General features: G+C 31.7%; 1 protein-coding gene across 3 annotated transcripts; it reads left to right on the forward strand.

The window, feature by feature from the left end:
* Window positions 1-402: 402 nt before the first annotated feature.
* Window positions 403-44,509, forward strand: LOC139500786 (phosphatidylinositol 4,5-bisphosphate 3-kinase catalytic subunit alpha isoform-like). Of its 3 annotated transcripts, none has more exons than XM_071289626.1 (20): window positions 403-532; window positions 21,959-22,340; window positions 22,794-23,006; window positions 23,585-23,835; window positions 24,157-24,274; window positions 25,285-25,403; window positions 26,037-26,216; window positions 26,678-26,813; window positions 27,554-27,693; window positions 28,418-28,527; window positions 28,982-29,228; window positions 30,637-30,740; window positions 31,313-31,472; window positions 33,616-33,731; window positions 36,845-36,966; window positions 39,510-39,588; window positions 40,506-40,673; window positions 41,906-42,023; window positions 42,536-42,687; window positions 43,250-44,509. In XM_071289626.1, exons 2-20 carry the CDS (start codon window positions 21,995-21,997, stop codon window positions 43,512-43,514), a joined length of 3,144 nt encoding a protein of 1,047 aa, XP_071145727.1. In that variant the 5' UTR covers window positions 403-532; window positions 21,959-21,994; the 3' UTR covers window positions 43,515-44,509. The 3 variants fall into 3 exon arrangements, with proteins under 3 accessions (XP_071145727.1, XP_071145728.1, XP_071145729.1); XM_071289627.1 differs by lacking the exon at window positions 403-532 and adding an exon at window positions 7,552-7,761; XM_071289628.1 differs by lacking the exon at window positions 403-532 and adding an exon at window positions 21,283-21,391.
* The last annotated feature ends 27,580 nt before the right edge of the window (window positions 44,510-72,089 follow it).

Raw genomic sequence — 72,089 nt, forward strand, 5'->3', positions numbered from 1 at the left:
TCGGATGTGACTGTATATCTTTTGAATTTTTGTAATGACGGTCCATATTTTTAAATAGTGTTATTTTGAATTTTTAAAAAATCATGGAAGAAAACTCATACTATATTTTTTTCAGCTTTTCGTATGTCCATAATACTTTTCATAATACATATATACGTATTTATGTATTTAAAACGTATTTATTTTCCCTCGAAGATACATTAAGGGAAAAGGATGTACTATACTATTTGAATTATCAATTTGGTATTTAGTTGTATTTGTCTAAAAATATCAATTATTAAAGTAATTAATAAAAATGAAAAAGGTGCAAATATTCAAACCACAAAAATACGTTTAGTGACATTCATATCCCTAATTTAATATTTAGAAATACATTTCAAATTATTTGTAGATAAATATTTACTGCTGAATTATGACCCATAAATGCAGTAAAACAACAACAAGGAGAAGGAGCGAGTCTTACCATAAATAATTCTTACGGGCTACTAAGTTGTTGTCACAGATGAAGTTTTCCAACAGATGGTTCTTCAACGTAAGCTCTTTTAACTTTCAATACAAGTAACAAGTTACCACACATAAACAGTATTGTACTGATTTTAAAATATAGTCATAGACCGTCACCAAGACCTTTTCTTTGCCTATACCTTGTAGATGGCCCTAACAAGACTCAAAGTCCCACGCAAAATTGACCAGCACTATCAGACTGTAGATGTAGACTGAGCACTGTACTTGAGCTGATGTACAAGATTAGATAGCATCTACATGTAGTCCTAATTCTATCAGATGTCATTATTAGATCAAAATAACTAGGAAACTACCATAAGCCCTGTCACTTTCAAGCACTTATAACATCAAATGACTCATACAACATTTATCTTTTCTATTCATATAAATATTACATGTACTGGGACAATTAACCCACTGCAATAATTTGGTTACAGTCTGTCCATATCTATTGGGAACAGCACTCCACTTCTGTTTTCTGTACTCTTATTTGAATACATACATGTACATTTGTAAAAATTATTCATGTTAACATAGTTTAACACACTTTTGAGCTCACCTGGCCCACAGGGCCAAGTGAACTTTTTTTGGCATTTCTCGTCCGTCTTAGTCCATTTACTTTTACAAAAATCTTCTCTGAAACTACTGGGCCAAATTTAACCATACATGTACTGGCTACAATCAATATTAGGCAATACCATGAATAATGTACATCAAAGTAAGATCTACAAAAAGTGACCCTTTTAAGGAGTTATTGCCCTTTATAGTCAATTTTTATTGCTGCATTATTTCATGCGTCACTGATGAGTCTTTTGAAGACGAAACGCACGTCTGGCGTAAATATAAAATTTAATCCTGGTGTCTTAGATGAGTTTATTTGTCAACAAAAATGTTAGGTGACTTTTGTTTGATGATAGAATAAAGTAAAAAGTCAACAGTTATTTACCATCACTTTTGTATATATATATAAAAAAAAATGCCTTACTTCAATTTGTTTTTCTAATGAATATCAAAGGCGTCGCTAGTAACTGGTTGGTCATGTTGGTGGCACTCTGAAAGATCTATAACTATTGTATAATCAAGCATTGATCAAGACTTGCATATGTTTGGGTAATTTTCTGAAATACATTTTGTTGTTTGTAATTTGATAATAACCAAATATTAATTTGAGAAGATTCTATCGATTTCTGAAGGTAATTTTAGATTGCATAAATATTCCTTTACAAAAATAATGAAATATGTTATTTTTTGCCATTTTATTCTGTTCACCCTGCTGAAAACTTTCAAATTTTCTTTATTTCAATGAAATCATCATGGGGACCTTTCATAATTCAAAAATATGCCACGTAATATGACTTTAAAAAAAACTGTTCTAATTGTTCATGTTTTTATCTACATTTTGTACATGTATCAGGCCTTAATATGTACATGTGGCAAACTTATAACAGTTGAATACACAGAAAACGTGCATTTTCAGAAAACTGAATTTTAATGTGTGTATTGTTATGCGTTTACTTTTCTACATTGGTTAGAGGTATAGGGGGAGGGTTGAGATCTCACAAACATGTTTAACCCTGCCGCATTTTTGCGCCTGTCCCAAGTCAGGAGCCTCTGGCCTTTGTTAGTCTTGTATTATTTTAATTTTAGTTTCTTGTGTACAATTTGGAAATTAGTATGGCGTTCATTATCACTGGACTAGTATATATTTGTTTAGGGGCCAGCTGAAGGACGCCTCCGGGTGCGGGAATTTCTCGCTACATTGAAGACCTGTTGGTGACCCTCTGCTGTTGTTTTTTATTTGGTCGGATTGTTGTCTCTTTGACACATTCCCCATTTCCATTCTCAATTTTATGATAATAACTATTCTCAGGATTAAATCAGGATAGATAACAGCATGTAATAGTGAATGTTACTAGATAAATACATTTTCACAAATAATTATCCCCAAATTTAAAAAAAGTGAACTAGAAGGTAACCTTTTTTCTGAAAAGTTGTATAAGTATAGTTTTGTTCAAATAAAACTGCTTGAGACATTTGCAGATGTCACATTAATGAAATTGATTGTAATATAGTGTTAATGTTTTATAACAAATAATTATACAGATATTTGTGCAATTAGAGTTATCTCCCATGTCATGTTGACTTTCTTAGAAAGGTTCAAATGTACTAAGGGCCTGGGACAATTTTGATTTCTGACCATGTACTAGTAAACAAATTGCATTATCAGGCCTGCTTTCAATATCGTAGCTTCTACGTAGAATGTTACTATTGAACGTGTAGCTATAGACTAGCTGCTACATAGATATTGATAGCCGCTACATGTAAGTAGCTGCTACGATGTTGAACTTAACCCTGATAATTAAAAAAAGCTTAATAGGAAGCCTAGGACACAGTAGGGTAAAAAAAAATCATTCATTAGTTTCTGATGTAAAAATAAGACTATATATCAGCTAAAGACATGAAGAGAGTTTGGAAACCTTCATTTTTTAAGGGGGTGGAAGCTTAAGGGAAGGGGAAATCTTCAGAGTTGATGACTTGAATTAATTCATTTTTGAAAATCCTTTACTCAAAAAAAAAATCTGATAAGTATGGTAGAGTTACCTCCCATTACACCAAACATTTTTGTTAGGAATTATTCTTTAAAGTTTAAACATTCATTATATATATATGACAAAACAGTGAAAGAGGTGTACTGACATCTAATGAGTACCGGTAATTCAAATATTTGGACATCTTCTCCTGTTCTATTATCAGTAGTTTCAGAGCTGTTGAAAATTGTCAGACTAATCACTAAATCTCTGGGTCATCTCAAACCATTACTTCACTAAATCTCTGGGTCATCTCAAACCATTACTTCACTAAATCTCTGGGTCATCTCAAACCATTACTTCACTAAATCTCTTGGTCATCTCAAACCATTACTTCACTAAATCTCTGGGTCATCTCAAACCATTACTTCACTAAATCTCTGGGTCATCTCAAACCATTACTTCACTAAATCTCTGGGTCATCTCAAACCATTACTTCACTTAATCTCTGGGTCATCTTGAAGTTTCATCATGTCAGATTCTTTGTTCCAATAAATAATTCCAATCTATAAATTAGGTTGCATAAGAAATTTACCTATGTCCAATTTCAAATCAGGAAACAATTTGTTCACATGAAACAGAGCTCCAGATAAGCTGCGTATTTGCGTGATCACGCAATACAAATAATTAAAAACCCAATACAATTGCCCATTGCAAGGTTCAATAACCCAATTAATTCAACAGAAAACCCAATTATATGCCAAAACCATGAGTTTTCAACGCTTTTATTCTCCATCGTTTGCGTTATTTACCCTTATCAGTTTATAGTCTTCGCGTAATTCTATTTTTATAACATTTATAATTGGAAATGTCCTTTCGTTCTTAAAATAGAGCCCTGCATGGCTGCATCAAGTAGCTGAAATGTGTCCCTGTTGGAATTTTCTGTTGCTCAAAAGGTACACATGTTTATGAAACATTTCGATCTTCTCAGCGTTTATCCAATTAGCGTGTATCATGTTGTCATATTTTTTTCAAATTTCTCGGGATTAATTATCATTACATACAATGAATTAAAACCAAAGTTAATGTCCGGTAAAAATATGGAATAGAAGCATGTTTTCAGCTTCTTTTGAATAGCTGAGGGAAAGTTATGATGATAAAAAGACTCAGCTAGTGTTATTAGGAAGGGTCCATCGAATTCACGGGCGTACGTGTTTGCGTACCTTAACGAGAACATTGCTAAAAACGTCCCTGAAAAAATAAAATAGCCTTGCCAGACGTCATAATTATTTGACTAATAATAATAATGGGGTTTCGTCAAAAACAAAATCAGTTGGAAAAAGTGAAAAGCCAAATCAATTATGACATGATATATATGTAGTTGGAAAACATTTCTAATAAGGGACAACTTAACCCAGATTTATGTAAATTGAATTAAACAAAAACATTCAGGTATAATTTTAGTTTATCATTTTAGTTGAGTGAATACGCATATCTGTTTTTTTCAGTTTATTTAAGTTGTGAGAAAATACAAAACTGCCTGGCAGAACGTTTGAATGGGACACAAATTAAACGTACAATTGCTTGTCAGTGAATAAAACAGCTACATGTAGCACATATACAAAGAAAGACACATATATATTTTAAGATAGAAAAATATTAAATATTGTGTTGATGAAAAAACCCTGCACACTAAGGAGCTTGGTGGTGAAAAACCCAATTTGATATTTGCTTGAGGGGTGAATTAGAATTGATAATGCAATTCAAAAACTTTATCACCCAATTAAATAAGAAAATGGTGGGTAAAAACCCTAAATTGTGAATTTTTATCTGGAGCTCTGATGTAATTAGATTAATAGAAACTGACCGAGGCAAAGTTGCCATCATCATGATCTTAGACCTCGGGAATAACAGTTTAAAACTTTATTCTTGTAAATCAGAGTCATATTCATCATTGTTCATAGAAGTTCCAAACACAATATATCAATGAAAATTATAGTTTTTAAGACATTAACATTATTAAAATCATATGTAAATCTTTATGCACATTTAATTGATTTGAATGTATTTTCTTGTAACATGTCCTACCACAGTCGGTCAATAGAAGCTTAAATTTACATTAGATACATGAAGGAGTGTTATAAAATATATGTTGTCACAAATTAAATTGAAGCTTCTACCATATTTTGGTACCTCAATGAAACATTGTGACACATAATTTATTTTCTTATTTTGCTTTGGCATAATATTGCAGTCTTGTAATTCGTAAAATCTTCCTGCATAAAAAAGGATATGTTTGTTTGCCCTAACCCTACCTACCCAAAAAAAAAGATGCCTACTCAAAATCTTTTATTGTCCTGATGTAAAAAAAGTCTGTTTTTAATCAGATAGGCATAAATATCTAACAATTCAAATTCTCTTTGCCGAAAAAAAATAAATAAAAAAATGCCTACCTATCTACCAACAGTCTCTATCTTTAGATTGAGTTTGGGCAAACCAAAGTTTTTTTGTTTTGTGCTTGCAATGGATGTTCACCATATATTTATGTACAGTTTGTATAATTTGTCATGTTTTTACATTCTTTCAATAAGTTTTTTGTTTAGATTACACCTTGATCTCAACACTTATACTTTAATATAGACCTACATACACATATATTTGAAAATCTGTGATTGAAGCAAGAATTTGCAACACTTGAACTATTGACTTAATATAAAAATCACTTTTCTTTAGTTAATACGTCAGAAATTTCGAATTTTGATGTCAAATTTGTTGGGAAACGCTTGTGATGGCCAGCAATGGAAGACAAATAGCAATATGCATGGTGTTTTGAGAAGAATTCTATCAGAAATCAACATCAAACCATATCTGTTCGTCTTAAAATTTCTAAAAAATTTAAAAGGAATATACATGTAGTAAGTGCTTTGAAGTTGCTTACATTATATTTTTTAAATTTCTGTTCTAATAACTTCATCCATATTGCTATGTTGGTAGTGGTGGGGTGTAAGTGTGTGCTACGGGAACCTGATTCTGTATGAATAGGGATTCAGGAGTTTGAAAGGGAAGGGCACCAACAAGGCAATATTAATAGTGGGAATGTAAAGGAAGGGTTTTCATTAACCATACAAAATGTATATATACATGTATGTAGCTCAATAAGGGAGGCCCATCAACAAGGCAACGATAAGGGGTTGGGGTTGAGGGTTGGGATTTGGACCTTAAACCTTTATACCATTTGGATAATCTACTGACTAAGATTAAAGAGGGATAGGATTGAGAGTAAGGCAACCCTGTACTATGGACACATTCTTGTTTATAAATTACTTATTACATTGGTAGTGCAAGCAATTCAGTCCCTTATACTACATGTAACTGGGAACCAGATAAGTCACCTAGATTGTTTATGTGCCATAAGATACATCTATCAGATTCAAGATTTGGAACTAAGTGAGACTTTAAAATGAGGCTATCTTTCAAATGCATCAGGTTTATCAACAAGAACTGTGCATTCGTTTATTTTTTCGTGGATACTAATTTTCAAGGATTGAGAAAAATGTTATATATTCTTGAATATTTAAACCTAGGTTTTTCATATGACATGTATGGCTGCAATGCATATAATATAAAAAAGAAGATGTGGTATGATTGCCAATGAGACAACTATCCACAAAAGACCATAATGACACTGACATTAACAACTTTAAGTTACCGTACGGCCTTTAACAATGAGCAAAGCCCATACTGCATAGTGAGCTATAAAAGGCCCCGATAAGACAATGTAAAACAATTCAAACGAGAAAACTAACGGCCTTATTTCTGTAAAAAAATGAACGAAAAACAAATATGTAACACATAAACAAACGACAACCACTGAATTACAGGCTCCTGACTTGGGACAGGCACATACATAAATAATGTGGCGAGGTTAAACATGTTAGCGGGATCCCATATAAGCCTATTTATGATGAGTGCTTCGTTGAAGATTAAAATTTGGGGTTTACAAATATACCATTGAAATTAAAGAAAATTGGTATCCTATAAATAATCATGAATCCACAGTATTAATGTAATAGAAACATGGTTGTATATATTTTGAACTTTGTTGTTGCACATAACAAGAATATACTTGTAACTGTTTTGTTCAAATATTCATAATGTTTTTCTCATCTGGTGATGACCTTGACAGAGCTTGAGGGTCCCTATCAAGGTCGTTCAAAAACCAATTTAGTTAGAAACCTCTTGAGAAATATTAAATCTTTTTATAACATGAAAGAGAAATTAATTTAAATATTTTGGGTATTAAATGGACCTGATCATTGTGTGTAATTGGGTGCGGGATGAGAAACACGGTAAAATGTTGATTTGTTTGTGTAGGCTTTTCTCCTATGACTGATTTTAATGATAAACAAAAACACTATAATCACAGAAATCAATATGAAAGTCATCAAAAGATGCTACATTACTTTTAATACGGGGAATACCGATAGTTACAGTAAACACATTCTCAATAAACATGTTTACAAACTAGGAACAAAAATTTACATATATGCACAGGATGTGTTATTACACTCCTTATATTATATATAACAATATGTATCATCCTGCAATATGTTGTCTAGAAAATATTAACCATAAAATGTCATTTTAAGGTTGATTAATCTTAATATGGAAGTTATTTCAGCCTTTTAATTTGATATTGTGTGTTTGGAAACTAATTTACTGGAACAAGGTAATTTTATTTTATGTCCTTTGAAATAGCTAATTTTAACCTTGTGATAATGTTACCTTTGTCGTATTTTCAGAACAAGCGTTGAAAGTACATCTGTAAAAACAAATTCCAATTTGGTATTAGGTCTTGTTAAATCATGTATCATTTAACAATGACCATACCTATAGCTATTAGGGTGTTCTGGAGTTTTAGAATAAATCCTATTTGTATAAAACAGTACAATGTGTATTGGTAATGTATACAAAATTTTATATTTTACATTGTACAGTCTCAGAGTCTTATTATTGTCTCTTAGAGATGATCCTTTTGTTTGTTTGGTTTAAAAGCCACACCATCTGTCATTTCTGAAAAAAGATCTCTTGCATAAAGATGGATGGATACATTGATTTTTTAAATCCAGTGGCAAATATTAGATGTATATCACATCATGAACGTGTTACATGTAATTTGACTAAATAAATGTTGCCTGCTTAGAATAAGATCGACTTGCGGAACCTTATTTTTAATTTGGTAGCTATAGTTTGCTAGCCGTAACAAGGTAATAGTGAACAAGAAGACTTCATCTCCTCAGTAATCCTCATGGTCCTGGTCACATTATTCAAACTCTTTTAAAAGTCGAGCAGTCTGTGTTCTTACTCGTCAATGTCATGTGACTATTGGAAGAGCAGCAAGTGCCAATTTTTAAGAACTTTAAATTCAGAAATTATTGCAAGTTTTGGTTATTGCTATTTTTACATTGCCAACCAAAATTTGAGATAAATGATATGTTTTTTTCAGGAAAAGTTACATGCAGACATATATATTATATATATATGTGTATGTATCTGATATCTGAAGTTTTTATTGTTGAAATAATAACCAAATCGCTTACTAATGTAATTCTCAATAATAAAAACCTCTGAACAATGTCTGAATTGACATGTACTGTAGTTTAATGATCAAAATGTGCGGCTCAGCCTCAATCTGAAAATAAGCAAACAATTGAATTCAGAAGTCCATCTAAGAAAGTTCAGTAAAATGCAGACCAATTCAGTCATATACTGTTTTAATTTAATCTAAGTCAATATTCTCCTTAAACATTATGTATGGAACCATCATGCATAATAATCTTTTACCCACTGTACTCCAAGTCAAAGGTAAATAAGGTTTTCTTTTTGTTCAATGTGAAATCATATCTATTTTACTTCTGAAGAAACAATTCAAACATGCTTTTTTATGTGTATATTGTTAATTTAAAAAAGGCCACTATTGAAGCTTAGTCATTCCCATATATGTCTAATTTTAAACACTGTCTTTAAAAAGGTTTTTTTAATATGAATTAACATTTTTCACCACTTAGTTAGACCAATATTGTTACTTGTTTTGTATTAAGCTACTGTATTTCAGGAAGTGAAATTTTACCCAAGGACAGTTTAGTGGTATTCTCAGGTGGACTTTTGTCTGTTATATTTAATTAAAATGAAATTATTTCAATTTAAAAGGTACAGGAAAACCTAGTACATTTCCTTGTATCTTATAAAGCGACCAGCCTTCATCAGGTAAAAATTGTTTTTCAAATTCATGTTTACTGTTTTAAAATCAATACTATAAAAATGATTGTACCCCATGTGAAGTTTTACAATAATATTTTTTTGTAAGGTCATTTAAAGTTATTTTATTCCAGTTATGAAATAAAATATATAAGTATATATATGATATCTCAAGATTGTTTGGTGGTTTAATATTTTTTCTGTCCTGACTTTTTGTTTACATGATGAATGGAATTAAAGTGTACTAGATACATGTAGATACACTTAAGACAACCACAGCACTGGCTATAAGGGTGAAACCACACAAGGCCTAGGAGCTGTTTACTTAACGGACTATTCCTAAAGAACTTTGAACTTGATATCCCCTTGAAATGCACTTTATATACTCTTGATTGATCTGCCTGCACTCTTTTTATATGTCTATATATTTACTTACCTATATAGTTCTTCAATGTCATTGAATTTTGTTATTACCAATTTCTTTAATGGTATATTTTTTTCTCAATCAATCTTGAGAACTTATCAGATATACTAATACATGTACATAATAAGCAAGTCTGAAAGGGTACAACATTACAAAAAAACTAGTAAAATCATTAACTTTTCTTATCACCAATTTCCAATTAATTTTTTTTGCCACATATTTATTCATTTTATATTTTTTTAGTAGTTGGGGATAATAGGGAGTGATGAAGGTAACCATAAAGTTGAGTAAATGTAAAATGTAATTATTTAATTACATTAATAAAAAAAAAAAAACAATACAATTCATATATCTTCTTTTACTTTTTTATACTGAAACTTGTCAGTTTCTCATTAATTACATTGCTTAATAATAGATATTGATAAAAAAATAAATTATTCAGACCTATTACTGGATCAGTTCGTGTAACACTTATGAGATGCTGACATTCCTACATACAGTATTGTCTGAAGGGCAGTAGTTGGTGGTTGGGTAAGATATACATTTTAGAGGCCCTAATACAGTCTTTATGAGTAACCACACACCTGATGGCATGAGGCAGTATAACTATTGTTGGGCCAGTAAAATCTTCCTGATAATGCCAAATGTTTTAAACTGTGTATAGTTGGTACTAGTTTGGCCAATCATTAACTGTTGTTCTGTTTATTTTTCAGTCATATGACCAATATATTAAACATACTGCAGCTGGTCACTAAATATAGATATGCCAAGTTTATTTAAGATATACTCATTAATTAGAAAAAGTCAAATATGACTTTATATATCATAAAAACGTAAATAAATTAGGATTAGAATATTAGATTATTCACATTGTCCTGAGGCTATTTACTAAAATAATAAAATGTTATGGTAATAGAATAAGAATTACACATAATGAAGGTCTTTTTTGACAAATTTACACTTACAGGTGTAAAGGTGAAACCACAGCATCTATATTTAGTGTTCCTCGTTACTAAATATGGACTTGGGTTGTTTCCGTATACTGTTAATCTACAAGTATATGTAATTTGAAGTAAGCAATATGACGGAAAAGAAAACCATATGGTTTTATAAAATGTTAACCTGTCGAAAAAGTTGAAAGAACTATATTGCACTATAAAACCAGTTAATTTGAATTAACACTTTATAAATTGAAAAAAGTTATAAATTGTAGAATTCAACTGAATATTCAATAAGATTTATAATCACACTTACATTTTTTACTGGATTTATGAAGGAAATATCGGTTATTAATTTGGGGATGTACAGTGGGAAGGAGTGATAGGGGCTGCCGAACGGTGTTTCCACAATAACATAAAACTCAGTGAGAAATGTTTTTTTTGTAAATATTTTTATTCCCCTGCCATAACAGGGGCATTAAAGTTGACCCTTGACCTTCAATTCATCCTTTTGTCAGTCTTTCTGTCCATCCCATTTTTGTTCTCACACTTAAGTCTGCCTCATGCAAATTTTATGAAACAATTACAAAATGCTTGGAACCAAGACTCGTAGACAGAGATTTAATTAGGGCAATGAGCTCAAGAAATAGGCGGATCCAGGGGGTGCCCCTTTTTGTGGGAAAAATTTGATTGATTATATAGGGATCACTGAAGCATGACTTGAGCAGGCCCCCCACTTAGGTCAGTCAGTGGTCCCCCCTTATAAAAGGTGATGGATCTGTCACTGCATAAGTCACATATTGTTCTAAAATTATATATGCCTTTTGTACATAACTTGTAAAATTGCAAAAATAAATTGTTCACTTTTACTTAACATGCTAAAAGTTTCCTCAATTCAATTATGTATAAAATTCATGCACAAAGCTAACAAAAAAAACTTGCAGACAGAGTTGAAATGTTTAATGTCAGTTAATAACTGTTACTAAAGTTAATCCCCTTTATAACTTTATTATAAACAATTGCAAAGCTTGAACAGAGTTTTAATTGTTCTCAGACACATTCCTTTTTTATTTACAAATTTTATCAGGACATGACTCCACTCAAGAATCCATTTGCTATTAAATTGTAAGTGTTTTTCTGGTCTTAATAGTCATACCAAGTTGCACAAAAAAATATAAGATTTTCATAATAATAAATCTGTGGGTATAGGTTAACAATTGAATTTAAGGGAAAAACAAAATACAAATTTTCTTTAGGCTTTTGTATGCATAATTTGTAAGAACAATACGCTTAGCATGCTTAGTATTCAATAAAATACTGTGTTCAGGGATGGGTCCAAGTTTAAGGTTGTAGGGGGTGCATTCTAAAAAATCGGAGCTAACTTAGTCAGGTAAATGTTTTTTTTAGGTTAAATTATCGAAATATTCTCTATTAAGCTGATCAACCCATGCTTTTCAAATTTATTTTTATTTTGGGGGTCACGCCAACCGCACCCCAACCTTAATCCACCCCTAGTGTTTCACAAAAAAAAAGGTTCTTATTAAAGTTGATGAATCTGCTGCTGATGCAGTAATGACCATGCAGAAGTGATATCAGTAATCTTGTTTAGGTCAAAACAATTTAAAAGGAGTAAAAATGATATTTAATTTAGTTCATTCTCATATTTCATGAAGATGCATATCAAGCACTTTCATGGCCTACAAGGTTAAATAAACAAGAAAGGTCGTATCATAGAAATGCTTTATGTATATACATGTTGTGATCTATCAGAAAAATTCAAATAAATTAAATTTGAAGAATTGCTGTAGGTTTCAATATGTCATTTTAATGTCAGAATGTGGCTTTTATGTACCTAGGACATACCAGTTCACACCTGGTGAATGAAGACAAACAAAAATGTCTTTAGAAAAGTGCTTTATTGTCAGATTCGTGCTGATACAAAAGTTGTGGTTTGAACTGTACTATTGAGGGTCAAAAGAGAAAAATATTGTGAATTCATTATTATTCATAGGATACAAATTTTCAAGGATTTCTTGAGTAAAGGTGAACCACAAATTTTAATATTGAATGAAGTAAAATTTTCTATAGGTGTGAATGCAGACTTTGGCCTGGCCCCCCCTTTTGTGGGAAAAATTTGGTTGATTATATAGAGAATCACTGAAGTATGACTGGAGTGGGCCCCCCTTAGGTCAGTCAGCGGGCCCCCCCTTAGGAAAAGTTCTGGATCCGCCACTGATACACTTTTATCCGGGTTTGGCTATTTTGTAACTATTTTACATGTCTGTTTGTCATTTGAATTAGTTTTGAAAATAATATTATCCAGCTACATGCATCAAAAAAACAATGGCAATCGTATCCCTCAGAGCAATCTGCTCTTTGATTAGCTCACCTTTCCAAAAGGAAATGTGAGCTTTTGCCATCACTTGGCGTCCGTCATCGTCGTCGTCCCTCGTAAACTATTTCAAAGATCTTCTCCTCTGAAACTACTGAACCAATTCAAGCCAAACTTCATCTGATTGATTCCTAGGGTATCTAGAATAAAGTTTGTGGTTTAATTCCCATTTCATCAAAAAACATGGCCGCCATGGCTAAAAATAGAACATAGGGGTAAAATGCAGTTTTTAGCTTATAACTCAAAAACCAAAGCATTTAGAGCAAATCTGACATGGGGTAAAATTGTTTATCAGGTCAAGATCTATCTGCCCTGAAATTTCAGATGAATCGGACAACCCGTTGTTAGGTTGCTGCCCCTGAATTGGTAATTTTAAGGAAATTTTGCTGTTTTTGGTTATTATCATGAATATTATTATAGATAGAGATAAACTGTAAACAGCAAAAATGTTCAGCAAAGTAAGATTTACAAATAAGTCAACATAACTGAAATGGTCAGTTGACTCCTTTAGGAGTTGTGGCCCTTTATAGTCAATTTTTAACCATTTTCCGTAAATCTTAGTTATCTTTAACAAAAATCTTCTCCTCTGAAACTACTGGGCCAAATTGAACCAAACTTGGCAACAATCATCATTGGGGTAACTAGTTTAAAAATTGTGTCCGGTGACCCGGCCAACCACCCAAGATGGCCACCATGGCTAAAAATAGAACATAGGGGTAAAATCAGTTTTTGGCTTATAACTCAAAAACCAAAGCATTTAGAGCAAATCTGACATGAGGTTAAATGGTTTATCAGGTCAAGATCTATCTGCCCTGAAATTTTCAGATGAATCATACAACAGATTGTTAGGTTGCTGCCTCTGAATTGGTTATTTTAAGGAAATTTTGCTGTTTTTGGTTATTATCATGAATATTATTATAGATAGAGATAAACTGTAAACAGCAAAAATGTTCAGCAAAGTAAGATTTACAAATAAGTCAACATAACTGAAATGGTCAGTTGACTCCTTTAGGAGTTGTGGCCCTTTATAGTCAATTTTTAACCATTTTCCGTAAATCTTAGTTATCTTTAACAAAAATCTTCTCCTCTGAAACTACTGGGCCAAATTGAACCAAACTTGGCAACAATCATCATTGGGGTAACTAGTTTAAAAATTGTGTCCGGTGACCCGGCCAACCACCCAAGATGGCCACCATGGCTAAAAATAGAACATAGGGGTAAAATCAGTTTTTGGCTTATAACTCAAAAACCAAAGCATTTAGAGCAAATCTGACACGAGGTTAAATGGTTTATCAGGTCAAGATCTATCTGCCCTGAAATTTTCAGATGAATCATACAACAGATTGTTAGGTTGCTGCCTCTGAATTGGTTATTTTAAGGAAATTTTGCTGTTTTTGGTTATCATGAATATTATTATAGATAGAGATAAACTTTAAACAGCAAAAATGTTCAGCAAAGTAAGATTTACAAATAAGTCATCATGACCGAAATGGTCAGTTGACCCCTTTAGGAGTTATGGCCCTTTATAGTCAATTTTTAACCATTTTCCTTAAATCTTATTTATCTTTTACAAAAATCTTCTCCTCTGAAACTACTGGGCCAAATTTGGCCAAAATCATTATTAGGGAATCTAGTTTAAAAATTGTGTCTGGTGACCCGGCTAACCAACCAAGATGGCCGCCATGGCTAAAAATAGAACATAGGGGTAAAATGGAGTTCTTAGCTTATAACTCAAAAACCATAGCATTTAGAGCAAATCTGGCATGGGGTAAAATTGTTTATCAGGTCAAGATCTATCTGCCCTGAAATTTTCAGATGAATTGGACAACCTGTTGTTGGGTTGCCGCCCCTGAATTGGTAATTTTAAGGAAATTTTGCGGTTTTTATACGACCGCAAAATTTGAAAAAATTTTCGTCGTATATTGCTATCACGTTGGCGTCGGCGTCGTCGTCGTCGTCGTCCGGCGTCCGAATACTTTTAGTTTTCGCACTCTAACTTTAGTAAAAGTGAATGGAAATCTATGAAATTTTAACACAAGGTTTATGACCACAAAAGGAAGGTTGGTATTGATTTTGGGAGTTTTGGTCCCAACATTTTAGGAATTAGGGGCCAAAAAGGGCCCAAATAAGCATTTTCTTGGTTTTCGCACTATAACTTTAGTTTAAGTTAATAGAAATCTATGAAATTTTGACACAAGGTTTATGACCACAAAAGAACGGTTGGGATTGATTTTGGGAGTTTAGGTTTCAACAGTTTAGGAATTAGGGGCCAAAAAAGGGCCCAAATAAGCATTATTCTTGGTTTTCGCACAATAACTTTAGTTTAAGTAAATAGAAATCAATGAAATTTAAACACAATGTTAATGACCATAAAAGGAAGGTTGGTATTGATTTTGGGAGTTTAGGTCCCAACAGTTTAGGAATAAGGGGCCAAAAAGGGACCCAAATAAGCATTTTTCTTGGTTTTCGCACCATAACGTTAGTATAAGTAAATAGAAATCTATGAAATTTAAACACAAGGTTTATGACCATAAAAGGAAGGTTGGTATTGATTTTGGGAGTTTTGGTCCAAACAGAATAAGGGGCCCAAAGGGTCCAAAATTAAACTTTGTTTGATTTCATCAAAATTGAATAATTGGGGTTCTTTGATATGCCGAATCTAATTGTCATGACTGTGTATGTAGATTCTTAACTTTTGGTCCCGTTTTCAAATTGGTCTACATTAAGGTCCAAAGGGTCCAAAATTAAACTTAGTTTGATTTTGACAAAAAATGAATCAGTTAGGTTCTTTGATATGCTGAATCTAAAAATGTACTTAGATTCTTGATTATTGGCCCAGTTTTTAAGTTGGTCCAAATCGGGGTCCAAAATTAAACTTTGTTTGATTTCATCAAAAATTGAATAAATGGGGTTCTTTGATATACCAAATCTAACTGTGTATGAAGATTCTTCATTTTTGGTCCTGTTTTCAAATTGGTCTACACTAAAGTCCAAAGGGTCCAAAATTAAACTTAGTCTGATTTTAACAAAAATTGAAATCTTGGGGTTCTTTGATATGCTGAATCCAAAAATGTACTTAGATTTTTTATTATGGGCCCAGTTTTCAAGTTGGTCCAAATCAGGATCTAAAATTATTATATTAAGTATTGTGCAATAGCAAGTCTTTTCAATTGCACAGTATTGCGCAATGGCAAGAAATATCTAATTGCACAATATTGTGAAATAGCAAAAAAAAATTTAATTAGAGTTATCTTTCTTTGTCCAGAATAGTAAGCAAGAAATATCTAATTGCAAAATATTGTGCAATAGCAAGATTTTTTTTAATTGGAGTTATCTTTCTTTGTCCAGAATCAACTTAAATCTTTGTTATATATGTTCCAGACCGTATGAGTATTTGGACCGTACGCGTACGGTCTGGACCGTATGCGTATCTGTTCAAAATACTCATACGGTCGGACCGTATGCGTACGGTCTGATTAATATTAAATAAGATGATGGTCAGGTTTATTAGATACAAATGCATATAGCAGATCAACATAACTTGACTATCAAATTATTATAAAAAAGTTCAACTGTAATTGAAACAAAAACATTATATTTTAACTTTTTTTTAAATTCACGCTAATTAAATCTGTTAATCTCTTGTATCTAGCATGTCGATCAGTAACACATTAATTGAATTATGATTACTGAAATTGAAGATATCGGAAGTAAATATCATGTGGGAGGTCAATTGTTTTAGAATATTTAGCAACTTTACCACAAGATGCAACTGCAAAGAACATGCATGAACTGCATACATGAAAATGTAAAAAAATATTACGTTACTTGAATTGTGTCACCTTGGGCGATAATTCCAAAATAGGATTCAGATATACAATTAAACAAATACTCAATTTCAATTGTTCGTTTGTCGTTTGATCTAATTGTAACAAATTATCAATAACAATTTGTAAAACTTAAAATCACTATTAAAATAAAGATTGTGATAAATGCTTGTTTCAATTTAATTTATTACCCATATAATCAAATAACATGTATGGTCAGCTCGTACCGGACCGTACACGTACGGTCCAATTACTCATATGGTCTGGAACATATACAATATACAATGTATATTCACTTTTTACTACCAACTGATAAATTAAAATAATCTTTACCATTCAGTGATAACAAGCAGTTTTTTTTACATCTTATTTCCTTATCTTATCTAAAATGTTTTTAGATAATGTATGTTGGACATTTGCCAGACATGACTATGATGTCATTTTCTATTTTTATTTGCCAATAACTTTATGTAAATAACTTCATTGGAAATTTGCATAATATAAAATGTTGCTGATGAAGTTTTTTTTATTGTTTTATACAATAAACAATGTATATTCACTTTTACTACCAACCAATCTTTACCATTCAGTGATAACAAGCACTTTATATTACATTTTAATATTTTATGATGTATTTAAAAGAGTAGTTATTGTTGCAAACTCCATTAGAAATTTGAATTGATATCAGTTTTGGAAAAAGGGAAACAGGGATGTGAAAAAAGGGGGGGGGGGGGGGGGGGGGGTTAAATTTTTCTCATTTCAGATTTCATAAATAAACTTTGATATGCTGAATCTAAAAATGTACTTAGATTCTTGATTATTGGCCCAGTTTTCAAGTTGGTCCAAATCGGGGTCCAAAATTAAACTTTGTTTGATTTCATCAAAAATTGAATAAATGGGGTTCTTTGATATACCAAATCTAACTGTGTATGAAGATTCTTCATTTTTGGTCCTGTTTTCAAATTGGTCTACACTAAAGTCCAAAGGGTCCAAAATTAAACTTAGTCTGATTTTAACAAAAATTGAAATCTTGGGGTTCTTTGATATGCTGAATCCAAAAATGTACTTAGATTTTTTATTATGGGCCCAGTTTTCAAGTTGGTCCAAATCAGGATCTAAAACTATTATATTAAGTATTGTGCAATAGCAAGTCTTTTCAATTGCACAGTATTGCGCAATGGCAAGAAATATCTAATTGCACAATATTGTGAAATAGCAAAATTTTTTTTAATTAGAGTTATCTTTCTTTGTCCAGAATAGTAAGCAAGAAATATCTAATTGCAAAATATTGTGCAATAGCAAGATTTTTTTTAATTGGAGTTATCTTTCTTTGTCCAGAATCAACTTAAATCTTTGTTATATATGTTCCAGACCGTATGAGTATTTGGACCGTACGCGTACGGTCTGGACCGTATGCGTATCTGTTCAAAATACTCATACGGTCGGACCGTATGCGTACGGTCTGATTAATATTAAATAAGATGATGGTCAGGTTTATTAGATACAAATGCATATAGCAGATCAACATAACTTAACTATCAAATTATTATAAAAAAGTTCAACTGTAATTGAAACAAAAACATTATATTTTAACTTTTTTTTAAATTCACGCTAATTAAATCTGTTAATCTCTTGTATCTAGCATGTCGATCAGTAACACATTAATTGAATTATGATTACTGAAATTGAAGATATCGGAAGTAAATATCATGTGGGAGGTCAATTGTTTTAGAATATTTAGCAACTTTACCACAAGATGCAACTGCAAAGAACATGCATGAACTGCATACATGAAAATGTAAAAAAATATTACGTTACTTGAATTGTGTCACCTTGGGCGATAATTCCAAAATAGGATTCAGATATACAATTAAACAAATACTCAATTTCAATTGTTCGTTTGTCGTTTGATCTAATTGTAACAAATTATCAATAACAATTTGTAAAACTTAAAATCACTATTAAAATAAAGATTGTGATAAATGCTTGTTTCAATTTAATTTATTACCCATATAATCAAATAACATGTATGGTCAGCTCGTACCGGACCGTACACGTACGGTCCAATTACTCATATGGTCTGGAACATATACAATATACAATGTATATTCAGTTTTTACTACCAACTGATAAATTAAAATAATCTTTACCATTCAGTGATAACAAGCAGTTTTTTTACATCTTATTTCCTTATCTTATCTAAAATGTTTTTAGATAATGTATGTTGGACATTTGCCAGACATGACTATGATGTCATTTTCTATTTTTATTTGCCAATAACTTTATGTAAATAACTTCATTGGAAATTTGCATAATATAAAATGTTGCTGATGAAGTTTTTTTTATTGTTTTATACAATAAACAATGTATATTCACTTTTACTACCAACCAATCTTTACCATTCAGTGATAACAAGCACTTTATATTACATTTTAATATTTTATGATGTATTTAAAAGAGTAGTTATTGTTGCAAACTCCATTAGAAATTTGAATTGATATCAGTTTTGGAAAAAGGGAAACAGGGATGTGAAAAAAGGGGGGGGGGGGTTAAATTTTTCTCATTTCAGATTTCATAAATAAAAAGAAAATTTCTTCAAACATTTTTTTGAGAGGATTAATATTCAACAGCATAGTGAATTGCTAAAAGGCAAAAACAAACTTTTAAGTTCATTAGACCACATTCATTGTGTGTCAGAAACCTATGCTGTGTCAACTATTTCATTTTAGATTTAAAAAGTTTGAAGAAGAAATCTTTAATTGTAAAATTTGTAAAATCTTGACATTTGTTTTGTGTAAAAAAAAAAACCATGTAATGTCAAAAATTTGATCACAATCCAAATTCAGAGCTGTATCACGCTAGAATGTTTTGTCCATACTTGCCCCAACTGTTCAGGGTTCGACCTCTGCGGTCGTATAAAGCTGCGCCCTGCGGAGCACCTGGTTGGTTATTATCTTGAATATTATTATTAGATGTAGATAAACTGTAAACAGCAATAATGTAATGCTGGGGGTATACAATGTTTTTTTATACTTTCATCATAAATCATATTATGAACACGAGACAAACGAGACATTTCAGTGTGTCCAATCTTGTTTTTGCTTTTGAAGAAGATATGACAGAATCGAAGAACCATTTATATAAATTGAAAACCCAAAATAATCATTGATGGAAGATTTAAGCAAAAAATTTAAGGTGAGCGATTCAGGCTCTTGAGAGCCTCTTGTTAAAAGGGGCCCATCACATACAAGTCATATAAAAAGTAGGTTCCAACCACAAGTCTCCATACAAAACCATAAGTTGTCAAAACAAAAAAGGGTCTGCCTCAGGGTTAGAAATCCTCAGAAAACCCCCTGCATCAGCCATTTCTTCAGATAGTTTGAATATCATGCTACTATGTGCCTATCTGTGCATATATTACATTGCTGGGGTTGAATTAAGGATTTCTGGAAGGGTCAGTACTTCCTACTACAATAGTATTACCCTTTTTGTAACTCCTATTTAGAAAAAGATGAAATAAATAAGTTGTTTTCCAATAAGTTTTAAAATGTACAGTAAACAAGTTTTAGTTCCCAGAAAAGATTGTTGGAATTCTTTCAAATTGCTGCTCCTTAATTATAATTTAAACTTTGGGGAATTTAAAGTTTGTTGTGAAACAATAAGTGTACTTAAATATAAATTATTTTAAGAATAGTGCTGCTGAGCAGATCAAAACTTGGGATAAAAATATGCAAAGAGTGTTTTATACTTTGTAAGAAAGTGAAAAAAATTTACCTAAATTTTGAAAATTTGAATTTTTAATTTGTAATTAAAAAAGAATTAACTCTATATATATAGCTGTGATTTAGTTCATGAAATTCTATGAAATTTTTTAATACCCCATTTTTAGGAAAAGGGATTGATATAAACAGTAAACATGATTTGGAAAATATCCATCTGTGGAAAAAATATTTGACTTAAAAAGTTTCAGTTTCGTGTGAGGTCAATAGGACGTTTACCTTTCGGTCATATCTGCAATTTATCTTTGACCACATTCTTATTTGTGAATTTGAAAACATGTTGTTTATTTATTCTAATTGTACCAAATGGCCTTATAGTTTTAACCACAAGGCTGTCTGGGTTAATATTAAATGAAGTGTAGCTCCGCTTAAATTGTTTGTCATTCTTGAAATGTGGACAAACAAATATATATGTACTTTTATGTGTTGTATTTACTGTTCGAAGTGAAGATGAAGTGTTGAAGTTTTCACAAAGTTTTTGGAATATTTTTAAAAGTCTGCACAGGTTACCTTGCCCCTTGGGCATGTTTTAGTGATTAAATTCTCAGACTTAGATAATTGTTTTCGCATAAATTATGTGGTACGACTAGTCTATATCCATCTTAAATGCAGGTAGCACATAATTTAAACTCAGTCTGTTGTTGTTCTTTTGAATGTAAACAATACAAATTTTTCATTCATTACTTACAGTTTTCAAAAGCTAAGGCTTCATAATAAAATATCTATTTATTGAATATATATGTGAGTATTTATTTTTATGACAATTGCATTAATTGCAACTGTTAATTAGTCTATAACATTGAAATACTTTTATGTATTTATAATTATCAACCTTGTCTTACAGAACTGTTATTAATATTTCTACTTCTTAAATATATTTTGATTCAAAGATACCATGCTATAATAACAACATTGTTGACTGACATATATAAATCGAAACGTAATTTTTCATTTAATCTTCAAGATATGTTCTCTTCATTCATTAATGTTTATTTATTTTTGTTATTTACACATATATTTATAGATAATTGTCCTTGGTTTTCAAATTATTTTAAGAACGCTATTTACACAAGCTTTACCCTTGAGGAGGTAAAGGGGATTCTTCAAACTCATCCAGGAAGCAGAATACTGTTCTGTTAAGAATTCACTTGAGGAGGAAAAAAACAAATAATTGTCCTTGGTTTTCAAATTATTTTGTTATTTGTATTCGTTACCTTGAGATTTTGTTTTAAACAGGAGATAGAAACATCAATTAAAAACTTGTAATGGTAATAAAAGACCGTTATATTGAACTGTTTTGTTTTTCAGTTTTACAACTAGATTTAAAGAAATAAAGATATAAAGATGCCTCCTAGTTCAGGAGAACTATGGGGTCATCATTTGATGCCCTCAACTATTCAGGTGGACTGTTTATTACCCACAGGGATCATTATTCAGGTGGCTGTGAGTCGTGACGAAACACTTGAACGGATTAAAGCAGATCTTTGGGTAAAGGCAAAGCTTTATCCACTTTATGAAAGACTATTAGAACCTGCATCATACATATTTGTGAGCATTACCCAAGATGCGCGGAAAGAGGAGTTTTATGATGAAACAAGACGATTTTGTGATTTACGCTTGTTTCAACCTATTCTGAAAATAGTTGAACCAGTAGGAAACAGAGAGGAGAAAATGTTGAATTTTGAAATAGGTATGGATATATTTTTTCCTTGTTTTTGACTTAAGAACATCCTAAAGAACTTGATATGTATGACTGTGGCCTAGAAACAAGAAAAAATTCAAATAATGATATAATTATTGCAGTGAAAAAAATTGTATATCATAGAGAACAGCAACATTTTTTTCACAAAAAAATCTTACAATTAGAATGCTAGAGTCCATGGAGTGAACCATAATATTTTGGCAGGAAAAGTTGCAATACTAGTCAATTAAGATCAGAGCTGAAAGCACCTTGCCACAATCAGTGCTCCTTCAAACAAACTCTGTGTTGTCTAGGAAAGAGAACACTGACAAATACAATACACAAGTTATTTTTGTCATCAAATTTTTATATGTTCTGCAGAATATGTCTTAATAAGTTATTTTAGCTGTTGTACATGTATCTTATTTTATATTTAGAGTCCTATAATTTTTCTACCAACAGGTGTAACTATAGGTGTTTCTATAAATGAATTTAATGAAATGAAAGACTTAGAAGTGATGACATTCCGGAGGAATATTTTAGACATTTGTAAGAATGCAATAGACGAGCGACAGCGAAGGGGTAAGGCAAGCGAGGCCTTATATGCCTACCCACCAGATATAGAATCATCACCAATTTTACCGTCACATTTACAGACAAAAATTAAAGAAATGAGTAAGTAGTTAGATATTTCACTTTGGAAGCATTTTTTTTTTCTTCTCTTGTGTCAATATTTTGAAAGCATATCATAAAAAAAAGATTGTGGGTGGTGTTATGGTTTGTAGGAGAATATGGAGATGAAACTTACAAATGCAATGACAAGATGTAAGAAAATAATAGGAGAAAAAAGTCAATATCAGATTAAGCTAAGCTGAACTGATTAACCCTAAAAAAAACCAACATTGCTGATAATGATAAGACCAAATTGAATGAAACCAGCATCTTTATGCCATTCGTTTTAATATTTTAAGAATGAATACATTTAGAATGCTATACACAATTGTTCTACACAAACTTTTACTATTTAACAAAGACATAGGTCATCATATGGCCTTCCACAATGAGCAAAACCCATACTTCACAGCAGCTATTAAAGGCCCATCAAAAACAAATGTAAAAAAAACTGAAACAAGAAATCTACCAACCTGACTTATGTACAAAACAATATAAGAAATACAGAAAAGCAACATATGGCATCCACTGAATAACAGGCTCCTGTATGCATATTCTCATTAAAACTTGATGTATTTCAGAAAATGATGTAGTGGCATGTGTTTGGGTTGTATCGGAAGACAATAGTCGTAGTAAATTTAGTGTAAAAGTTTCACATGACGCCTATCCAATTGATGTTATTGCTGGAACAATTCGGCGGAGAAGCAGAATGATGGGAATTTCTAAAGAACACGCTGAACGTTGTATAGAAGAATATAGTGACACTTATGCACTTAAAGTGTGTGGTTGTGATCAGTTCTTATTAGAGGAGCATCCGTTAAGTCAGTATAAGGTTAGTATCATGTATTATAATAGAAAAGAAACATACCTTTGAATTGAAGGGGAATTGTTGACAAGTTAAAAAAAAAAAAAAAAAAAGTGAAATGTCACTTCATGCAACAATAATGTATGAAAAAATATAAAAATATAGTACTGAATTTTAAACACACTGTATATTATAGATCAAATAGGAAAATTTTCTGGACTTTAAGATGCATAACCAAAATTTTCATAAAAATGTGTTGAATTGGCCAGGTAAGAAGCAAGGAATCGAAACGTATTTTTTTTTGCCTTATCAAAATAATAATAAATATATTTATATGATATTTTTCAGTATGTGAGAGAATGTATAGCGAGAGATAATATACCACAGTTTATGTTATTAACAAAGGAAAGTTTATATGCAGCCATATCACCTAATATATTTATAACACCATCATATACACAAAAAGGTATGTACCAGTTTATGTTATTAACAAAGGAAAGTTTATATGCAGCCATATCACCTAATATATTTATAACACCATCATATACACAGAAAGGTACGTACCAATTTAACATAAAAAGATTGCTATAAACAGCCAATAAGTTTGTGATTCTCACATTTTGTATACTGATATTATGGACCAAGACGAAAGTCTCTTGCAGATTGACATATGGATTTACTGGTCCCATTGTCAAACAATATATGAGCTGCGTCGGATAGAAATCGACCTTATGCAAGTGTATGTAGATATGTAAATGCATAAGATTGGTTGATTTTGAAACATTCATATACGAAATATAATAAAATAAAGGATGAAGTTTTGTCTGTTTTGAAGCATTCGATAAATAACTCAACTATAGCACAAAGCCCTAGACTTTCTGTTGAACTTCTTTTCAAAACCAAATAGGTTAACCATGTATTGTGTAGATTTGCATAAGGTCGATTTCTATCCGACGCGGCTCATATCATGAATACCTTGGATTAATTTCATTGCATCAATTTTGATTTGTCTATTCTTTTTTTCTACTTTAGAAATTTTCCTTTTCTTAAGAACAAAATCATTTAATTGTCAATTATGACAAAAATATTGAACTAGGAATAATATTCTACAATATTCATGCCCTAACCCTTTTATTGTAAAAATAAGAAGATATGGTATGATTTCCAATGAGACAACTCTCCACAAGAGACCAAAATGACACAGGACTTATGATACAGAATTGTACAGCATAGCTTGAAAAACTGTAAAAAAAAAATAGTTTATGAAACTGTCAATGTACAGAATTATTATACCCCATGCAACAAAGTTGTGGAGGGTATAATGTTTTTGACCCGTCTGTCCTGTTTCTTGACATCACAGATATTTTCTTTATTACTTCAACAAATTGTGATTTTGTGGGTTTTTATTCCTCTCAAAACAGAAACCAATACCAAATTCAGTGATAACATTTTTTTAAATCTTTTTTTATCTTACAGGGATGCAGTTACTAACAGAAATTAACCAACAAAAGACATTATCTCTGTGGGAAATTCATGCCAAACTTAGAATTAAAATATTATGTGCCACTTATGTCAATGTAAAAGAACTTGGAAAGGTAGATAACTGTTGATTTATGAACAAACACGATTCTAATGTATATATTTCTATTTATTGTCAGGTATATTTAATCTCTTTGTTAATAGGCAGATCTTACCTTTTATGAACGTTTTATGAACATTCTTCCTAGTGCATGTACCTTAAAGAAAATTTAAAGGCTATCCCATCCTTGATAGCTGAGAGTTCTAAGTAGCTCAGCTACAATATGTCAACACTGGGGTTAAAAGTTTGAGCCCTGATTGTGGCAGAAATAATAGACTTCTATCTTCATTGACTAAGATTTATGGTTTTTCTGCCAAATGTCAGTGTTTTCTCCTGGTACTAAAACTTCATATACAAATAAGAACACCACAATATAGCCAAGAACATCAACAGCAATCAGACAGTTCAGTTGTGCAAAAACTTTCCTCTCACAATATTTGCAATAATAAAACATCACATAGTTTTCAAAATTTACAATACTCTGAAAGGTTTATAAGGATTACCAAAAAAAATTCCTGCAATTATAATTTGAAATAATGATACATCATGTACATATTATTTATCAAATTTAAACATGAATCAAGTAAGTAAGTATATTAAGGTTTTGCTCTGATTTTGTAATTTTTAATTTCTTATATTGTGGTTTCAGATATATGTTAAAGCAGGAATTTACCATGGAACAGAAGCTCTATGTGAATTCCAAGATACAAAAATGGTTGACTCAAACAATCCCCAGTGGCATGAATGGTTAGAGTTTTTGTACATACAGGACTTACCTAGAAGTGCTAAACTATGTTTATCTATTTGCTACACATCCAAGAAAAAGAGGGTAGGTTTTCTTTAATTTAGTTCCAGTGAAATAAAATCAGTAAATATTTAACTTTGAAACAGAGAATAGTGAAAGGTTAGAAATAGTGTGGATTTCTTCTACATGTAGGTCTAAGAAATATAAAACACCCCCGGTTTGACAAACTAAAATAAGATTGACCTTATTTCATTGAATTTCCAATAAAATAAAAATTTGTACTAATTGCGATTTTATGAAATGAATGTCAATATGTAAATTGTCAAGGAACTACAAAATTCCTATCTATTCATTGTTTTAGTTTTATGAAATGATCTCTGACACCAATTTATTATTGTTATAGTGAAACATTTAAAGAAAATTTGATAAGAAAACTAGCAGTGCAAGAAATCTCACAACAGCAATATTTTTCAAAGTCCTGCACAATATCTGCCTTGTTGTTCTTCAGAGTAATGAAAAAAATATATGAATCTTATTATTTATAGGAACCCTTATCTTTAGGATGGGCCAATTTGCAGCTATTTGATTTCAACGATAGACTTATGAACGAAAAGGTCAGCTTGAATCTGTGGCCGTTACCTCAGGGAATGGATGACCTCTTGAATTATGTTGGTCTCCCAGGTAAAGAAAAAATATGAAAAATTGTTATGGACCCACTGATGTATTTTGTATATCATATTCAGAAAGAAATGTATGGATTTCTTTGTTAACTCTGACAATTTAAATGATTGCTATTTGGGATGATAAATAGTTTGATTTTTGGTGTATTAAATCTTACATCTAGAAAATATAACCATGCATATTCAGGACTTGCAGGGATAACCAATAGGTATATCAGTTCATAGAATAGAAAATATTTTAATATTTTGTAAAGAATAGGAAAGTTATTAAATGCCACCTGTTGGTCAAAAATTTAACCTTACAACATTCCATATAAATTGGTATTTTCAAGCTTATTGGTAGATCCCTGATTATAAAAGGGACCGCAGAAGGTTATTCAAGATGAGCTCTGTTAAAAAAAAAAGAGGAGGGGCAGTTAAAAAAACAACAAAATTCACCTTAACTAAAAGATTAAAGACTTCATCAGTAGGATTTGGCTTGGTTAACCAACTCCTTGATATGTTCCACATTTCATTAAAATGCTTAAATATACTAATCATATCACAACATATTACAACATATTATGCCATCATAATTTCAATATTTGCATTTTACATTCAAAATTGCAAAAAGGGAGACATATGTCTGTGGCAACAGTTTATTTTATTGATCATTTACATAGGCTTCAATTTATTGTATTAATATACTGTTTAAACTATAAACTATTGTTCAGATTCCATAAAAGATTTGTTTATTTTTAGGTTCCAATCCAGACCAAGAAACCCCATGTTTAGAGATAGAGTTTGACAGACTAAGTCATCCTGTTTCATATCCTCCAGAGAAACAGATTGAAGATTTAGCTCAATATGCCATCAGCAAAGAACAACCACTCATTTATCTGGTTAGTGAATTTATAATTTTCACTTATCAGTTGATAAGTCAGTTCTTCATTGGTCAAAATTTGATTATCACCTCAAATTTATTTTCGTGCTTACATATGGTTCGACTATTCTCAGTGATTGTTAGGTCATGAAAAAAGACAACCTGATGAATTGAATAGATAAAAAATGATTTTCTCTTATATCGTTGGAATAGTGCTGATACATCAATGTTTTAGAGAAATAGACTCTCAACTTGAGCATCTCTAAGAATATCATATTTCTGGATTAGAGTCAGGCAAATTTAGAATATGACAAAGGATTAAGAATATCTTATCACATTCAAGACAACTCTCCACAAAAGACCAGATGACACAGAAATAACAACTATAGGTCACCGTTCAGCCTCCAACAATGAGTTCACCCTAACCGCATTGTCAGCTATAAAAGGCCCTGAATTGACAAATGTAAACAAATTCTAACAAGATAACTAACTGCTTGATTTATGTACAAAATAATGAATGAAAAATAAATATAATATATAGCAAAAACAAAGGACATCCACTTAATTACAGGCTTTTGACATATATATGGTATATGCATAACTTTATGTTTTGAAGAAAAAAATTGTGTACATTATATTTGTGACCATTGTAATTTGTTAATTCTTTTAAATGAATTGATTGAATTTTACCATGAAAGGTGAACTTATAATTATGCATTGCTGATATGATTTTAATTTAACAGGACACACCCCAAATACAAGCAAAAGAGCAAGCTATGGTGGATGATATAACAAGTAGAGATCCACTATCAGAAATATCAGAACAAGAAAAAGATATTCTATGGAAATTAAGGTACAAGCTAAAAATATCTACAACATTGTAATTTATATTTAGAAATCGATAAACTTTATCAAAAAAAAAAAAAGAACTGATCTGAAGTTGTTTAATGTATTTTCATACATACAAAGATTCTAAATATTAATAATTTAATTTTGGATGTAACAGGTCTTCTGATTGGCTGACATTGTTTTGTTTATCAGCTCATAGACATAATTTTGTCATGTGACCTTTGATGTCATCAACGTTTTTTCATTGTTTTTTCCCGTTTAAAATGATTTTTTGGGGTTTTTTTTTGCCACATCAAATTTGTTTATCATTTGAATTAATGGTTACACTATACCATGAAAACCACAAAAATTGCTATCCCATAAAAATGAAAAATCTACCTTATTTCTGATTTTATGAAGAAACATTTTTCATACTAAATCAAACTAATTACAATTTATTATAATTCAAATTTGAACAGAGAATACTGTATCCAAGTTCCTCAATCCTTACCTAAACTCCTACAGTCAGTGAAATGGAATGAGAGGGAGTATGTAGCACAGCTGTACATGTTGTTACGGAGATGGCCCCGATTGATTCCAGAATTTGCCATGGAGTTGCTTGATTGTTCTTACCCAGATCTGTGCGTCCGACAGTATGCTGTTACCTGTCTGGATCATGGTTTCTCTGATGATAAATTACAACAGTATATGTTACAATTAGTGCAGGTTGGTGGTTAATTTTTCATACATTATATACATTTTCACAAAAGGGATACTATTTGTACATTAAAAAATGGTGTATTGCATGATATATATTATTACTTATATCCATAAACTATTATGATTTCATCATGTGAGCCTACATCTGATTGGAATCAACCTTATTCATATGAATATCAATAATCTGCTTACTTTTTTTTGGGGGGGGAGGGGGGGGGGGGGTAAAAATCTCTATGGAAAGTCTGCAACTGTTTGAATTTAGTTGTTATTAGAACCCTACAACACTGACCAAAATTCATCAGTTATTTAGTAGTTCAAAAATCAGTCGGTCTTGTACATGTACATGTATAAGTGCACTTGCATAAGGTCGATTTTTATCTGACGCAGCTTACGTGATATTTGATTCATCTCAACAAGTGAACAAATAATGTTAAACTGAACTAAGGTATACCTGTTACCTGGGTGATTAAGAGGTCTTGACCACAAATAACCTACCTTAGAGACATCCTGAGAACAGGCCTGCAAGGAAGATGAACTAACTGTACACTTTCTGACCATAAAGTCACACTAGATAATTAGTACAGATTGCTCCAAGCGCAGTGCACTTGGCTTTTATCCCATTTAGATTCATTTTACTATGTCATCTTACTTATGGCAAGTTTTGTTTACATGAAAACAATCTTGCATGTCAATAAGTACTGTAAATTCAGTAATTTTTAGGTGCATTTATTATTGAAATGTTTGACAATGTACAAAAATACCAAAAAATAATAAATGCCTTTGAATATTGTGTTGTCCTTTCCCATGTTTGTGTCAACTTCCAATTAATTGATTTTTGTAATAAAAAACATAGACGATATTTTTCGAACTTTTACAAAAACTTCACAATAAAGCATCTAGAATAGCTTGCAGAAAATATAAGTTTATTTTAGATACATTGAAAATTAAAATATCTCTTCAAATTTTGAGAAGGATCATACAATCAATGAACTTAGATATTTATCAGTATTGACCTTTAAGGTGGTACCCAAGACTTTGACTAAAATTAATTTGGCTCGTTTAATTTTCATAAAATTTTACTTTAACAAAAATATAAAAATTAAAATTTTTTTGAACCAGCCGTTTTGCCAGAAAAATTACACTGGTTATATAGCAATTTGACAAACACCCAATTTTGATCATTGAGAAGCTTAATATTCCTTTTACAACACAACGTAATTAAAACGTTTAGCTGACTTTACAGAGTTATCTCCCTGTAGTGTTAGGTACCACCTTAATGATGATGTTATTACGAATGCCATCTATATTTGAGGGAGTCAAAGAACCACATCATTTCTTTAAGTGTTACTTTGTCTTGTTAGTACTTGAAGATAAATATCTTTGTTAACTGTATGTGCCTCTCTTTTTTTTTTAGGCACTGAAATTTGAGCCGTATTTAGACAGCCCCATTACAAGATTCCTTCTGAAGAGAGCTCTTCAAAATCAGAAAACAGGACAGCTGTTCTTCTGGCATCTCAAGTAAGTATGATAAACTCTAGATCCTACAGAAATTTGATAGTTTATTTTTATGATGTAAATAAAAGAAGATGTGAAGCTATAATAAATGAGACAGCAATCCAACAACAAAAATAACCAAAAAAAGACATCTAGAAGGTAACATTGAGTCTTCTACAATTGACAGATGTCTATACAACTTGTCAAATTCTCATACTTCTGTAAATTCATTAAAAATTTGTTGGATACCAATATTGTGGATTTTTTGGGTACAGAGGTACCACAAATTTAAATGTTCAATGAATTATTAGTTTTCATAAGGAATGTAAGAACTTTAAGACTTTGCCAAAATAATGGAATTGAATATCAACCCAAAATGCTAGTTTTCTTCAATCCACGAAAAATTGGTACCCATCAAAATAATTGAATCCACAGTAAATTTGAATCACTTGAGAACAAATAAAACAGACACAAAACTACACCTTTTTGGGGGCCGAAATTATACTGGAACCAAAAACTCTGAAAAAAATGATAGGTGTGCAATTTTCACAATTTTCACTACTTTAAATGTAAATATATTTTATTTATTTGACAAGGTCAGAAATCCATAATACATCAATCCAGTTAAGATTTGGTTTGGTGTTGGAAGCATTCTGTCGAGGGTGTGGATCCAACCTCAAGATGTTACTGAGACAAGTGGAGGCTCTAGATAAACTCACCAAACTTACTAATATGATAAAAAATGAAGTCAAGGATGTAAGTGATTAAAGGGAGATAAGTAGAGGCTCTAGATAAACTCACTAAACTTACTAATATGATAAAAAATGAAGTCAAGGATGTAAGTGATTAAAGGGAGATAAGTAGAGGCTCTAGATAAACTCACTAAACTCACTAATATGATAAAAAATGAAGTCAAGGATGTAAGTGTTGAAAGGGAGATAAGTAGAGGCTCTAGATAAACTCACTAAACTTACAAATATGATAAAAATTGAAGTCAAAGATGTAAGTGTTTAAAGGGAGATAAGTAGTGGCTGTAGATAAACTCACTAAACTTACTAATATGATCAAAAATGAAAAAGATGTAAGTGATAAAAGGGAGATAAGTAGAGGCTGTAGATAAACTCACTAAACTTACAAATATGATAAAAAATGAAGTCAAAGATGTAAGTGTTTAAAGGGAGATAAGTAAAGGCTCTAGATAAACACCAAACTTACAAATATGATAAAAAATGGAGTCAAAGATGTAAGTGTTTAAAGGGAGATAAGTAAAGGCTCTAGATAAACTCACCAAACTTACAAATATGATAAAAAATGAAGTCAAAGATGTAAGTGTTTAAAGGGAGATAAGTAGTGGCTGTAGATAAACTCACTAAACTTACAAATATGATAAAAAATGAAGTCAAAGATGTAAGTGTTTAAAGGGAGATAAGTAGAGGCTCTAGATAAACTCACTAAACTTACAAATATGATAAAAAATGAAGTCAAAGATGTAAGTGTTTAAAGGGAGATAAGTAAAGGCTGTAGATAAACTCACCAAACTTACAAATATGATAAAAAATGAAGTCAAAGATGTAAGTGTTTAAAGGGAGATAAGTAAAGGCTCCAGATAAACTCACTAAACTTACAAATATGATAAAAAAATGAAGTCAAAGATGTAAGTGTTTAAAGGGAGATAAGTAAAGGCTCTAGATAAACTCACCAAACTTACTAATATGATCAAAAATGAAGGCAAGGATGTAAGTGTTTAAAAGGAGAAAAGAAATATTTGTAACATGAAAAAATCAAACCATGTTGGTGTAAGGGAATCAAAATTTTTTTTTTTTTAAACCAAGTGGAACTGGTCTTTAAGAAAATTCATCAATGAACAATTATTCGGGTGAAAACAAAGATAAAATTAGTTTATTGGGATACAATGTTTAATTAGGCAAGAAAAGTCTTATGATAAAATGTTATACCATGTATATATTTAAAAATCTCTATGTAAGTTTAAAATGACTACATATTTTTCAAGAATAATTTTTACGGCCCCGCAACGAAGTTGTCGGTGCCATATAGTTTTACCCTTGTCCGTAATTCCGAAATTCCGTAATTCTAAATTCTGAAATTCCGTAATTCCGCAATTCTGAAATTCTGAAATTTCCTAATTCCTTAATTCTGTAATTCCGAAATTCTGTCATCCGTCATTCCGCAACAAACCATTATACAGAAATTTTTTTCTAAACGCCTTCAGATATTGGGCTGATTTTTGGTATGTGAGTTAACCATGATGAGTTACAGATCAAGTTTAAGTTTCGTTCTGCTCTGCTAATTTTTGCTGAAATTATGGGCTTTGGACTTTGATTAATTGTTGAAAGTCATAGTTATACAGACTTTTTTTCTAAACGCTTTCAGATATTGGGCTGATTTTTGGTATGTGAGTTGTTCATGATGAGTTACAGATCAAGTTTAAGTTTTGTTCCACTCCGCTTATTATTGCCAAAATTAAGGGTTACAACTTTGAAAATTGTTGAAAATCACAGTTATACAAACTTTTTTTCTATACGCCTCCAGATTTTGAGCTGATTTTTTTTATGTGAGACTACCATCATGTTTGTGTCCACATGTGTTATTGAAATTGCAGATTTTTCAACTTTTTGAGACGGGGCCATTTGTGTCGCTTTGACACATCTAGTTTTCTCAAGAATAATTCAAAAAGCTGATAAAGCAATGAATAATAACAACAATGAATGAAAAAATCATTATAATTTATTTTGCATAATTTAAACAGTACATGTGAATTGATGTATATTCCATTCTCAAGTTTATAATGCTTTGTAACATACTGTTGTGGGACTGATAGCTTTCTAGTGAACAATTTAAACAATTTAAATTATTGAATTTATTTAATCTTACTTTACAGGACATTAATGAAATTATGAAGTTTCTCGCCAACCAGTTACAGCAACCAGACTACCAAGATGGACTGAAAAACTTCTTATCTCCCCTTGATAACAGTCATATACTAGGAGATCTAGAGTAAGTCATGACTAAAGATAAATGTGATTTGATTTTGATTTTTGGTGTTTTAACACCACTTTTAAGCACCGCATTTAGGCGCGCTATTTCATGGCAGTCAGTTTTTATTGGTGGAGGAAGCCGAATAAAACCACCGACCTTCCATAGGAAAACTGACGATCCAAGTCAATTAAGATAAGAACTCACAACCTCAGTGTTGACTGGCTAGTGATTACAGTAGTAACTACTTAGACCACTCGGCCACGGAGGCCCCAAGATAAACGTGTATGCATTATTTTTTTTTTCGATTTCAGCTTTATAAACAATTTAATATCGGTAATCATGTAATAGATAGCAACCAACCTATACACAATAACAAAAAAAATAAAATTAAAACAACAACAACATATGACTTATAGCTGTGAGGAGACTTATGCTACATGAAAAAGTATATTCTACTGAAAAAGCAATATTTTTGTAAACAGGTATCTGTTTTCTAGGAATTTTAAAGAAAATTCTGTTTTTATGCCCCACCTACGATAGTAGAGGGGCATTATGTTTTTATGCCCCGCCTACGATAGTAGAGGGGCATTATGTTTTTATGCCCCACCTATGATAGTAGAGGGGCATTATGTTTTCTGCTCTGTGGTTCCGTCTGTTCGTTCGTCCGTCCGTCCGTCCGTCCCTCTGTCTGTCTTTCCCGCTTCAGGTTAAAGTTTTTGGTCAAGGTAGTTTTTGATGAAGTTGAAGTCCAATCAACATAAAACTTAGTACACATGTTCCCTATGAACTGATCTTTCTAATTTTAATTCCAAATTTAAGTATTGACCCCAATTTTACGGTCCACTGAACATAGAAAAGGATAGTGCGAAGATCAGGTTAAAGTTTTGGTAAAGTTTTTGGTCAAGGTAGTTTTTGTTGAAGTTGAAGTCACATCATTTTGAAACTTAGTACACATGTTCCCTATGATATGATCTTTCTAATTTAAATTCCAAATTTTAAGTTTTGACCCCAATTTACGGTCCACTGAACATAGAAAAGGATAGTGCGAAGATCAGGTTAAAGTTTTGGTTAAAGTTTTTGGTCAAGGTAGTTTTTGATGAAGTTGAAGTCACATCAACTTGAAACTTAATACACTTGTTCCCTATGATATATTCTTTCTAATTTTAATTCCAAATTTAAGTTTTGACCCAAATTTCATGGTCCACAGAACATTGAAAAGGATAGTGCGAGAGGGGCATCAGTGTACTATGGACACATTCTTGTCTTTTAAAGAGTTCAGATTACTTCACTCTATCACTAGTGTAGTCTTGTTTCGTGGCAAATGATTACACCAAGACAATATAAAGTTATGGATTCTTTATTTCGTTATATATTGTAATCCAAAATAAATACCCTGTAATAACAATACATTATATTAATGGATGTAATATAATTAAGTAACTATATAAAAGATTTAAAACATTATGTTAACAATTATGAACAAGGAAACTGTTTACTTTTCCAAGCATTTCAATAATAAAAGAATACTATATAATTTCATTAAGTCGGAAATAGTGATCTCCAATTCTATTGTCTCATGAATACATCTAAATACCAAATCTAATCATAATGCATATGTCGATGCATTAGTAATACATTATAACAGTAATGCAATGAACTGTTAAATACCAAATTTAAATAAGCATATTTAAAAATAACATATACATGCAAAGCAAGAACATACGTGCAAACAAAGCATAAAGCACTTTCTAAAGCAGACAATACAATAAGCAAAACGCACATAGATTCAACATAGCATAACCTACCTCACAGGTATTTGTGAAGGCTTGAATACAATTAAAGTACGATCACATCAGGTTGATGCCGACATGGTGGGTCATCAATATGGAAAATACCTGCAGTACAAATATTAAATTCATAACTAACCTAATCTGCATATCAAAATAAGATAGTTATTATCTTTATCAATTTATGACTTTATTTAATATCTGAAATTATTATAAAACATTCATTCCATAAAATTCAATAGTTTAATCCATTTACTGAAATTTAGCTGTTTTATATAATTTACTGTTTTAACCATAAAAGCATAATTATTAAGGCAGCAACCATTTGATTTTCTGGGGGGGGCTATGGTTTTTTTTGGAAAAAAAAGTTTGTTTCCAGGTTTTGGTGAAAAAAATAATTTGTTTTGGACCCTGAGTAAAAAAAATTGTTTGTTTCACCCTCAGCTGCCACTATATGTAATGCTAAAATTGAAAGAAAAAAATTGTCTTCGGTTTGTCGCTAAAAAAATAGATTGTTCTTCGCCGAAGGCGAAAAAAAAAGTTTGCACAGAAAAAAAAACCATAGCCCCCCCAGAAAATCAAATGGTTGCTGCCTAAAGAGATTTAAAGTTCTTTTAAGTTTTCTATTGTTACACTTGCATATCACATCTACACATCATTCAAACATGCATTTATTCATAACATTCGTAAATCATGCATACATATAATTATAAGGATAGATAATTAATATATTAGTATAAGAAGAATAACTGACCTTATAAATAGGAAAACCAAACTCCAAATAGAATATAATATTACAATTTACTAGACAATGAAAATGGTGTCCATTACACAAAGTGACCATGTAGAAATGTAAAGTTCCCGCCAAAGAATTGACCACTAATCAATACCAATAAAACACAATTGAAACACCTGATAAAAGTCACACCTGAGCGAACCTGAAATATACACTCCGTATAGTTTAACCATGCACTAATATAATACTACAGTATTACTTATATATAAAATACATATATCCTAAAATAACACTTTACCACACTAGTAAAAAAACATGCCAAAATCATGTACAATATGCAAATGATTATTTTGGATAGTGAAACCATCTTTCCCTCTCTGAATTTAGGGGAATGGAACATATTCTGATATAGATCCACAAAGTATTTTCTTAGAAAGGTGGATTATGGGTAAAACTCAAATTAACTACTTTCAAACAAGTGTCACTTTATACTCCACAAACACATTCACTTCACAATATGTTATGTATTCTATTATTGATTAATTTGAACTAAGTATTATATACACTAATATGTACTAAGTGCAATTATTTCTCTCTCACTTTTTCAGTATTTCGCATTGTTCAGTAATGACATCTAAAAAGAAACCATTGTGGCTAGTGTTTAGCAACCCAGATGTTATGGCTGATATATGGTTTACAGACTACAAACTTATATTTAAAAATGGAGATGGTATGTTTTAAGTCTTATAATTCATTACATCAGAAGCATGGTTAATGATTTTGTAATCTGACAAATATTGGATAATGATGAAAAACAACTGCACATTGTCAGTAACACACAGAAATACATTTAATAAATTTCTCTATAAAATTAAGATGCATGAAAACTCTATGATATAAAAGAAATTTGTAGTAAACCAATGAAGTTTCTTGGAATCCCTTAGAATGCATCGGTTTTTTGTCGAGCCTGCAACTTTTGTTGCAGAAAGCTCGACATAGGGATAATGATCCGGCAGCGGCTGCTAGGGCGGCGGCGTTAGCTCACTTCTTAAAAGCTTTATATTTTAGAAGGTGGAAGACCTGGATGCTTCATACTTTGTATATAGATGCTTCATGTTACGAAGTTTCCGTCAGTCACATGTCCAATGTCCTTGACCTCATTTTCATGGTTCAGTGACCACTTGAAAAAAAAGTTCAAATTTTTTGTAATGTTGAATTCTCTCTTATTATAAGTAACAGGATAACTATATTTGATATGTGCGTACCTTGCAAGGTCCTCGTGTCTGTCAGACAGTTTTCACTTGACCTCGACCTCATTTCATGGATCAGTGAACAAGGTTAAGTTTTGGTGGTCAAGTCCATATCTCAGATACTATAAGCAATAGGGCTAGTATATTCGGTGTATGGAAGGACTGTAAGGTGTACATGTCCAACTGGCAGGTGTCATCTGACCTTGACCTCATTTTCATGGTTCAGTGGTTATAGTTAAATTTTTGTGTTTTGGTCTGTTTTTCTCATACCATATGCAATAGGTCTACTATATTTGTTGTATGGAATGATTGTTAAGTGTACATGTCTAGCAGGCAGATGTCATGTGACCTTGACCTCATTTTCATGGTTCAGTGGTCAAAGTTAAGTTTTTGAGTTTTGGTCTTTTTATCCAATGCTATATGCCATAGGTCAACTATATTTGGTGTATGGAAATATTTTATGATCTTTATGTCAGTCGAGCAGGTTTTATTTAACTGTGACCTCATTTTCACAGTTCATTGCACAGTGTTAAGATTTTGTGTTTTGGTCTATTTTTCTTAAACTATAAGTAATGTGTCAACTATATATGTTGTATAGAAGCATTGTTAGCTGTACCTGTCTGCCTGGCATGGTTCATCTGACCTGGACCTCTTTTTCAAGGTTCATTGGTCTTTGTTTAGTTATCTTGGTTAATGTTAAGTTTATGTGACAGTTGTAATAAAGCTTAGCTTTATACTTAGGACTATCAACATAATATCAATGATTAGTATAGAAGGCGAGACATTTCAGCGTGTGCACTCTTGTCTGTTTAAAGATAGTCTTCAGATGAAAGGGAGATAAACCAAAAATATAAATATTTTAAAATGAAAAAACACAATTATTTCCCTTTAAATATGCCTTTTATCTCTAAATAACAATATTTTTATTTCACTGAAAATAAGTTCATCATTGATAACTTGAATTTCAAAGCAACAGAAAATTAACAATTTGAATCATTGTTATATAAAAATTAATAAATAAATGTAGATATTTGAGTCCTCTTAATGTCTGAATTTAACCTTGTTTATTGTTATGAAATTAAAATATTGAGTTCTTTGTTTTTGTGAAATTAGTCCATTTATATGGATAAAGCAGATAGTTTATGACACTTGCATGAGTACTTTGCATACCTTACCCTATGAGAGATATTGATATGACTTGAGGCTAATTGTTGTATTGTATTACCTGAATACCTATAAAAAAAAATGCATGCATAGGAGTGAAAATCTAATTTAATGAATAAATAGTTGATCTTACTATTGTATAAAGTAAAATCACAAAAATACTGAACTCAGAGGAAAATCAAATTGGAAAGTCCCTATTCACAATTCAAAATCAAATAACAAAACACATCAAAAACGAATGGACAAGAAATGTCATATACCTGACTTGGTACAGGCATTTTCAAATGTAGAAAATGGTGGATTAAACCTGGTTTTATAGCGTATATAATAGTCCTTTTGTCCTCGAATCTCTCATGGAGATTATGAGAAGTTAGCCTTTGTGAAATGATCTGGTAATTAGAGTTGTGGTGTTGAATGTTGAAGCTGGGACTGTGTGAAATGGCTGAAATCTTAGGAATTTAACTTGAATAGACCAACATGTTCAAAAATTAATGAATATTTCTACATCTACAAATAAAATGATGCCACTCTCAACAATTTCTATTTGGGCAATGGGTATATGTCTAAGGAAATATGACTTTCTTATAAATTAGGAAATATAAATTTCTCTTGATTCAAACTTTAGATTATTTTTATGCCCCACCGATGGTGTTGAGGTCCAATCAACTTGAAACTTGGTACACATGTTCCCTATGATATGATCTTGCATAATTTAATGCCAAATTAGAGTTTTTACCCTAATTTCACGGTCCACTGAACATAGAAAATGATAATGCAAGTGGAGTATCTGTGTACTATGGACAAATTCTTGTTCCTTATAAAAGCTCTTGATATTAACCTTGTTGAATATATTTTTTAGATTTACGTCAGGACATGCTTACTGTACAGTTATTTAAAATTATGGACACTTTATGGAAAAATGAAGGTTTAGATCTGAGGTAAATTTAAAAACAGTAATGTGTTATGTTTAATGTAAAAATCACTTTTTATACCGTCAAGTTCATTGAAGATTATATATTAGGTCTCTGCGCAATGCTAGACGGTGTTTTCGTAGAAGTTAGAAATAACAAGTACAGGTTCCTGCCCCGCTTGGGGAGGAAGTTACAAATCAAATCTACTCTAACATCGCTAGGTTGATTTTCTGGGCACTTTATACATATTCTAACCCCTGGTATTTCTTAATCATAAGAAATCTGATGGACAAGGTATAATTTGCAGTTCTCACTACACATAGGCAGACATTTACATATATTAATTTACAGTGATTGTATGCTTCTAAAAATAGATTAGCATCCTGAAATTATACTGAAGAGATGAGTAGATGATAATTTCTGTACACTAAAAAGAATACTTTGTGTATTGTATCAGAGATCCTTGTTTAATTTCTACTAGAATTGTTTTTGATCCATGATAAATTCAAGGGGCTTATGATGTCCTTCTGTCAGCTCTGCCCACAGTATCTCTAGTTGAAGGTAGTAATGGGTGTACTTTCATGATGTATAACGGTAGAAATTCTTGCCAAATGACATTTACGGTAATTTTTAGTGCATGACGATAAAATGTACACTTTCTTTTAGATGATAAAAAATCAGCTGAATTTGACGAATCACGCTATTTTTTTTTCCAAAAATAATGGTAACAATAATTATTTGAGACCTCTGACGAATCATGATAAGGATATTTTGATGAATCACGGTAAAATTTTAACCAATTTAAAGCTAACAGTACTTAGCTGAAAATGACCATTTGATGCCTGATGGTAAAGGGCATTACCACCCTCCTTGTTGTCTATAAAACTTCCATTATGGTTAGGACGATTCAAACTTTTAAATTTAAGAGAATTTGAACATTTCAGGTTGATACCATATAGTGTGGTATCTACTGGCAAAGATGTAGGTGTGATAGAAATAGTACGGGATTCTTCGACCATTATGAGTATACAACAGAAGAATGGTATCCGAGCAGCGGTACAGATGGATTCTCTAGGGTTGTATAACTGGATAATGTACCATAATAAAGATAGGTAGGTACAGTAGATAGACGCATAGATTCATTTTGTCTGATTTAATAAACAACACTATTTTCTCCTAATATTCATTAAAATGCTCTTGCTGTATAATAGCAATTGTTGCTGGTGTAATATATTTGATAGAAGAAGAAGATATTTTATTTCCAATTATGGGCCCCAAAGGGCATAAACATTACAACATCAATAATTTTCATAATACAATGATAAGAATTAAGCCTCAGATAAAATAAGGATTACTATGAATTTGAATTTTATTCATATAATATTCTGTTAATAAATGACAGTGCATCATAAACCTATAAATGCTGGTTAGTATAGATATACATGTTTATTGACTGCATATGTTTAAATTTGTAATATATTGTATTTCATGTATACGTACCAAGTTGTACTTAAAAATAAAAAATATCTATCTATCTATCTGACTTACATAAAGCAAATATCAGACAAGCCATTAGTCTAATGTCCATAACCTTTCTGGAATCATACATTTAGGGAGGAAGTTAAAAAAATATAGGGTCCATATAAAAGTGAGAAATATAGATTCCACCACTGCAACAAGTGTTTTACGATATTTCTCCAATCGAGACAGTTAAATTTTAATATTTAAAGAACGAGGCTAGATGAGCTATTTAAATAATTAAAATTTAACTCTTGAGAGTGGAGAAATATCGTAATACACAAGTTACAGTGGTGGAATCTGTTTCTCTAATGATTTTTATCCTTCCTTTCAAAGATATGAGGAAAGATGTGTACTTTTGATGTGACATCATCAGGCATGGTTGCCTTTTTTAATGACGTCACAATAAGAAAATTTAGAAGAAAACAAGAAAATTCAACGTCACAATTAAATTTCAACCAATCATTTGCCGAGAACAGATTTTTCACTAGTGAGGAGAAATATTTTTCTCACACCGGTCAGGAAATGTGAAAATAGCACAAAAATTAGAGAAGATGTTGTTACGGCTGCCAGTGAGTCAACTCTCCAACTGAAACAAAACAATAGTTTCTCCAACATGTTTAGTTTGGTAAACTAGAAAAAATCAACAACTTTTTCATTAGGTATTCATGATTGAACAGTCATGCATTTGTATTTCCTGCAGCTTAGGGTCGAGTTAAAGTTTAATATTTTTAACAATTATCTGTCAATTTGTGCTCCATTAATCTGAATTGTGTGAAATATATTGGGATTAAACTTTGATATTTTATTTGCTTATTTTTTTCAGAGAAGAACAAGCTATTTCTAACTTCACAAGATCCTGTGCTGGTTACTGTGTAGCTACGTTTATACTGGGTATCAAAGACAGACATAGTGGAAATATAATGGTCAGGAAAAATGGACAGGTACATTAAAAACCACATATAATGTACATGCATTAATATACTTGGAATATCTGATTTTTGTGTATCTGTATGATAGAGTTATAGCTCTAGCAAAGATGTCTAATTTTTCAAAAGTAGCAAATTCGTTGTCTAATTTTTCAAAAGTAGCAAATTTGTTGTCTAATTTTTCAAAAGTAGCAAATTCGGAAAAAGTTGTTGATCTTTGTATGGATAGAAGGGTGAACATATCATAGTTAGGGGCCTTTATGGAAAGGTCCACTTGAAAAAATGCATAGTCAAGGCTAAATATTCCTGTATTTTCGACCAGTAATGAAAGAAATGTTTTGTAATTAGAATAAGATATTTTTATGAACAAATGTCTGCAGTAAATAACAAAGAAAAATAAATAAAAATTGGTATAACAATATAAAATATATATGGTATTCAGAATAAGCTCCTTTGATGATGATCTTAATTTAACATCAGCCTAAAGATTAATTTTTTTATACAACATAGCTTGTTTTACTTTACAGGTATTCCATATAGATTTTGGACACTTTTTGGATCATAGGAAAAAGAAATTTGGAATAACTCGAGAAAGAGTACCATTTGTATTGACAATGGACTTTATAAGAGTGATTGCTAGAGGATCAGATCAACCATTAAAGCACAAAGAATTTAAAAAGTAAGTTAACTGATATATTGATGTGATTTGGCTTTTATTTATCTTAATACTTACTGTTTTGGTTTTTTAATTTGTCTGAAGAAGCCTGATTGTGATAACAGGAAACAACAACAGTACATCTACCTAAGACTCAAAAATAAATGCACAAACAACAAAGAAAAATATATGTGGTCCAGATAGGCAAGTTTGGTACAGGCACACAAATTGGTGTGATTATTTTTGTACACAATTCACCAATATTTTTGTTAACATAGTTACCATTAGTCATAAAAAGGAAACTGAAATTAAAACTTGCAACATCCAACTACCAAAAGAATGACCACGAACTAGGATAAAAAATGACACATAATTTGAAATGCAATGTCAAACAAAATGAGCTTCATACATCAAATAATAACCAAGCATGCATGTTCATTTCATTTCAAAAAGCATAAACAAAATTAAGGTTTTGACCCAAATTAGCAATTTACAGAAGATCAAGCTATGATAATGCAAGAATGTCATGTGTCCTATTGATCAACATTCTTCTTTATTAATTGTAATCATTTGTCTTTTTTTTCAGATTTCAACAACTCTGTTGTGAAGCTTATTTAATTATTCGTAAAAATGCCTATTTATTCATCAATCTTATGACTATGATGCTGTCATGTGGTATTCCAGAGTTACAATCTCTAGATGACATAAGTTACCTTCGTAAAACATTAGCCGTTGAAGAGAAAGACGATGAAAAAGCCTTAAAATATTTCATAGCTAAGTTCAATAGTGCTTATTCCGATGCTTGGACTGTCAAAACTGATTGGTTGTTCCATTATATGAAAAACAGATGAGCCAATCACAGAGGAGTTTAGTGGAAACGTGCAATAGAAAAGAGTCTACAAATAGACACCACAACAAGGAACTTCGTTGAATGTAGAAACTGCTGTTGGAGTTAGAATTCTTCCAATTTTCTGAAGTTATGGTTGTACTCTAATAAAAAAAATACTAGGCTTACTTACAAGGGACCATAAATGTTGATATAATTATTTTTTTGTTTAAAAGGTTTCCCCTGAGAAATAGTGCTACTTTGTTGATGTAAAGGATATTTCATATCATGTAAAATCTTTAGTTTTTATCCTTTTTTTTTAACTTTTGTTTAAAAGGTTTCTCCTGAGAAATAGTACTACTTTGTTGATGTAAAGGATATTTCATATCATGTAAAATCTTTAGTTTTTATCCTTTTTTTTAAATGGAGTTTGATAAAACTTTATATTTTGTCCATATTTATTAATGGCAACTTATTTTGCCAATTTCTTTTGTTATTATAAAGGGAAAATGTTCAGTGAACAGTTATACAATTAGAGGAAGCAAGTCCTAAAAATTATATTGCAAGAAAATTAGTCTTAGACAAGAACGACCTGCTGGAGGGTTATTATTACATTTCATCATTGTCCCTTCTATGCCTTGTAAAGTCTTTTCGTTCCACAGTGCTATATTTTATTCTACCTCAGTGGGGTATTTTCTGGTACAGTATATTTTTTCCAAAACTCCATTTACAAGACTTAGTGTGTTGAGTTCTGTCTATTTTGACTTTGTTTAAAACTTGCATAATAAACTTGCAAAGAATCATAAATGGAGTTTACAATTTGAAAAGCTTAATTACAGAAATACTCAAATGCTAACAAAACCTTCAATGAGTGATCTATCCTAAAACCTATGCTTAAAAATCCTAAGATAGCTTTGAAAATTCTTTCATAACATATTATTGTAAAAATTGAAAAAAAGGGTTTAGGCTATGTTTAATTCATATCATTTATATTAATATTGAATTAGATTTATACATTAGTTAGAAATGGGTTGGCACTTTTGGATTTTCCAAATGTCTTTGATATCAGATAAGATATTATTAAGGGGTATTTATATGTTTTTTTTATATTTTCCAACATTTTCTGCAATACATTATACGAAGGTTATAAAAACAATTGAACAAGAGGTAATCATATGACTATATTTTTATAAAAGGAGAATGGAAATTAATTTGTTCAATTTTTTTTGCAAGCCAGCTACCATATTAATGACATGAATGTTTAAAAGTATAAAAATGGATTTGCTTAAAAAAAAATTGTTACCCTCCTTTGCAAATTGATGAACAAATTTAAACCAGATTGAGCAATTTGAAAAAGTACTTTTTGTACCAAGTTACAGCTTGTCCCTTGTTTGGCATTACACATGTGATTAAAATTATGATTAAGAATAGCTGCTTTTACATACTAATGTGAAAACACTATTTAGCATCAATTATTAAAAATTAAATGAAGTTTGAAAGGTTGTCTTCTGATAGACAGATGTTTGAGGCATTTTGATGCTTTTTCTGAAAGATATTTATTATTGTTAAATGTTTTATATAAATATACACGAATTTAATATTTTATAAAGTAATGTTGTTAAATTTCTGAATGTTTTTATATCTTTGACTTCAAGTAATTCTGTTTGAAATTTTGAATTTCTATTTCAATGTCCTATTTGTGGAAACAGGGCATTTCATGTTTGTCTCCCCTGTGATGAAGATTTTCATCTGTTTAATCTTTTATAGATGTTTAATATGTTATTGCATTAGCATCTCTGCATTTCATATTTTGTATTTATGAGAATGCGATGCTCTTTCCTCCTTTTTAGCTCAACGTTCGGAAGGAACGATGAGCTTAAGCCATCACTTGGCGTCCGTCGTTGTCGTCGTCCATCTGGTGTAAACTATTTCAAACATCTTCTCCTTTGAAACTGCTGAACCAATTACAACCAAACTTAAGCTGAATGATCTGTAGGGTGTCTAGAATAAAGCTTGTGTTTTATTTTCTGTTTCGTCAAAAAACATGGCCGGCATGGCTAAAAATAGAACATAGGGGTAAAATGCAGTTTTTGCCTTTATTTCAAAAACCAAAGCAGTAAGAGGAAATCTGACATGGGATAAAAGTGTTTATAAGGTAAAGTTCTATCAGCCCTGAAATTTTCAGATGAATCTAATAATCCATTGTTGGGTTGCTGCCACTAAATTTGTAATTTTAGGGAAATTTTGCAGTTTTTGGTTATTATCTTGAATAGTATTAATGATAAAGATAAACTGTATACAGCAAATATGTTCAGCAAAGTTGGATCTACAAATGAGTTTATATGACCAAAATTTTCAATTGACCCCTTAAAGAGTTCTTGCCCTTTAAGGACAATTTTACACAATTTGTTTATCATGTTTTTTTTTACTTTAAAAAATCTTCTTCTCTAAAACTACTGAATCTTCAAGTCAACTGCAGTTTATAATCACCTTTTAAAAACAAACTTCGAAATCTCACACCAAACACCTTTTATTTTTTTTAAGTAAGTATGACAAAAACACTTATTATTATACATTAAACCAAAAAAACAAACTACGATGAAATTGGACACTTAAATTTTTAAACGAAAGATAAATGCTAAAATAATCAAGGTGAGCGATTCAGGCTCTTGAGAGCCTCTTGTTATACTTCACATTAAAACATTTTTGTCCTGATATGTATGTAATATTTGCCACTGTACGTTTGATGCCAATCCATCCATTTGTCCATCTTTTAGCGACTGAAATATTCACATAAATCTTACAATAATTATATGTATTTAAAGGTTATGAAAACTTGCAAATACAAATTGCTCAAAATGTTTTCAGCCATCTCACAAAGGTTAGACTATGTCAAAAAATATCTACCAAAATAAGTTGTTGTATGGTATCTAAAATCATATTGTAATTGTACATTGTTGTAACTTGCAAATTGTAAGATATCCTATGACAATGAGAATAGTGTCAAGGGTATTCTTAGTAAATGTTAGCTTTTTTTTTATATAGATTGAATTCAAAATTGATACTCAGCTATGTCTAAAGGTACAAGAGAACCATTTTCAAAATCAGATACTCGACCATGTTTCAAATACAGTCATATAGTCACTTCAGTCCTGGTATCTATGATGAGTTTGTTTATGTAAACACTGGTTTATTTATGCAGCAGCGTTTTGTAGAATTTGATACATTTGTGCACCACATTTATATGACTCTCTAAATGACAGAATAACCTGTTAGTTTTCATGACAATAAGACATTCATCTCCACTGCAGATTTTCTACTGTTGTATTCTCAGGTTGTATAATTTGTGTTACATTTCTGACATTTGAATAAGTAATGAAATGCATCTTCATTGTTATTGTAAAATGAATGTAAAGAAAAATTATTGTTTATACACATGTATTTATATTTCTCATAGATTTGTATGATAACCACACATTTTATACATAAAAAAAAGCAACCATTGATGTGTTTATTTTTCTGTTGCCATTTTAACTGATCACCATGAAATAATTTACCTTATTTGTGACCATAATCACATTAATACTCTTTTCCTCCTTTGAGTTGCTTACAATTAGTATTGCTTAGAAGCTTGAGGTGATAAGGAGTAAGATCAAACTGATTGTCTCATAGAATAATGTGCTTGAATGAATAGCATACAGGCAAACCTGTAAATAAACGTGATACGCTTGAATGAATAGCATACAGGCAAACCTGTAAATAAACGTGATACGCTTGAATGAATGGCATACAGGCAAACCTGTAAATAAAGGTGATACGCTTGAATGAATGGCATACAGGCAAACCTGTAAATAAACGTGATACGCTTGAATGAATAGCATACACTCAAACCTGTAAATAAAGGTGATACTAATGTACTTAGAAAACTGACCTTACAGTTTTGATTTGGGTTTCAAAATGCAGAGATACTACCATAGCAGGAAAAAAGAAGGTGACAGAGACAGGTTTTGGCTTAAAACAGATGACCTTTATAGCAGGTTTGACTGTATTTCCCTGCAGTTTGTTACCTTTTCTTCTTACTAGTCCCCTACTGACGAAAGGGCACATTAGGTTTGCACAGACTGTCCATCTGTCCGTCCAATAGTAAGTCCGTCAAATCAATTTTCCACACATTTTTTCTTCGTGTTTGAAGATATTGATTTGATATTTGGTATACTGTTTTATCATGACAAGTTGCAGTCAAGTTTGAATTTTGTTCTGGTCTTATAATTTATGCAGAGTTAGGGTCCTTGGACTTTTTGTGATCATCTGTATACTGTGGATTCATTATTATTCGTTGGATACCAATTTTCGTGGGTTTCGTGGGTACAGGTGAACCACGAATTCAAATGTTCAACGAACACAATATTTTCAATAGGCTTTGTATACAGAGATTGGCAAAACCACGAAATCAAATATCCACGAATATGCAAGTTTTCAGCCATCCACGAAAATTGATACCCACGAAAATAAATGAATCCACAGTAATAGATATTCCATAACAATCAAACAACTCTTGACAGTGTCCCTGATATCTATGAAGGGATGATTTCAACTTTGCCACTTAGAACTCTTGGTTTAATTGCTTTCTTACAAGCAGCAACCTTCTATAAAGGAAATCATGATGATAAATGCAAGCTTTGGAATATTGAAGCAACTGGGAGATATACAATGTATCTTTCAAACGCATTACAATGCTGGAATGTTGCTCTTAGAAATAAAAGTTCACTGTTGAGGGAACAAACATCTCTTTTGTTGAAAATTTTCTCAATCAACACTTGTCATTTTGGTCGAGCCTGCAACTTTTGTTGCGGAAAGCTCGACATACGGATAGTAATCCGGCGGCGGCGGCGTTATCTAACTTCTTAAAAGCTTTATATTTTAGAAGGTGGAAGACCTGAATGCTTCATACTTTGTATATATATGCCTCATGTTACGAAGTTTCCGTCAGTCACATGTCCAATGTCCTTGACCTCATTTTCATGGTTCAGTGACCACTTGAAAAAAAAGTTCAAATTTTTTGTAATGTTGAATTCTCTCTTATAAGTAATAGGATAACTATATTTGATATGTGTGTACCTTGCAAGGTCCTCATGTCTGTCAGACAGTTTTCACTTGACCTCGACCTCATTTTATGGATCAGTGAACAAGGTTAAGTTTTGGTGGTCAAGTCCATATCTCAGATACTATAATCAATAGGGCTAGTATATTCAGTGTATGGAAGGACTGTAAGGTGTACATGTCCAACTGACAGGTGTCATCTCACCTTGACCTTATTTTCATGGTTCAGTGGTTATAGTTAAATTTTTGTGTTTTGGTCTGTTTTTCTCATACTATATGCAATAGGTCTACTATATTTGTTGTACAAAATGATTGTAAGGTGTACATGTCTAGCGGGCAGATGTTATGTGACCTTGACCTCATTTTCATGGTTCAGTGGTCAAAGTTAAGTTTTTGTGTTTTGGTCTTTTTATCTAATACTATATGCCATAGGTCAACTATATTTGGTGTATGGAAATATTTTATGATCTTTATGTCAGTCGCGCAGGTTTTATTTGACCATGACCTCATTTTCACGGTTCATTGCACAGTGTTAAGTTTCTGTGTTTTGGTCTATTTTTCTTAAACTATAAGTAATAGGTCAACTATATATGTTGTATAGAAGCATTGTAAGCTGTACATGTCTGCCTGGCATGGTTCATCTGACCTTGACCTCATTTTCAAGGTTCAGTGGTCTTTGTTTAGTTATCTTGGTTAATGTTAAGTTTATGTGACAGTTGTTATAAAGCTTAGCTTTATACTTAGGACTATCAACATAATATCAATGATTAGTATAGAAGGCGAGACATTTCAGGGTGTGCACACTTGTCTTGATGTTAGTCAAGAGTCTTGAAGACATGAGGCTTTTTGTTGTATCTTTCATTTCAAGTTCGAGGAGATAAATGCGTTCAACACAGTCACCAAACCTTGAATACTTTTTGGAGAAGACATCATCTATGTAACGGAACATGCAGTTAAGGATAAGGGTGCTTTTCTCTATTCTTCCTAAGATATTCTTGTAAAGTTTCATATGTGTAAAGGAATGAAGAGGAGCACAGTAGTTTTCTATGAGAAAGCCAATTGTTTGTTGAAAACATGTCCTTCAAACAAGACAAATATGCTGGCAATTAATAAATCAAGCATCTTGATGTAGTCCGTTTCAAAAACAGTTGTTTAAATCAGACATTTTTTTCTTCTCAAAGTGCAATTTTTCACTTCCTATAACAAGATCTTTAAGGGTGGGTAGTTTTATAACTAAAGTACGATTTATTTAGTCATATATTAACCTCACTGGAACTCTTTATTTCCCTTGAGTGTAAAGACCTCGATGTGAAATGCTTCTTAAGAAATTCTTGCAGGTGGAATAATGCTTCCTCATTAAATCCTTATATTCTTGATATTTAGAAAAGTTTCAGATAAGTAATCCCTAATGTAAAACTTTTTATTTTTAAAAATCTTGCATTCATTGAAATCTGAGACATCACTGCAATTAATTAAACATAGAAACAATTTCGAAATGTACAATTAATAGAAAAATAAACAACAGGAGTTTCACAAAAAACTAACGATTAAGATTGATCGTAAGTCATGAATAATTCAGTATACTTACAATTGATCGTAAGTCATGAATAATTCAGTATACTTACAATAAATTATTGATCGTAAGTCATGAATAATTCAGTATACTTACAATTGATCTTAGTCGTAAGGTTTTTTGTGAAACCGACTCAAGAATACCACATATTAAAGGGACTTCACAATTGAAAAGGAAAAGGGATCTAGTCTGTAATAAGATTGTGTATGAGAAATTCTTACTTGAATACTTTTAATCTTCATAAAGGAACAAATATCATCAATTTATTACAGGAGTGCACACACTGAAATGATTTGCCTGCTTTACTTATCATGATTGAACTTACGTCGAAAATCTGTAATAAGAAGGTTTTACTACAAATATTGAATAAATCTAGCATCACTGATCAAAGTAGATGTAGTGAAGGTCAACCGAACCTGCCAGACAGACATGTACACTTTTAAATCATACTGAACACAGAAAGTTAACCGATCGATTATAGTATCTGAGAAACAGACCATAACCACCTTCTTCTTCTTCTTCTCTATTCTTCCCTCCACTATCTGGAGTACCACTACTTTTGTAGTGTATCACTGATAAGCAACTGATTTACTGTAGGCCACCATGCAATAATTCCACATGAGAAACAAACAAAAGTATGAAAAAATGCCCAACACTAACATTTGTTCAATGAACCATGAAAATGAGGTTAAGGTCACTTGAGCCCTTTTAGACTGACGTTTATACATTAAAATCATTCCATTAACCAAATAATGTTATAGTTTTTGCTAAACAGATAGAGCCATGAAAACTAACAATTGACAAATGAACTATGAAAATGAGGTCAAGGTCAATCGAACCCTGCCAGAAAGACATGTACGCCGTACAATCGTTTCATATTCAAAATATAATTATGACTATAAAGTCTGACAAATAGACCAATTCAGAAAAAAAAAACATAACACTGACAAATGAACCCTGAAAATGAGGTCAATATGAATAAGAAGATGAGGTATGAGTTACAATGAGACAACTCTCCATCCAAGTACAATGTATAAAGGTTAACAAGTTATATGAAATCTGCCAAACAAACATTTACATTTTACAATCATTCCATAGTTGCATGGTTGCTTACAGTATCTGAGATACGGACTTAGCCACAAACATTTTACCCGTCCTGTATCACTGATCCATGAAATAAGGTCGATGTCTGGTCAACCCTATCTGTCAGACATATAGACATTGCAATGAACCAAATGTAGGCATCATGTTACCCATAATAAGCGAATATTTTACCTTAGCTGTATTTGGAATAACTTTTAGGAATTTTGGTCCTTAATGCTCTTCAACTTCGTACTTTATTTGGCCTTTTTAACTTTCTTGGATTCGAGCGTCACTGATGAGTCTTTTGTAGACGAAACGCGCGTCTGGCGTATATACAAAATTTAGTCCTGGAATCTATGATGGGTTTATTTATATAACAAAAAAAGTAAGTAAATTTCAAGCAGTCGCTCTATCTGTTATTTATCAAAATACATGCCTTTAATCAGGAAGGTGGTTACCTGACATTATGTCAGATGGTGACAGGGATCTGATGGACCAAGTAGCTACGGTATTTGGGTTTTAACTTCTGTATTCTTGTAATTAACAGACACTTTTTAACAACACTTTAACAGTTAGCTATACTTTTAAATTGTAAAATAATATTTAAGGTAGGTTGTTTTCTATCTGGGTTAAAACACTGAGGTTTTAAGGGTCAAAACCAGAACCCCACCCCACTACATTAGTAGGCAGTCATTCTTAACTGAATCGTAAAGATAACCTGCCAATCGGATGTGGTTATGTATCAAACGTGTAAACTGAACAGTTGAACTAACCAAAGAGCTGTCGTAAGGGATGTAAACTTGACAGGAATAAGTCCGCCAGTTAGTCATTTTTGGTGTGAAATCTTGACCACATCCATATGACCTGTAAGGTTTGTTTTTATCTATAGAACGTCAGGTTCAATATAAAATTAAAATTCACATATTTAAATAATTATATTCGTAATGTGGGATATTAGAGTTGTTGTACAAAAGCATGTTTACAAAGAATTTAGTTATAATGTTGTTTTGCCAATTTCTTGGAAAGTTCGCTCAAACCTAAAGGGACATGATATGCATATTCAAATGCATGTTCACCGATTTGACTCAAATTCTTATATTTGATTTATAACATACTAAAACGTATATCAAAATTCTAAAAGGTCTAAGATAAACAATTTACTACCAAATACTACCTGCAGTAAAATAACCATATATAGATAGTGAAAAAATTTCTAGGTCTGTTTGATTTCAGATTATAGATTAAAAACTAAGTTAATAATTTATCTGTATATTAAGAATGATTTTTTTTTATCGAATCAGTAAACTAAATGATTTACGCTGGTTTTACTATCAAAGTTGACATTCGTATCTTTTGATAGCTGACACGTCAAATGTATGCGTAACCCATCCCTATTCTAAGGGGTTACATTGCAGGTCACATGATTGTTTCAATCTGGTCAACTAATTCACTTACAAGTAAATAATTCATCAGCGATGCCTTTTTTTTTTTATTTTGATAAAATTTAACTTTTAATCATTATGATGGAACTTTTTTTTTATCTCGTAGCAAATGCCCTCTTATAATTGATATTCTACACCACTTACGTTTGTGGAGTTTCTGTCTTGTTATGAAAAGGTTAAACTTTTATAAATCTTAACAGTGTTCGAACCAAGAATTACAAACATTGATATAAATCATAATAAAGTAATCAATATGATTTTTATAAATGATTGAAATATTTTTTCGAACCTACCAGTTAAAATCACAAACCCGATAGCTGTGAATTCATTTATTTTCGTGAATATTTAATTTCGTGGCTTTGCTAAAGTTTGCATACAACCTCAAAGACAAGTTGTTGAACATCAAATTTGTGGTTCAAATGAAAGCTTGAAATCCACGAAAGTTGGTATCCAACGTATAATATTAAATCCAAAGGCGATAAAAAAAAATACAAAACAAAGAGAAATATTACAACCAAAGGCAGTCAAATTACACTTCAATGATTACTATGATTGCAAGTGAACAGATTTTGTTATAATCTGTTAATCTGTTAACTAGCCGTATATTTGTTAATGTTATATATTTACAATAGTAAATAAAGGATATCGTCACAGTTAGCACCCTTTATTTCGTCCCATTGAATATTTTTTGTGCATACAAAATTTAAGAAATTTTATAGCTAACTGAACATAATAAGGATAAAGAATATAAAAACAGTGATATGCAAATGAAAACAAAAAAAGTTGGCTCTTCATACAGGTTTATATTGCAAATTGTAAAATGTTAAAAGACCGGTGAAGTATGAAGTTTTCATTGCAATAAAAGGCATAGATTTTCATTTATAGTGTTGTACTCATACCTAATGAAGGTTAACTGAAGGGACGAGTACCAACCTTTCCTAGACAATGGTAGACAGTGGCGTCCTCCCCGATGGACTGTGGTATCCACAGCCCTGAAGGAGTAGAACTCCTGTACTGTCATAGCCATTTTGAATGTCTGTCATATTGATATTTCTCATGTGGATGGGAAACAGTCGTATACAGAGGACTCACTGGGAGAGGAGTATGGGGGAATGGGTATACGGTTAGGGGGTTACGGGGTTAAAGTTTGGGAGTTGGGAGTTGGGGTTAGGGTTAGGGTTAGGCGGTTAGGCGGTTTGGGGGTAAGGCGGTTAGGGTGTTAAGGGGTTAGAGTGTTAGGGTGTTAGAGTGTTAGGGTTAGGGGGTTAGTTAGGGGGTTAGGCGGTTAGTTAGGCGGTTAGGGGGTTAGGCGGTTAGGGTGTTAAGGGGTTAAGGGGTTAGAGTGTTAGGGTGTTAGAGTGTTAGGGTTAGGCGGTTAGTTAGGGGGTTAGGCGGTTAGTTAGGGGGTTAGGCGGTTAGGGGGTTAGGCGGTTAGTTGGTTAGGGTTAGGGTTAGGATTCGGGGGTGGGTTAGGTGGTTAGGATTCGGCGGTTAGGGTTAGGATTCGGGGGTTAGTTAGGGGGTTAGGGTTAGGATTCGGGCTTAATTATAGGGTTAGGAAAAAGGAAAGCGAATGTGAGAGAGAGCGAGAGTGAGTGTGTGAGAAAGTAAATGTGAGAGAGAGGAAGTGCGAGAGAGAGCAAGAGTGAGTGTGAGAGAGAGCGAATGTGAGAGAGAGAGCGTGAACGAGAGAGAGTGAATGTGAGAGAGAGTGAATGTGAGAGAGAGTGGATGTGATAAACCCTAACCCTAACCAAATAACCGCCTAACCCCCTAACCGCCTAACCCCCTAACTAACCGCCTAACCCCCTAACTAACATGTATTCTTATTACAACAGGTGTGTAATCCTCCGACTCTTTTAATGACATGTTTTAAATCTACAAATCCTGCAAATACATTGTGTACTAGTCCATAATCAAGATAAATTTTATGTCATCTTTATACACAGCAACTCTCAACTTTAGTATGCTTATATCTGCAACTGGGTAAAAACCCATTCGATTCAAACGAATCAATGCACTGTGTCTACTTTGTATAGTTAGTTGTGACAAAGCAACATGAAACCTCCTACCACTTAAATATTTTCGTGTTTGCATTCTTGTCAACAGTTATAAAACTTTTTTAATAATCAACTGTGACTATAAAGCATATTTTGTTTTGTTTTATGATGGTTTAGACATTTCAATCTCTTTAGGTTTAAAGTAATTACCATGCCAGGCCTCATGGTCATAAAACTTTCGAGCATGATTTTTGTACTTAGACTCGAAAATCAACCAATCAAATTGCTGGATTTCATGTTTCGAGCATGATTTTTGTGCTGAGCAAAGTTTTATGCCTTCAAGGTCAGAACTAACAACTTATCACTAAACCGACTTTGTTCATTGTAGTTTTAGCTCATAAACTCATAAATATACAAAAGTTTCAGTATTTTACCTATTTTTTCTAAGCAAATAATACACAGATACATTACAAATGTCTTCTAACAGTATCGAAAAGTATGTCATATTGATTAAATCAACGGTATTGTCATAAATTGTGTTTAAATGAAACATGGCCATCGTAATAAAACGAAATCGCATCAGTTCTGCAAACTTCATACGTTTCAGATTCATCGCCCATCAACTGCTTGTTTATGGAAAATATATTCAAACACATCATTGCCATATATAACAACTCGTTTTTCGTAAGACCTACACAACAGAACACACTGAAATTTGATATCATTATTTAAGAGAACATGCTATACGTATGATGCATTTTCACACCAATTGCTCATCAACGTCCTGTTCGTCAGATACATAAAGTGCAAGTAGCACTTGTGAGCAAAATCTCATACTTCAAGTTGTTCTTTCTGACTTGTGATGTTCTGTTCTGTTCCTTTCTTTGCTGTCTTTTTTTACTGGTTTAGTTTGGATTTTTATTTGTTCTTTTCCAAAGCTCATTATGTTTTTGAAATCATGGACACCTGATGTTTGAAAGTTTAGAAAAAAAGGTTCTTAGTGAATTTATCAGAAACGAAGTAAAGTCCACATAAGCATTCGGCAATCCTCGGTAGAATCCTCTCCTCTCGTTAGATGAGGATATGGAATCGACCGAGATGTGACGAATGTTCACATAAGCTGTCAATCTGAATTTTACGACATCCAATATGTTGCTATTTAAAATCAATGAAGAATCTAAATTATCTTTTGTCTGAATGTCGTCGTCTCTTCAATAAACATCACAAAATTTATAGCTTTGTAGTAAGTTTTATTTTTGTTTAATGCAAGTAAGGCCGTAAAACGTATAGATTATATGATTTCCTTCCTGGTAAATATAAGTTACCTCCGGTCATAAATACTTGTTCGATTCTGTCAGTACGAATCAGGACAGATAATCATACTCATAACCTTTAGAGACTAGAGTAAAACATATGATTGTGTGTCTAGGACTAAATTAAAAACATGTTTTGCTCTTGTCAAGGGCTTCCGTGTTTCTGGTCATGAGCAATTCGGGATATGTATGCCAAAGACTGCAAATAGAAATTGAATTTTCAAATTGAAGACCCACAATCTTTATCTAAGGAATGATATGCTACCCTCACTATAAACTATTGCGAACTCAAATGTTAGAAGTTGCGCTACTTTTCCTATTTGAGAAATATGTTATTTCCAGTTTGACCTGTGACCTATTCAAAGCCTATTTGTCGCTATTGTTGTCTTGGATGATTTTAAAATGCAAACACTTCATAAAAGTTGACAACATACTAACATTGTGCAATTTACACGTTAAGTGTTCCGACCGTGCGAGGGCTGTATAGCCAGTCAAGGTCGTTAAAAACTTCCATCACCATCGTGAAGTTTACATCATATACAATGTGTGGTTTTAAAGTAAATGAAAATTCCACTCTGGCACTCAATATGTCTTCCATTATTACTTACTACCTCGGAAATCTTACTACTCTAAATGTCTCTAAAGATGCTTAAACAACGTCGATAAAAGGAAGATTGTGAACGCATCGTAAATAAAATACAGGTCAACCACGGACTAAGAAACGTATGACAACTATTCAGGTTTATTGATTAAATTACATAACATCAAATTAGAAAAACAAGATGGAGTTTCTTACTTAATGAACTAATCCCCGAACTTAATCGTGCATTAAAGTTCCGGAATCTTTCAGATACAATATTACGATTTATACGCTTTTCTGTTTTTTTTACTGAATTAAACAGAATTGAGCAAATTAAATGGCATACTTGATAGTTCGAACGTAACGCTTGGTATCATTCTTGAATATGATGTATGTCTTAAATGTATAGATCCGATAGAGTTGTCTAATTACGCTGCCCGAATCTGACAAGTGCACGTTACGGTGTAGTGGTCTTATGAGCCGGTGGGGATACGCACTATAACCCGGAATACAAATCTGGGAAATACATCACGATTTCCATAAATTTTAGGTTAAGCTAATGGATACAATTTCTTGTTATTGACGACAGATGTATGACATTAACGCTAAACTGTTCTTGTCCGTAAATTAGGCTTAAATTTTCATCGACTGCAGAATTTTCAATCTCAAGAAATTGCCCCTACGACAAAAGATTGTTCAAATCTGTATTGTGTTGCTATAAATCACGACCGCATAAGATTGGTCATTTGTTGGACCATTAGACATTCGGCAGAGAGCAATCAATAAAAATTACAATTCAGTTTTATTGGGTTATATAATTAACGACATGAGGAATTTTGTTCATTTCGTTCCTTTTAAATGAACATTTTATTCATTTACGTTTTATGATATAGACGACATTGATGGAGTTTTATGTTTTCAATGTTTAGCTGCAAATATTAAAAAAGCAGTTAATGAAACAGAAAGAATAAATGATTATTAATCGAAATGTAGAATTTAATGTCACTAATCTGGAAATGAAAAATGCCTTAAAGAGTTACTAATACGTGTGTTACTTCATATTAACTCAAAACGCGGTGGTTATATTGCGAACAGTTTAGGTTCAACAATAACTTTTAAAAGTCGATTAAACAGTAAGAAACAATATAAGGATAATACCTGAACAAACACACAGTCATTTGCAACTAAGTTATGTTTTGAATCTTCAACTGCCTCAAAAACATCGGAAAACTGAAACTTTCAGAAACTGAATAGCAAGAAGACATGACATCGTCACAAGGCTTCATAAGAATAATAGAATGAACGTATTACAAGGCTACACAAGAATAAAAGAATGAAATTTTTACAGCGATACATAAGAATAATAGAATGAAATCTTTACAAGGATACATAAGGATAATAAGATAAAATCTTTACAAGGATACATAAGAATAATATTATGAAATCTTTACAAGGATACATAAGATTAATAGAATGAAACCTTAATAAGGATACATAAGAATAATAGAATGAAACCTTAACAAGGCTACATAAGGATAATAGAATGCAATCTTTACATTGATACATAAGATTAATAGAATGAAACCTTTACAAGGATACATAAGAATAATATAATGAATTCTTTACAAGGATACATAAGATTAATAGAATGAAACCTTTACAAGGATACATAAGGATAATAGAATGAAATCTTTACAAGGATACATAAGGTTAATAAGATAAAATCTTTACAAGGATACATAAGGTTAATAGAATGAAACCTTTACAAGGATACATGGAGAAAAAACTCAGAAGACAATATTTCAAAAAGCTTTTATTAATAATAAGCAGTCCTCTACATGCCGATGTAGTTTGTTTGTGTACTATTTATCTCACATTACTTAACTCATATATATTAAAACATTTTTTTTTAAATTTTCAAATATCTTTAAATATTGTTCCTCAGTTTTAACTTTAAGAAAAAGTAAAATCACAAAGATAATAAACTCGGAGGACGGAAAATTTAAAACGGATAGTCCAAAGTCAAAAGATAAAATCAAATCTCACATGCATCAAACGAATGGATAAAAAATGTTATGTTCCTGACTTGGAACATGCGTTTTCTCATGTAGAAAATGATGAAAAAAAACTTGGTTTTAAAGCTAGCAAAACCTTCCACTTGTATGAAAACTGTTTATAACTCTATATATATCATTTTCCTACAGGCCAATTTTAACCAATGTTTTAAATTCTATATTATAGTGAGACATAACGTTCCGAAAATAATGTAATCATAGTGTGTATCTCATTTACCTTAGAATTGTGTAAATTTTGGCTAAAAATTGTCAAAATATATTTATCAACAGTAAAAACTAACATCAATGGCATACAACAACATGAGACAGCAACTAACCAACCGCTAACATGTTTAAATCCGCCATATCATGTATGTATGTTCCTGTCACAAGTCAGGAGCCTGTAATTCAGTGGTTGTCGTTTTTTGATGTGTTACTTATTTGTTTTTCGTTCATTTTTTGTATATAAATTAAGTCGTTACTTTTCTCGTTTGAATTGTTTCACATTTGTCATTTCCAGTGCTTTATATCTTTTAACTGTGCATGCTGTCAATTCAACAAACAAATGCAGCTAATGCATCGTTTGGAAATACGATGACATAAAATATAATAAATACAATAATTACACTGTGAAAAAGGAAATATTATTGGCAGACAACGAACAAAATGGCGACTAACTATGCAATTAGCCGACATAACAGGCTCATTAACTAATGTAAATGGAGTTTTAAATATTTGAAACAAAATCCTGGTGTGTCTTCCATTTGTCATACAATGTTTTCAACGGATACTTAATACATGTTAATATATAATCAAACTTGCTTGCAAACAGTGAATGCTTTGATTAATGGTTTCATTTTTGATCATGGTGTGATTGTGTCATCTTTGTATGCTTAGATTGGTCAACAATAATGAATGAAAACATTTTTTTTGCAAACATTGTTTCGAGACATAAAACTATTATTTCTACTTCCGGTCTAGCAAAATTATATCCGATATTAGATAGGGATTGCAGATCGCTGATTATGCTGTGATCAAATAGCCTTAGCATAAAGATATAATTTTAAAAAAAAAGTAAACAAAGAAAGTTTTGGAATTGAATTTTGATTTAGTTCCATTGTGGCAAAGTACTACAGTACACGAAATTATGCGATATTTCGGATTTTGATTTCTAGACCTCAAATAAATATGTATAAACATCTCGTTAGGAATGAATGGAAAAAAAAGTCAAAAACTTAAAAGCAAATAATCTTCATAAAATTATATAGAGTTCAATGAAATTGTCTGAAATAATCACAGAATGTTGTATATAATCATCATGGCTACTTGATGAGATACTCCCAATGTATAGTACAGTGGAGTTAACTTCTAACCTCTCATTCGAACTGTCAGAATAATCTGTCATAAAACTGTTCTAAACTGTCCTAGAACTGTTTTAAGATGAACTGTCAGGGCCAGTTCTAGGATAGAACTGTCTAAAACTGTGTTAGGTAGAACTGACCAAATCAGTTCTTGTCGTATAACTGTGCGCAGAACTGGCGAAATCAGTTCTCCCCATCGAACTGTAAACAGAACTGACTAAATCAGTTCTAATCGTAGAACTGTCAGCAGAACTGTCTAAAACTGTCAAGATTGTAGAACAGTTTTGAATGACGTCACTGAATGTTGAAACAGTGTTATGATGAGATTTTTTTTATATATATATTATATTCTTTTGACTTATTTATATTTAAGACAAAGAGTTCTTCAAACTGTTCTATGGGTAGAACTGACTTAATCAATTCTAGCCGAAAACTGACCAAATCAGTTTTAATCGTAGAACTGTTCTAGTCGTAGAACTGTTCTAGTCGTAGACCTATTTAAAACTGTTTTAAGGTAGAACTGTAAGGATCAGTTCTATGTAGAATTGTCTAAATCAGTTCTAGATAGAACTGAACAAATCACTTCTAGGTTAAAACTGTTCTAGCTAGAACTGCCTAAAATGTGTCAGGATGACAGTTCTACATACTCTGCAAGAACTGATCTGACAGATTATGACAAATTTGGTGAGAGGTTAGAAGTGATCTCCACTGTACGTCACATCCTATTTCATGTTAAAATGGGATACTAATAATTCCGTTGAATTTTACAGTTGCAGGAAATTAACCCTAAATTTTAATTTAGATTTTTTAATGTGAGGAATAATCATGTAGTTAAGTATTTTCCTATAAAATATTTTCGGATCATGCGGTGACCTAGTTACTATTGATTGAAAATGACAGTTGATGAATGACCTGGTTTACTTCCAAAAATTCCAGAGAAGTTGTCTTTCTGATATATGCAATGAAACAGGAGAATGATGACACTGTACTATTCAAATTGAAACAAAAGAAATTATACATATAATTTTGAAAAGAGTCTATATAACAATGGACAAAAAGAGATCTTTGTAGTATTATAGTACCTCTTAAGAATGATTGTTTAACGATTATTTCGTTCTGTAATTCATGATAAATGTTTACCATATTTGTTTGACATTCAATTCCTTTCCAAATTCACTATGGTGTCTTTATCTCTTAAAAAAAATAATCTAAAATTCAAAAATAAGTTCTTAATTTTGTCATAAGCATATTACAATGATGCAACAAGAATACGCCTTTCTCAACGTGATTAGATTCCTAGTAAGCAAAGAATACTCAAATACCATGTAAGTGGCGGTTTATTGTTTTATTTTATTTCTGTTCTAAATATACTGTTCATTTGGGACTTCTCGATTACAACTACATTCATAATTAAACTAGTTTGTCTAGAAATCTAAATTCATCATTCGCCTGTTGTTATAGAGATATAGTGTAGCTATTCTAGTCTACGGCAATGAAGTTTTCAATGAATCAATTATAAAACACTTTTAAAAAAACAAATTGGCAAAAAGCTGCATAAAAAGTACAACTAAAGATATTAGAATCAATTCATTGCTACAAACTGAAACTTGTCATTGATATACTATAATGGCAAGTATTTACAAATATATTATATTTAACTTCATATATTTTAGGAAGAAAGGGATAGCATACTCATAATTTGGAGGGTAAAGAAGGTATGTTCTCTTGAACTATTTGGACGAAGGCATGAAAAAATGTCTCTAAGGTTTAAAATTTGATGATAATGCAATATTTAAATATATAGACCATTAGTTGTGTACTCTAGTGTGACGCAAAGATAAACTTTCTTTGTCATAAGAATATGTGGTATGATTGTCGATGACACACCATTCCACAAGGGACCAAATGAAGTATGGAGTAAACTATATGTCACGTACGGCCTATTCGAATGAGTAAAACACCTTCCACATAGCATAGCTTGATCAGTGATTGTAGACTTGTATAAACAGCCAGAGAAAGCATAATAGTGTGCAATGCCTAAATATAATTATCGCAATTTGTCTTCTTGTACTATATGTATGTTGGCTTATTAGTATTATTTGTTTTGACAGTTATTTAGTTTTTGTATTACTGTCACTTAAAATTATGTCAGCTTAATATGAAAATGTAGAATGATATGATCGCACTAACCGTTCTGTTAACTGTTTACCTTCTAGAACTTGTTATCATCACTGTCATCATGAGTAATATTATGGTTTCAATAGTATTCACTTGACTTTAATATCGTTTCAAAGGATATTGGTACATATCTTCGACGTTCTTGAAGTAAGAATAGTTCCCCTATCATTATCATCTACAGCCCCAGTGACATATTACAATTCAGGCTGATTAATTTTCCAATTTCTCTTTTATAACTGGTGTAGAACACCTCCTAGCACTTTCGTATTAGAGAACAGATTTTCATGACACAATTGTCGTAATCACATGATTACGGTTTAGCGGAACGCGTCTGCACGTGCATTGGATTTCTTGTAATTTGATTCGTTTTTTAACCATTTTAATTCAAATGTAATCATATAAAGTCTCGATGGATAGGTTTCTCTTTGGCTGTTGGTTATTTCATTATATTCACGAAATCGCTTAGGTCTTCACAAGTTACTTTGTAGCCGATCCATCATACAAGATGGCCGCCAGCAGGGGACTTAGTTTAACAAAAGACCCTACGGGAAATACATACAAATGTCTTCTTTTAGAGAACCACTGAATGGAATGAAACCAAACATAGAATGAATGTTTCTTATGAGATGCTGACCAAGTGTTGTTACTTTGTAGGTGGTCCTTCATCCAAGATGGGTGCCAGCGGGGGACTTAGGCTAACATAGGACCCTATGGGAAATGCATACAATAGTCTTCTTATAGAGAACCACATAGTGAAATAAAACTATCGTAAAGTGGATTTACTAAAACTGCATATGTAATAAGAAAGACCTCTAAACTGTATGAATTTGTATTGATGACTGAAGTACAAAATAACGTCATAAGTAAACGACGTTGGATATACAATAAAGCCGCGTTACGTTAACGTTTTCTTTTGTGTGTGATTTCCAACAGAAACCAAACATAGCATGAACGTTCTTATGAGGTGCTTATCATCCAAGATCGACGGCAGCGAGGGATCCTATGGGAAATACATACACATGTCTTCTTTTTGATAACCACAGAATGGAATGCAATATTAAACCAAATTTGGCCTCTATGATTATTTTAGTATCTGTAATGATTTTTATCTTTTTTAAATGATTTCAAAAACCAAAGTAGAGTCAGGTGAGCGACACAGGCTCTTGAGAGCCTCTATTTTTAAAATTGCCAATATAACAGAGATTTTTAGGAGAAATGGTACCTACTACCCCTTAAGAATATATGTTAAAAGATTGTTTTGTTCTGTTATTCATGACCAATTTTTTACCATTTTTCTATGGCATTTAATTCCTTTCACCATTCTTTATCGTGTCTTTATCTCTGAAAAAAGTATCTATAATTCAATCAAAAAATTCTTCATTTTGTTAAAAGCATATAACAATGATGCAACATGAAGATGTTTTTCTCAACGTTATTAGATTCTAAGTAAGCGAAGAGTGCTCAAACACCATGTAAGTGGCGGTTTATTGTTTTATTTTATTTCTGTTCTAAATATACTGTTCATTTGGGACTTCTCGATTACAACTACCTTCATGATTAAACTAGTTTGTCTGGAAATCTAAATTCATCATTCGACTATTGTTATAGAGAAAAAGTGTAGCTATTTCAGGCTCCGGCAATGAAGCTTTTGGTGAATCAATTATAAAACACTTTTAAAGAAACAAATTGTTAAACAGCTGTATGAAAAGTATGCTTTAGTGTTTAAAAAAAGACATAAGAATTAATTCATTGCTACAAACTGAAAATTGTCATCGGTATTCCTTACTTCTATAATTGCAAATATACAAATATATTCTTTATTTTACATCATATCAGTTAGGAAGAAAATGGTAGCATACTCATATTTGCAGGGTTAAAAAGTTATGTTCGGATAAACTACTTGGACGAGGACTGGAAAATGTCTCGACATAATAAGATATGATGATTAATCAGGGGATTATTCATAGCGTGAAGATTGGTAAATACGAATCTTTTTCTTTTAATTTGGATTTCCAGCCATCAAATAAGTATGTTTAAACATATTCTCATTACAGGGATGCGTAAAATAGACAAAAACTCACAAGCAGATACTCTTCATTAAAGTATAATACTACTAAATAATACTGAGTATGTCACATCCGGTTTCGTGTTAAAATAGGTCAATAATAGTCTCCTTGCATTTTACAGTTGCAGAAATTTTAAAGTGTAAAAAAAAGTTTTTTTTTTGTTATTTGAAGTTCCCATACAAATATTTGTTTTTAAATGATAGGTGGTCATGACTATGAGTTTCAGAACTTCAAGAGAAGTTTGCTTTTTATATGTACAATGAAACGGGGGAAGAATAAAATTGTATTTCTTTAATCGAAACAAATGTAAATTATACATATTGTTTTAAAAGTGCCAGGATAACAGAGATCAAAAGGTGAAATGGTACTTAGTACCCCTTAAGAATATATGTTAAAAGATTGTTTGTTCTGTTATTCGTGATAATTTTGTACCATTTTTCTATGGCATTTAATTCCTTTCACCATTCACTATCGTGTCTTTATCTCTGAAAACATATCTATAATTCAATTGAAAATTTCTTAATTTTGTCACAGCCATATTACAATGATGCAACAAGAATATGCTTTTCTCAACATAATTACATTCAAAGTAAGGGAAGAGTGCGCAAATACCATGTAAGTGGCGGTTTATTGTTTCATTTTATTTCTGTTCTCGATATACTGTTTATTTGGGACTTCTCGATTACAACTACATTCATAATTAGGCTAGTTTGTCTGGAAATCTAAATTCATCATTCGCCTATTGTTATAGAGATATAGTGTAGCTAATTTCAGTCAGGCAATGAAGTTTTCAATGAATCAGTTATAAAACACTTTTAAAGAAACAAATTGATAAAAAGCTGCATGAACAAGTATAACTAAAGAGTTTTTAAAAATGACATTAGAATCAATTCATTGCTACAAACTGAAAATTGTCATTGATATACTATAAAGGCTAGTATTTACAAATAAATTATATTTCACTTCATGTATTTAAGGAAGAAAGGGATAGCATACTCATAATGTGGAGGGTAAAGAAGGTATGAAAAATTATTACACCAGGGTTTTCGATATCACAAACTGGTCAAAACATTTACTAAATTTTATCACCGGTATAAGGAAATAATTCGTAAATATAACTCAACATGCAGACATCTTATACGTTCAGGTATTTCACATCCAAAATTTTATGGAAATATTCTTTATAAAGCACAAAAATGTCAGTATTCTCCTCAGAAACTAACAAAACCTTTAAATAGACTTATCAAAAGGGGATATAGTTACGATACTGTTGTCAGGTCATTAAAGATTGCATATTTTGGCTTTAACATTGATTCACTGATAGGGTCTTTGCATCGGAACTAAACACATTTACTTCTAAAAAAACAGTTGTTGGCATGACACGGGTTATGTTCTTCTCATATATTTTATGATAGTATGATACTAAACCCCTAACGGGAGGGATTGTACCTGATATTCATATGATGAAGACGTAATCTTTCAATCAGTTTAATTGAGGTCTGGAGCTGGCATGTCAGTTAACTGCTAGTAGTCTGTTGTTATTTATGTATTATTGTCATTTTATTTATTTTCTTTTGTTACATCTTTTGACATCAGACTCGGACTTCTCTTGAACTGAATTTTAATGTGCGTATTGTTATTCTTTTACTTTTCTACATTGGCTAGAGGTATAGGGGGAGGGTTGAGATCTCATAAACATGTTTAACCCCGCCGCAATTTTGCGCCTGTCCCAAGTCAGGAGCCTCTGGCCTTTGTTAGTCTTGTATGATTTTAAATTTTAGTTTCTTGTGTATAATTCGGAGTTTAGTATGACGTCCATTATCACTGTACTATTATGCATATTTTAGGGGCCAGCTGAAGGACACCTACGGGTGCGGGAATTCTCGCTACATTGAAGACCCATTGGTTGTCGCTTTGACATATTCACCATTTCCTTTCTCAATTTTATGTTCTCTTGAACTATTTGGACAAATGTTTCTAAGGTATAAAATGTGATGATAATGCAATATTTAAATATATAGAACATTAATTGACTACTCCTTTAATTTTGAAAGAAAGCAAAGTTGTTTTAATTTTTAAAAGCAAATTGTCCAGCTTATATGTTAAAATTTCAAAAGGAACGTGTTTCCGTATTAGTCTGATAGTGTGACGCAAAGATAAACTTTCTTTGTCATAAGAATATGTGGTATGATTGTCAATGACACACCATTCCACAAGGGACCAAATGAAGCATGGAGTAAACTATATATCACTGTACGGCCTATTAGAATGAGTAAAACACCTACCGCATAGCATTGCTTGATCAGTGATTGTAGACTTGTATAAACAGCCAGAGAAAGCATAATATTGTGCAATGCCAAAATATGATTATCGCAATTTGTCTTTTTGTACTATATGCATGTTAGCTTTTTAGTATTATTTGTTTTTAACAGTTATTTAGTTTTTGTATTACATTCACTTTTAAAATTAAGCTTAATATGAAAATGTAGAATGATATGATCGCACTAACCGTTCTGTTAACTGTTTACCTTCTAGAACTTGTTATCATCACTGTAATCATGAGTAATATTATGGTTTCAATAGTATTCACTTGACTTTAATATCGTTTCAAAGGATATTGGTACATATCTTCGACGTTCTTGAAGTAAGAATAGTTCCCCTATCATTATCATCTACAGCCCCAGTGACTTATTACAATTCAGGCTGATTAATTTTCCAATTTCTCTTTTATAACTGGTGTAGAACACCTCCTAGCACTTTCGTATTAGAGAACAGATTTTCATGACACAATTGCCGTAATCACATGATTACGGTTTAGCGGAACGCGTCTGCACGTGCATTGGATTTCTTGTAATTTGATTCGTTTTTTAACCATTTTAATTCAAATGTAATCATATAAAGTCTCGCTGGATAGGTTTCTCTTTGGCTGTTGGTTTTTTCATTATATTCACGAAATCGCTTAGGTCTTCACAAGTTTCTTTGTAGCCGATTCATCATACAAGATGGCCACCAGCAGGGGACGTAGTTTAACAAAAGACCCTACGGGAAATACATACAAATGTCTTCTTTTGGAGAACCACTGAATGGAATGAAACCAAACATAGAATGAATGTTTCTTATGAGATGCTGACCAAGTGTTGTTACTTTGAAGTTGGTCCTTCATCCAAGATGGCTGCCAGCGGGGGACTTAGTTTAACATAGGACCCTATGGGAAATGCATACAATAGTATTCTTATAGAGAACCACAGAGTGAAATAAAACTATCGTAAAGTGGTTTTACTAAAACTGCATATGTAATAAGAAAGACGTCTAAACTGTATGAATTTGTATTGATGACTGAAGTACAAAATAACGTCATAAGTAAACGACGTTGGATATACAATAAAGCCGCCTTACGTTAACGTTCTCTTTTGTGTGTGATTTCCAACAGAAACCAAACATAGCATGAACGTTCTTATGGGGTGCTTATCATCCAAGATCGACGCCAGCGAGGGATCCTATGGGAAATACATACACATGTCTTTAACCACAGAATGGAATGCAATATTAAACCAAATTTGGCCTCTATGATTATTTTAGTATCTGTAATGATTTTTATCTTTTTTATATGATTTCAAAAACAAAAGGAGAGTCGGGTGAGCGACACAGACTCTTGAGAGTTTCTAGTTTTAAAATTGCCGATATAACAGTGATTTTTAGGAGAAATGGTACCTACTACCCCTTAAGAATATATGTTAAAAGATTGTTTTGTTCTGTTATTCATGACCAATTTTAAAGGGAAACTTCGCAAAGAAATCAAAAATTGATATTATGTCCATTCTGTATAAAAAGGCTCAAATTTATAGACATTAAAGTTTTATTCCGCTAGATAAGAGATCAACATCGATTTTAAAATTTGAGTATCAATTTTCTACGCTCCGCCATCTTGTCATCTTCTACGATTATAATCACGATATGTCTATAAAACACAAAGGACCAAAACTACAGTAACCGATGTAGTCGTAATTGCGTGTCGATATCTTGTCAATCGTACGATTGTTTTATCTGACTAACTATAAACTTGATACGGAAAATGTTCTTATTTTTTTTTAAATGACCATTATTATATATCTGTTATTTTTAAACTGTTAATATTGGAATTAGTTAAAGAGTCACAGTTCAAATAATAAATAAGTGTTCCGTGAAAATTGTTTTCAAAAATCTAATTCGTTCATAATTCTTTAAAGTAATAAACTTTATTCAAATAAATTCGGATCTTTCCTCATCTGATCACCAGCATGGCTAAAGGTATTACTCCCAAAGGTATTGTGAGGGGTGTGAGGACTCAGGTGACACGTCCGGGTATTCAAGCGATTTCCTGTCGGGCTTGCAAGTTCATGCATCGTTTCACTTCTGTAGGTATTGATCAGTGTACACGGCAGACTTATAACTTTCCATTTTGAACTATCAGGTGTATAATACACATCTCTGTCTTGTGTGTCCGAAAGTGATATGATGCCAATAATTTAACTCGTACGCTTGTTTATAAATAACATTTCTGGTGTAAAGAATATTATTTATGAAAATATAAAAAATACCAAAAAAAAAAAAAGATTTGAAGAAATAAAAATCTATATACATATTTTTTCCGAGGGTTAATTTGGGAAAATGTAATTTGTCAATAGTAAAGGACAGACTGGTACATACCAAAAAATATTGATTTAAAAAATGTACGCACTTGTCGATGTTGGCTTATACGCCTGGATAGAAAGTTACGGAACTATAGTGCAATTTAAAATATATACATGTATCAGACTATATTGTATACCAAAAGAAGAAGAAGAAGAAGAAGAGAACCAGTTTGATTTAAATACAGGTCGATATATATCTTGCTTTGGTTCATCGAAGTTATGAACATAGTAAAATCCCAGTTTTATGTATCAATTAGATTGTTCTCGAATAAAGGAAGAAATTCGTCATCATCACAATTGTTCCGACATTCATGTAAAATATATGCAACTGGACGTACACTAATAATCCCAAAGGGGTGTGAGTATTTTCTAGGAAAACTATTGAGTATTAAAGTTTCAAATCAATTTCGGGATTTATTTTCTTTCTTGCCGTGATATGATAGCAATTTAAAGAATAAACTGCTTGTTCGCTTTAGCGGTATTCTTGCCAGTTGAACAGCCTTATAAGTTACATTCAAAAATAGGGAAAGATGACATAAAATTCGCTGTCTTTTGTTTTTGAACATCGTTGGTCAAATAGATAGAGTGTTATACGTTGTGAGACAAGGACTATTTCAACAAATACTATAAATACAAGTGGAAGTTTTCGTTTTTTGTAATTTGAGAGTAAATGATGTATCAAACGTTCAAGAATACGCATGTAAAATGTGTCACTTGATATTAAAAAAAATCAATCTCAAAACCTACTTCCGTATGGAACTTCCCCTTTCAGTGACCTGCAAATTTAACAGATGATAAAATTTATAAGATTTGCATGTCCAACAACGACCCACTACTCTACATGTGTTACTGACAGCCTTAGATAGTAATTCTTCTGTTAGGTCAATTCTCTTTCGAACAATACCAGAAAACATGGAAAATAAGTTCTTTAAATTTTGACTCTGGAATTAACACCATTTTTTCGTGCGACAAACTTTATTTCTGGCGATGAGCAGACATGGACGGAAAACAATAAACAGATAGGTTTAATATTTGTTCATTCATTTAACATGTATAATATGAATACGATTGTACTTAAAAAAAACTTATATAGTTAGTTTCAAGAACAACCGGGTTCAGACAAACTGTTATGAAATCGATGCTGTTACTTATGCATTCACCCAATTCAATATTACGATCAAAGAGAGTAAATTAGTGGCAACATAGACATTCCGTTAATAACGGCATAAGTATGCAGTTAGTACACGAACACCAATCTGTGTTTTAAAAACTAGCGATGGTTGCTAAGGATATCTTGATTTCGGGAACTTTCTGCAGCTTCCATTTTATGGAGCTCTTCGAAGTTCGGTATACCCTGGCTCTAGTGCGTACCCAATATGACCATACTCGTCAAAATCTGACTCTTTTGACTGACTGGAACCACTGTTATAGTACTATCATTCTCCGAACAAGACATTTTTAGTTATGATTTTATGATAAATTTTTGGACCATATATAAACTGTTCTATAAAAACAAGCACGCAAAAATCATAAGATAGAAATATAAGTAATATGTGAGTAAAGTTAATTGAATCATTTAAGTTAATATCCTTTGGGCTCGAATGTAGTTAACTAATAAATGTGTTTTATAGGATAGCTCAAATCCTCATCCAAATAATATAATCTAGTATATGTAATAACCCCTTCCTACTACACCGAGTTTTAATGCCAAGCGGTAGACATATTTTAGGTACCAATTAAGTAATTAAATGAGTAATAGATAACAATAATTAATCATGAATGTGCAAAGATTTAAAAACAAAAGTATTTTTCTTTGTTCGTACATATTATACTCCGCTTCGGTAGATTTATCTACTTATCTTCAGATAGTTTCAGATATACATTAATACATGGCTTTCAAAAGTCTAAATGTAAGTGTTCTCGTACATTTTTTGCCTAATAAAGAAAATCAAAATGCTTTGGTAAAGCTATTTCTAATTCCCCCTTTTTAATGAGACATACATCAAGGACAAGAGGTGTATATCATTTCATTCTGACACATGAATTAAGTTTCCCGTCTTAACCGAAAATTGTTTAAATTTTATTACTAAGTAAATTAATTTATTTGAATTGAAATAAATGATACAGCAAATATAATTAAATAATTCCACGGCGATCTATTTTTATTTGTCACAAACTTGAAACTTGAATTAGTATTATAGATGTGTATATTGAATGCTCCCTTGTTTTATAATCCACTGATCCGAGTAGACAGTCACACCTGGCAAGGTGTGCCCTAGAGGCGTGGTTAAATACCGAAGTGCAAATAACAATTTACCTTTCAACAAGCCATTTAAGAGTATTCAATTTGCCACAGAACCGTGAATACACACATCGTATAAATCTAGTCAAAGCAGAGATAGTAAAAGGTCAATAAGAGTACACCAACATATTGTCTTTACAGATTATTGTACTTTAATTTGTTCACCTCATATATCAGTCCGAAAATGCATTAATTAATAAATTTATAACTTTTTTGGTTGTCTACTAAAATAATTCGAATATATCTTTTAACATAGAAAATTTATCTCATGAATGTGTACAATTGCACGTCTGTGCGTCTTATCTTCTTATTATCGGATGTTTATTAGATAAACCATAAGTCATCGGCGCGCTTACGATTACGTTTAAATATCATTATAACCAAGACTTTTACTGATTGTATTTTAAATCCCGGCATGCAAAAACCAGGAGAAAACGTCACGACCTACAGGAAGTAGTTTAAAAAATTTCATTAATTGTTGAATTTCTCCTTTATTACTGGACATATAGCGATAAAACTTTGTGAATATATATATTTTGTCATAATGAACATATTTAAACCGTAAGTAAAAAATCGCGAATTTTCCCTTTAAACATTTTTCTATGGCATTTAATTCCTTTCACCATTCTTTGTCGTGTCTTTATCTCTGAAAAAAAGTATCTATAATTCAATAAAAAAATTCTTCATTTTGTTAAAAGCATATTACAATGATGCAACAATAAGATGTTTTTCTCAACGTAATTAGATTCTAAGTAAGCGATGAGTGCTCAAATACCATGTAAGTGGCGGTTTATTATTTTATTTTATTTCTGTTTTAAATATACTGTTCATTTGGGACTTCTCAGTTACTACTACCTTCATGATTAAACTAGTTTGTC

Source organism: Mytilus edulis, chromosome 13, assembly GCF_963676685.1.
Source record: "Mytilus edulis chromosome 13, xbMytEdul2.2, whole genome shotgun sequence".
Taxonomy (NCBI): domain Eukaryota; kingdom Metazoa; phylum Mollusca; class Bivalvia; order Mytilida; family Mytilidae; genus Mytilus; species Mytilus edulis.

Excerpts from the sequence above, each read along its gene's own strand:
- LOC139500786 (XM_071289626.1), top strand. The coding sequence starts at position 21,995 with ATGCCTCCTAGTTCAGGAGAACTATGGGGTCATCATTTGATGCCCTCA. Across the intron at positions 26,814-27,553 it reads GAATTATGTTGGTCTCCCAG|GTTCCAATCCAGACCAAGAA; the intron begins GTAAAGAAAAAA and ends GTTTATTTTTAG. Across the intron at positions 29,229-30,636 it reads ATATGTTACAATTAGTGCAG|GCACTGAAATTTGAGCCGTA; the intron begins GTTGGTGGTTAA and ends TTTTTTTTTTAG.